Source organism: Clavelina lepadiformis, chromosome 2, assembly GCF_947623445.1.
Source record: "Clavelina lepadiformis chromosome 2, kaClaLepa1.1, whole genome shotgun sequence".
Classification (NCBI taxonomy): domain Eukaryota; kingdom Metazoa; phylum Chordata; class Ascidiacea; order Aplousobranchia; family Clavelinidae; genus Clavelina; species Clavelina lepadiformis.
The window spans coordinates 9,664,044-9,718,147 of NC_135241.1; the positions used below are offsets into that span (position 1 = coordinate 9,664,044).

At 34.5% G+C, this 54,104-nt stretch overlaps 1 protein-coding gene across 4 annotated transcripts; it reads left to right on the forward strand.

Moving 5' to 3' along the window:
- The first annotated feature begins 1,318 nt into the window (after positions 1 to 1,318).
- LOC143446488 (MAP/microtubule affinity-regulating kinase 3-like) lies at positions 1,319 to 53,626 on the forward strand. 4 transcript variants are annotated; one of them, XM_076946138.1, is made up of 22 exons: positions 1,319 to 1,506; positions 9,843 to 10,013; positions 15,309 to 15,362; positions 15,443 to 15,491; positions 22,406 to 22,471; positions 29,752 to 29,822; positions 32,590 to 32,646; positions 35,608 to 35,742; positions 39,034 to 39,135; positions 40,626 to 40,745; positions 41,913 to 42,012; positions 42,109 to 42,221; positions 42,680 to 42,821; positions 43,551 to 43,677; positions 43,752 to 43,833; positions 47,120 to 47,214; positions 47,355 to 47,462; positions 47,852 to 48,172; positions 48,314 to 48,352; positions 51,332 to 51,455; positions 51,547 to 51,696; positions 53,035 to 53,626. In XM_076946138.1, the coding sequence occupies exons 1-22, from the start codon at positions 1,477 to 1,479 to the stop codon at positions 53,101 to 53,103; spliced, it is 2,325 nt and encodes a 774-aa protein (XP_076802253.1). In that variant the 5' UTR covers positions 1,319 to 1,476; the 3' UTR covers positions 53,104 to 53,626. The 4 variants fall into 4 exon arrangements, with proteins under 4 accessions (XP_076802253.1, XP_076802248.1, XP_076802249.1 ...); XM_076946133.1 differs by lacking the exon at positions 1,319 to 1,506 and adding an exon at positions 5,356 to 5,445; XM_076946134.1 differs by lacking the exon at positions 1,319 to 1,506 and adding an exon at positions 5,356 to 5,445 and having other exon boundaries at positions 42,680 to 42,812.
- Positions 53,627 to 54,104: the final 478 nt, after the last annotated feature.

Genomic DNA, 54,104 nt, shown 5'->3' on the forward strand with positions numbered 1-54,104 from the left:
CTTTTTTCCTTAAAAATCTTAACGAAATGACAATGCAGTGCCTTGTTGCCAACACGAGCAGCTGAGATGCTTTGTTTCGAGAAAAGTTTAACCGCATTCCCTCAAGGCATTAGTTATATTAAGGCGATTGTTTTAAAACATGGTTGACAAATCAACGAAGTGAGACACTCGTATTTTCGTATAAAGATATTTATATGAAATTTTGTAGTTGCGCACTGACTTTCGTCAGTATTCACATACAATATTCATATATACCACATATGCAGTATTCCGTTTTCAATAACAGAAGTTGAATATTAGCCAAAAATCAAAGCAACTATCGGTACGTTAAGTTTCAACAACTCTTCAACAGACTTGAACAATTACTTCACCTGTAAAATTCTTTAATTTTGTTGTTTAAAGATGATCACATGTGATCTCTTTATTACATGAACAGACCTTGGCCGATGAGACATTAATTTTTTTTGCTCGGGCGTATAAGACCCTTCTCAGCTTTTGGCCCAATAGTTTTATCCAAAATACACATTACACATCACAAATTGTAGATCACCTGTTATTAGTGGAGCGTTTAGAATTGTTATTCAGTTTTTGCTTAGGCGAATGTTAAGACATATTAAAGGAACGCAACCTATTAAAATTTAGCCGGTAACCGCTAATTTTCTTCTGTATTTGCCCAAAACTGGTTTTTGGGCCCAAAATATTGCTTTTAGCCCATTCTATAAGCCCATGCCATATTATGGCCTTTGGCTACAAAAGAATAATTTTACCTCTCACCATGAAGTCTTAGTCTGTAACGGTCACTCGCAGTTAATGCATTGTGCTTTAGAACAAAAGACTTCCTATAACGTAATCGTTATCAAACAGCAACACAACTTCCTGCAAAATTGCTTGTTTGGCTGACTATTTACAACCATTACTTATTTTTTATTATGCTGTTAACAAATTTGAACTAATGTATGCATTTGTTCACTTTTGTACAAAATAAAAACATTACCATCATCTTCGTTACTTGAAAATAATTTAGACCTCGACGGCCAAGAGAACTCATGCGGAAAGAAAGTATGATACCATAATCGCAATCACAAACTGTTTTGATGCATTGTTTATTTAACGTTGATTAAGGAAGAATGCTAATCAGTAATATTTGCAGTAATGGTTTTATCCAAGGCCAAAGCGATTTTTTTTACATAATATTTTATAGTCGTCGTATATGCCCACTGTTAATTTTTGAGATGATTTGGACACTCTTAAAAGTGAGCTTATATACTGGGACATACTATAAGTTTTGTTTCTGAAATACTTACTGTAATTTTTAGGTATTGCATCCATATAGTGATATTCAGCGTAAATTATATGTATGGCTGTGGTTCTGGTTTTCAGAATTTTCTGTTGAAGTGTTGTTATTTTTCTCATACTTCATTTTAAAGGATTTTGCTGTGTGTAAAACATTTTAACACAATGTTGTATTGAATTACTATGTCCAAGCCACTTACTGAAGATAGAGGGGTAAGCTATACATTTGGTTATGTTTTCAGTGTTCTTGCTTGCTAAAGTTGTGTTTTATTTAAGCAAATATCCAACGTAATATATTGATACAGTAGTTGCCGCTTGTAAGATCCACCACCATTCCAGGAGAAATGGATCTTACAAACTGCAGATCCAATAAATGATGGATCTACTTTACGTCTCCATATGGATCAAACAAGCTCGGTGTGCATGGTTGTTAATCATGTAATGTATATAGATGTCGGAAATAACTCAAAGAACACAAATATAACACATAAATCCCTCAAAAAAAACAAAGAAAGCATTTAAAAAATCTATCTATTCTAAGAAGTCTTCAAGTCTCACTAGATAGTTAACGCATGTTTCAAAGCATACTTATGCAAACTACAGTGTCTATTACATCACAACGACTTACTTGTCAGAGGCGACAAGGTGAAAAGTGACATTACAACAGCTGGAGGAAAGCATTTTACTAGTTTTTTAACTATATTTTAGCATTTTATTATGTGGCCAGATGTTGCAAGTGGATCCACTAAGTGAAGTGTTTTGCACTACGTTAGTATGTAGAAATTCCATTTCACGGGATTTTGATTTTGACCTGTGGCCCACGGGCCACATTTTGCCTGCGGGAAGGTTCTGAGTGGCCAGCGCGGTATTTTTCGAAATGACTGATGGTCAATTCCAGCGTGACTGACGGGACAAAAGATAGAAATTTTAAATTATAAATGCATTATTATTAATTTTATATAAGGTTGGAAAAAAGGAAATGTGTTTTCAGTTAATGGTAGTTGCATGTTATGAAATGGCATCATAAAATATGGTAAAATAATATCTAGTAAAAGTTTTGAAAACCACATTTTGTTACCGTGACTGACGGGACAGAAATTAACATGCATTTTGGGACAGTGTAACTGATGACAACTTTCTATCTCATTATTTGATAAATCAAGGTGTTTCCTTGTAGATTTCATTGTTGACCCGAACTGTGCTTTAAACTAATTTCGAACTTTGGCTGCAATTACTAAGTACAAGATTGTAGTGTATTGTGTACGTGACAGACGGGACAACATCTGAAGTAATTAAAGGACACTCACAGTTTTTGGATCAAGTATTAAATAAAATCATCCACTCAATATTATCAACTAAATCGCCTACGTAATTTATGGTGAACTTACATTCCGAGAAATTTGCATTTATTGTTTGCTTTCTTTGTCTATTGCTCTACACCAGGGGTTCCCAACCTTTCTTGCTGCTCGTACCCCTTTGTCAGGTCAGGGCATTCTTTGTACCCCCAAAAAAATTCTGATGGAATTTTTCAAATATATATTGCTAAATTAAATTGCTTTTATAGCTCAATTAAACGTTAAACCGGTATTTCACACAAAATACAAAAATCATAATTTGTGGCCCAAGGATCTTCGTACCCCTTGATGTTCAATCTCGTACCCCCAGTTGGGAACCCCTGTTCTACACTATAGAGCAGTGGTTGCCAAACTTTTTCAGCTTGTGGCACACTAAAAAAAATTATACAACTCTCTCGGCACACTTACAAGAGAAGAAAAGTTACTTTAAAAAACTTTATTTTCACGTGTTAATCAGTTAATTCGATAGATGTGCTTGTTTATATGAACATATACAACTGAAACAAGGTTGCATTGTTGACAAACATACACACATTTCGTCGTCAATTCCAAGCAGTCTCTCTCGTTTACAGCTTTTAATTTCAGTCAAAGCAGAAAAGCCATATTCACATAGCCATGAAGATGCAAATGGCAATATAATTTTGATTGCTTTTGCACCAATCATGGAATAGGATTCAGACAGCCAAAACTCATCCAAGTTTTTTTGTGGAAACAGCGCTTGAAAAAACGGGTCGTTTTGTAAATCAATAAGCTGTTCTTCTGCTTCTGCCGAAAGATTACTTGATTCATTGCTTCCGAATGGATTAACCACCCATCTAAAGTTGTTAACAGCAAATTCTGGGAAGTAATGTTGCAGTGCAAGCTGAAGTCCAGACAATGTGCTCAAGACTTGTGGAATGAGTTCTTGTTTAAGAGTTGATTCATTAAGAACGGGAAACGAGTCAAAGACTTTCTTCGAGTCCTTGGTTTTCCACAACGTCAACTTTTCGTTTAATGATCGTAGTTTTGATGTTGCTGTAATGATATTTTCAGATGGACCTTGGAGACTAGAATTCAAACTGTTCAGTTTATCAAATAAGTCAGAAAGAAACAGAACTTTCACCCACCAACTTTCATCTTGAAGAGAAAATTTAAAGTCTTTTCTTTGAGTTTCCATGAAAGAAATAACTTGAGTTTTCAAATGCACCATGCGCTTTAACACCTTTCTTTTAGGAAGCCATCGTACCTCGGTGTGATACATCAGGCAGTCGTACTCTGAATCCATGGTTTTACAAAGCTGGGAAAAGAGTCGATTTTGTAGCGGCCAAGATTTAATTTAGTTTGCCACTTAGGTTACTTGATCCATAACTTCTTTTACATCTGCAGGCAAAGACTTAGCTACAAGAGCTTCTCTGTGGATCATGCAATGTACAACTATCACATTCGGATTTTTTTGAAGCACTTATGCCACAAATCCTTTAATTTTCCCCCACATTGAAAGACAACCATCAGTACAAACGTTTACGCAGTTACTCCATTTCAACTCAGAAAACAAAATATTTTCATCTACCAATTTGAATATGTCTTCTCCTTTGGTTGTGCCCTTCAATTCTTTGCAAAACAAACATTCATTTACTAATGTTTCATTGTTAATGAAGCGAATAAAAGCCAGCAGATGAGATTTCCCAATTCTGTCAGTAGATTCGTCAACTTTTAAAGACCATAGTACAGACAGCTCGTTGTCTGTAGCAACAAAGTGTTCGTGAACTTGATCCTTTAAATCTGAGGATAGCTCTTCTATCCTTCGTGAAATTGTATTATCTGACAACGGGACTCCTTTAACTTTTTCCGGCCGCAGCAGTACCAAACATTTCTTCAACAATAATGGCTAATGCTGGTCCAATTACTGATTCTGCATCCGTCTGTGCTTTTTTACGTTTCGCCAACAAGTGAGCCACTTTGTAACTTGCAATCAATCCTTTTTCCAACAACCCTCACAATTTTTTAGACTAGAAATTTGAAGATGAAAGGTAGACATTTAATTCTAACATAGCAGCCCAATTATGACGTGACAATTACCATACTCTTATCGGAAATGACATACTTGGTTTCATTGTCACAATGTGTGCTTTTTTATCAGCTATTGAAGCGGTTAGAGCACTTTTAACTCGCATATGCTTGTCTGCATGCCTTATTTTAAATATTTATACAGTTCTTTTCCAAAATTCCAAAATGATTTACAGCACACCTGAGAATATGTGGCACACAGTTTGGGAATCACTGCTATAGAGCAATAGATAGTAGAGATTATTAGATAGATAATATACTATAATCTCTAGTGCAGGGCTGCATAACTGTTCAAGTTAATCTTGGACTAGAATTTTAGTGTGAAGGTTTTAATCAGAAATTAGCAGTAAACACTCAAGTGGTCTGCGCAATCATTCATAAGTCACATGTGGCCCTTTGGCCAAAAAGGTCAGACACCCCTGCTATAAGCGGACTACTGTAATAAATAATGCAAACTGTTAGCTTGACATAACTTTGTTAGCTAATGCCATGACTGAACCTGAGTAACAATAACAAAACTTGCGGCCTAGCCAAAAATGTTCTTGACTTTACGCAAGATCAATCAATGCTCGATAATTAATCAACATGATCCCACTCTATCACCACAACCAAACTTTTCCGTTTTTATCTATCTACTTGCAACAATTAGCACAGCTTAAGTGTGTGTAAGCGAATTATGTTGAAACGGTTAACAAGGAAAGGGAAACGTACTTACACATCGTCATCTCAGCCTTGCAGAAAGGAGAAAAATGTAAGTGGACTTACAGGTAACAATAGATTTTCGAATCCAATTGGATTCTAATAGCTATGTATTCGAAATTCTACTTTAGCCATCAAGCATGTTCATAGTTTAAAAAACCAAATGGAGACAGTTCAGGCCTAAATCAACTTGTTTGTTTAACGTACTGTATTTATTCAATTGTCAGCTCGGCTTGCAAAGTCTTTTTATCATCATTTGTGCAGTTTACATTCAAGGGCGGCTTACAATTGATTCCGATGTACATTTTATTAAACAAAAATTTTATTTAATGCTATTTTTTTTAATTGGCTGCACTTGTTTGGCAAAACTCTTCTAACATGTCCCTTGGATAAAATGAGAATTTTTTTCGGCGGTTAGCACTTTCACTGTCTGTAAAACGAGAATTCTTATTTTGCAATCGAAGTTGTTACAACGCGCATTGTTCTGTGCAACTTAACATTTTCAACACATCTGCGCAGCTTACATTATTTTTTAGCACTATCAGATGCAGTTTACAATCAAGAGTTGCTTACAAACAAGGGTTTACAATCAATTAAATATGACATGTTCGTGTTGTTGTGTGCAAGTTGACAGTTTATAGGTTTTAAATTTACTGGAGTAAATTGGAGGTTGGAGTTTACTTATAAATAATTTACTTTGAACCTTGATACTAATAACTCTTTGAAAAGTTTGACCTAATTTAAACCATTGATGAATTACACACCCTTCCTGCGTCATTTATACATATTTATATATATCTCCGTTACAGCATGCAGTAGAGTAGTACACGCTTGTTAATTATTGCAAGGTTTAATAGGACTGAGTAACCACTAGTAACAGTGAATAAATGTTGCAGTTCTTTTTGGCTGTCACCATGTCACTGGAAATAATACAGTCAAAGCTATTATAATGGTGTCTAGTTTTAACTTAGTTTATTTAAATTTAACTTTTCATTTTTCCTAACTAAACCACCTAATTCTAATAATTAACCCAAAACAATGGGCAGTGTGACCTCCATACAGTAAAAGAGACATTTACAATCAATTTTTTTACATTTCGATTCGACGGTAAGTTAGCGTTTCGACATTCTGATTTACTTTCTAAACTGCAAGATTTTTTTTATTCGTTTATTACGCGTATTAACCATACTCGTGAATAAGCCCACTTCCAGATTTTCACTTCTAAAATGTGGTTTTAATATTTACCTTGTGTATAATCTCCTTTATGCTCTGGGTCATAGACAACACATGTGTTTATCACTACTTGAATTTTGTCCATATTGTCTGAGCTCATCTTCGCAGGTGGTTCTATTCAATAGGATGGACTGAAAAAATTAGTTTACAAATTAGAAAGTGGCGTAGCTCTTGAAAGTTTGCAATTAGTGGTTCTCATTTTTATTAAAATTTTTCAGTTTCTCCCTTTAGTGATCGACCAACACCAGGTTATAGATCATGTGGTGCCTTGTCAAATTTTTTGAAGTTGTTAGAACTGTATAATTTTAAATTTCCATAGAGTGCTTAACTTGATGTCAAAAGGTGCAGAAAGACTTACGTATTTATCTGTAAGTTTCTGTAAGCTAGATAACAACACAATGTTTTTTTTTCTTTTGACATCAATTTGAGATCTCTACGACCATTTGCTACAAAGTTATAACAACTTTTAGAACAACTTCTCCAATTTCAAAAAAGTTTTTTATCTACCCTTCCTGATAGCCAGCATTGTATTAGAAGAAGTACAGTATAAATGATTTAAAGATCATTTAAGAAAAATAATATGTCATCATTTAGGCCAGTGATATCAAACTCGTTGCCCATCAAGCACACAGGCGGAGCTAGCCATAAGGACAATGTCCACCTTTAAATTTTGTCCATTGTTTCAAGTAAATCCTGATAATTTGCAAACAATGTACCGAATTTGATCGTTTATTATATAGTTAACCGAAATTTTTACCATATTATTTAAACGTTACATCATAAGGTAATTTTATACTTGGTCAACCCCACATTCTTATTTTAACTGTCGACTTAATAGTGTTCGTCATCCACTTTTGTTTCATTATGCTTGAAATGCTTGAAATTGAATTATGCTTGAAAATGCTGTTAAAATTTTCCCACACAAAGCGTGTAAGTGGATTTTAGATGTTGCATCGTAATTTCACTTTAATTTAAGAAATACTTTTCATGAGCATTCTGAGCTCGGCTCGGAACGATTTCGTCTTTTCAAAAAAAAGCACAAATATATTTAGTTTGATACCTAATATATTATGGATGGAAAACAAAAGCAAGTAAACAAGCAGCGAAATAAGCTTGGCAGAATTCCTGTTTCCTGGGGCTTCTCTGTTTTCAAAACTTTTACGTAACGCGAATTTTTTGCATTACAAAAATATACTTTACTTTTAATTTAATATACTTTAAAGAAGCCCTTTACGCAGCTGCAATTGCAATAACTGACTTATTAAAACTGTCCGCTCTGATTCAAATTCTTAGCTCCGCCCCTGGCCAAGCATGTGTACTACTACAGTTACAGTAACAAATTGCTCTTATGAATTAACAACAGCAATCTTGGAACTGATTTTGAGAATAAGTAAAACATATCTGAAAATGAAATAACTAGGCTCATGTACGAATGCATAAGATCGAGCGATAAAGTTTGTGGCGTATAATGCAGCAGGTGAATGAGTTAAAAAGTACAGAACTATGCAGTGTAAGTGTAATGTTTGAAGTATAATGGTATGTGTTATCAGAATTACTGTAGAAACAATAGGTAATGGCAACTGTTTGAAATATTTGAAAAAGCACATGCCACAACCAGGAACTTTTTGGAATTTTATGATTACTGAACATGGGTTGGATTTATTGCGATGGTTAAAATATTTAACAAGAATAAACATTCGTTTTTTGAAGTGTGGAAATGTTTTTGCGTTAATCGTAGGAATAATTTAAGTAATGGAATATTGGTAAGCTCAAGTCCTGTCCATTAAGCTTTTATGAGCAAAGAAGCATCCTTATGAGCATTACACCATGCTGTCATTAAAACGTAACGATCCGATTGTGACAAAAAATTGCTGGCCAATGTAAATTCTTGTCTTTGGAATCACAGCTAAGTCCTGTTATTAACTGCACTTACTTGATACTGTATGCTGAAGTAGCTGAAGACACAAGTACGCTCGTGTGGCTTTCATAAAGACGTAAAATAAACTGTTTTCTTTGTTACCAATCATTTTTTATGTTTAACAACAGTCAACATTACCATATGTAAAACTTAATACTTCTTAAAAGTTCAACAGTGGAAAAACTGTTATGGCTAGGTGCGTTGACAAAAGCCATATGTGCTGTTTTTGCTTCGACATATAGATCTTGGTCATATGTAAAGATGTTTTATGGGTAATATTTCAATACCGTATATACTAGAGTATAGGTCGAGATTTTCGCAACTGATTTTCACCTCAAAAAGCAGGCATCGCCCCATACACGAGACAAGCCAGAGTAAAACCCCCAAGTCCAGCTGACAGCACGATGACTGATGCTTACAAAGTATGGAAAGCTCTCTGATAAAAGAAAAAAGTTTAATCACAAAAACACCAAATGTTAAACGCAACCAACAATACAAAATAAAGCCAGAAGGTGCATTGCGATAATATGGCAGTTTTAAAATCCATCAAACTCTACTCCACTATTATCACTGTCACCACATCGCTATCGCTGTTTTTTTCTGACGTGTTAAACTCCTGGGCAGCAGCAGAATTGTTAGTTTTTTAGGCAACTTCAACAACGGTTAGCTTAAACTTTGCCGTGAATTTATTGCGCTTACTGGCCGTTTCATATAAATAACTTCACAACAACTAGCTTGCCTGCCGCTTGCCTGAGACGAATATGACTTGCATCACACGAGTTCTTTGTAGGCTTGTGTTACAGAAGTGCTGCTTAAGTTTACGGTTATGCAATTGCTACGCAAGTACTGGCAAGTTAGGCTAAGGAAAAGCTAGGGAATAAGCTAGTCAACTTGTACACTAGAGAATAAAAATATCTCCGATTGTCAGCAAAAAAGTAGGAGTCGATCTGTACTCGAGTATATACGGTATGACAATGAGATTGACAACTTATTGGTCTATAATATTTGCTTAATAAGCATTTACAGACATAGCACATCCCTAACTTTGGTACTTATCGGAAGCTTTTTCAATATTTTCATGAAGTTATTGATCAAAGATCAGATGATGTTATTATTGTAAAAAATTAACTGCAAATATTTCTTCCAACAACTCCAGCTAAACCTGACACAGAAAAAGTACAAGCATATTTTGCAAGACCTGGTAGAATGCGACCAAACCAATGATACGTCCCACCAGTTTTAATACTCTGTTTAAGCTACCTTTTTTTAAGCCATTTGAATTTATCAACCTTTTTAAGGGTGGAGGAGATGGTCCAAGGCATTATCGACCAACTGTCTCATCCTCCAGATCTCGTGGGATGCAACCAGAAGAACAGCCTCACATTGGTCATTACAGAATTCTCAAAACTATTGGGAAAGGCAACTTCGCCAAAGTGAAACTTGCAAGGCATGTTTTAACTGGGCGAGAGGTAGGTTGTTTTGTGCCAAAACTTTTAAAGTTTTCAAATACATAGAGTAGGGTTAGCACAAAAAAAGAATTATATGCCTGGGCTCACCGAGGCCGAGTAATAATGAATTGGACTCGCACAAATTCGAGCACTCGTGATGATGTCACACGATGCTTTCGCATACATGTGCATGGAGGTTTGGCGCTGATATAATGCATGATATCACGCGTCATAGGTTATGCACACTGAATGCGGTTATTTAGCAGCAGTATTGCATGGTACCCACTTTTTGAAATGGATGGAACTTTACCTGTTCCAAATGGAAATTTTTTAATTTTTTGCATTAGCTTCATACCTTAGCAACCACTTTTATAGATTTTCAACGTGATTTGTTACAGAGACGCAACTCTTTCCTTAATCTAATTGCTGAAATTAAAATTTAGATCAAAATTCTACGGTTTACCATTGACATTTTGAAGTGTCTCACAAGGTTGATTTGTTGACCATGTTTCAAAACGCATACAAACATTGTTTCGCAGGGAATGCGGTTAAATTTTTCACGAAACAAAGTGTTTCAGCTGCGCATGTTGGCAACAAGGTGCTGTGTTGTCATTTCACTAAAGTTTTAACACGGCGATGCGATGCGACCCACCAGTGGGTCATGCGTAAAATTTAGCTACTGCGTTGTGACCCACCGGTGGGTCGTACGAAAAAAATTACTGTTTTTTTTCACGTTCGTGGCGATGCAACCTATAAGTGGGTCATGCGTAAAATTTTGCTACTGCGTTGTTTCCCACCGGTGGTTCTTATCAAAAAAATTACTGTTACTATTTTTTTGCCGTTTTTTCCTGTTTTACAATCCTTCAACAAAGACAAATGGTGAAATTGTTTGTAATTTCATTATATTGAAAAAGAACATTTGTCACTTAATTTTCAGTCAGAATGCTTCATTTTAAAGCAGGACAAGCACAAGTACGGTTTGCTCTCGCAGCCTTCACAGTAGGTTGACACTTTTTTGCCTTTTTCGATGCTTCCTGTGATCCTTCGTTGAAAGAAATCAGTTCATAACACCCTAAACACCTTTTTCTGCTGCTTATTTTTGGACCTGGTGCGTTTCTCTCACCATTAGACTAATGATGTCATCTGATATAAATAGACTGAATACGTCTATTGGCCAAATTTTGCCTTCGTGTGAAGGTTCAGCCAGAATGCACAGAGTTTCTTGACCAGTGAATCCAAAATTCCTCTGCCCAACACTGGTAGCAGTCCAACTATTTTGAAGTGTGGCTAAATCAAAAGTACCATCTACCATGCCTGTGGTGGTCGCAACATCTGCTGTCGACATATCTTCCTCTTCATCCTCTTCTACGCCTGTACTGCTGCTATCACTTGGTTTATACACCGAATCATCTGACACCTCTTCATCTGAACTAAAGTCCTCATCTGAAGATTCCTCAAAATTAGCAGCACTTCTACCATAAAACGATGCAGGATTCATTTTGCAACAATTGAAACAGAAATTACTCACAATATATTACCTATGATCTATCACACAAGCAAATAGTTAAGCTTTACTCTATAAGTTGCTTAAAATTATGCGACTCACCGGTGGGTCAAATCAAATCTACAATAAAGTTTGTGTTTAACGCGATTTGCCCCACCGGTGTACAAACGATTAAACTGTCTGAAAGAACTCCTTAAAGCGAACAAAACATGTCACTGACGAAATTTGGCGGAAAAGCTCTGGCGGTACAGAAAGTTAAAGGTAATCACAACACAATAAAACAACGAAAATTCGGAATCGCAGCGAACGTGTTAAAGGAAAAAGGTAAATGCAAAGTATAGCTGTAATGGAAAGCTGCGAGATGTACGAAACTATCAGACCAATGCTAGACACTGCGTAGCATTAAGATTTGTTAAACTGTTAAATTACCTGACGAAATAAGACTGGTTGTGATAATTTGTTATTTGACACCGGTGTATATGGTCGACCTTTTTCGTTCATGAGTATGTTCTTCGTTAAGAGAGCTAATAAATGGTGGATAACCAGTTCCAGAAAAACATCAAAAGTTATACAAAACATCAACCAATACACCGGCAAAAATGAACTGATGTCGATGCATCAGTAAAGTGGCCTATTTATTGGTTTTTCAATGTTAAACATCGGCATTGGTACATCTAATTGTTTTTAACCAGCAAAATAACGTTCAAAGCAGTGCACGCGAAAAGTATGTTAACTGCCAAGGTTAAAGTCATCTCAACATTCCGGCACCGGTGCTTAAATTTAGCTTTGTAAAATAATAGAAAACCTGCATTTACACCACAGTTTGTGTTTTTGCAAAATAGAGTAACGATAACTAAAGCGAGTTTACCTTAAATTCCTTGAAAAACATGTTGAAAATAAAATTTTGCTTAAATAGTTTCTGTGTTTACGTGCATTTTTTGAAATGGCACCTTCAACAGCTTCTATAGAAGAGCTATGCAAACAGTTTTTATTTTCTTCAGCAAGGTTATCTGAGTTCGCTTTGCCAAATAATGTTGTAATTTTTCGCATTTTGTGAAAACAATTGTGTAAACCTTTAACGCTAGTGTACTCGCCAAATGCAGTTTGAGCAACATGTGTTGTTCTTTGATAATTCTTCTTTGTACTGTTTGAAAAGTGTTTTTCTATTGTTTTATGACGGCATATTGTTATCAATAACAAAAGGTACTCAGGTGGTTAATTAATGTTTTTATCAACCAACGTTTCGCAAACCCATGCAAGTGGGTTAAGCTTCTTCAGGTCAGATTACAATAAGAAAAAAAGAAATGTTTTTTAAAAACTACAAACATATAAAAGTACCTAGATACGAGCAATAACTAAGAAACATTTATGATGTATGGTATTATGATGTAAGAAATGCAAAAATACATAATAAAGCAAAGGTAAAAACTAGCAGTTAAAGGTAAACAAATGTCTATAACAGGTGTAAGTAAAGTATTGCGAGTATATAGGTGACAATGGTGTGTCCTTTTTATCATTTATTACATCCTTTTTCAAGTTAATATAAAACGATTCCATAGATTTTCTTTTCCAGTAGTCTAATTCGAAATTAAATACATAGGCATTTTCTCAATCTATTATGTGTTCTTTTTCCAAGGCGTGTTTACTTAAAGAACTCTATTCCTGTCGAAATTTTTTTTATGTCAGATCAGGGGCGGATTTAGAAAATTTTTAAGGGGGTTGTCACTTTTAATGATTTCATTTCGGGGAATTCCCCAATGTGACCGACTTTGTAGCAAACTCGCAAGTGGTTAATTCCAGTGTTGCTATTTAAATATGGATGGTTAGCACGATGCCAACCACCAAAGTTTCCAAACCCAGAGGGCTTTTATGTTGACGGAAACATAACTACAAACATAACAACATGAGCGTAGGATACCGCTTTATCGCATCAAATTGAGAATGGTAATTGCGTCTGTTTAAAGCTCATATTCTGCGTTGAAGTTTTTCATACTTAAAGTGAGAAATTTTGTTCAATAAGACCACGATAATGTAATCGGTAAGCCAATACTGTATATGCTCAATGTTGTTAGCCTAAAACCCTATAGGCTTTGCCAATTGCGATGGGTCGTCTACTAAATTTAACTGCGAAGTATCGCATATTCGCAGATTTTAATAGATAATGAGAGAACTTTGCTTACTGTATGTCATTTCTGCAGATATTCAATACAGTACTACACTTGTGGGTAGTTACACCGAGTTGTGCCGAACGAAATGTTTTTAACTTGCCAATAGTTAACAGTGATATCGTGAATTACCATTATGCTGTCATATCGTATGTCGACAGTACAGACGAATTCGGTTAATTGCATAATCCATTTTATCGCATGATTGTAAGTCCCAAACCATAGCCAGCCATTTCTTAAAAAAGTATTTCAGTTGTTTATCGCATACCGGTGTATTGCATAATCTAGTTAATTGAATAGAAATGAAAGCTATTTATTCGATTAACCGAAACCTCAATCGCTAGATTCAAGTGAAAGAAACAATTGTAAATTTTAAACACGCAATACAATGTGTGTGCTGCAAACTCTTGAAATGAAGCCGCCAATTGTGCATTTGTTTTATTTTCATTTGTTAAACACCACAGATTTTTGTACTGTATCTTCAAATGATGAAAGCAGGGCCAAGCAAGCAACCAAAGCGAAAAGATTTATCGTTTTCAGACAAGATACTTGTTATTGAAGAACCTGAAAAGAAAACAGTTTCTAAAAAATTTAGGATATCGCAATTGCAGGTGTGACTAATTTTAAAAACAAAAAAGAAGTTTTCGTCTGTTCATCATAACACGGTGCACTCGATACAATTCGGCGACAATTACAGTTTTCATGGATACATATTTTCGCTTTGAAAAAGATTTGCAAGAGAGGATGCAGAAAAACATTAAACAAATAACAATCGCCAAGTATTTTACATGATTGTGCAATAAATGTTTTCCTTAGTGTTTTGTTCGCGTGCCTTTACTAATATCAATGGTTTTAAAAAACACGCAATGCGAGTACACACACCATGCTCAAAAAAGCGGCTGTCCACATTTTCCTCGATGACGGAAAATTCATCTTCATCAAAATCAACAATTTAATTCATCGGAATTCGGTGTTACTGTGTGGTTGAAAAATCAGTGCAATATCTAACAGAAGCGTTGAAAATCGGGTCCAACATGTGAAAGGGAATCATGCTTTTTTATATGCATTTAACACAAAATTTCAAAACGTGATTTTGGTGATACTTTGGCACGCAAATATTATAGTAGTGATTTTAGTCTTTCTTTAAAGCATAGTTAAGTGAGCTGCAGATCACCCTTTGTCAAACTCAACGTAAACAAAACAATAACCATACAAAGGGGGGTGTCTAGACAACTTGACACCACCTCTGGATCCGCCACTGCTGTTAGAGTAGATCTTCAAAAAGTCTATGTATCGCCAACTTATTCAAACTGGCAATAATTTAAAAGAAGCAAAAAAAGAAAACAGACTAGGCTTGCAGCTGTACTTAACTTCAGTGCTACCTGTAGCAATTCAAGCTGAAGCCTTACAGTAGAGCACCAATAGAAGCATGTCCGCTCACCACGACGGTCAGAGTACTGTAGAATGATTTGGTTAGTGATAATTATTGACTTTTTTGAAATGGGTGATATTGCATATTATTGTGCATTTCAAATACCCTGCCAGGTTTGATGTTTCAGCAGATGTTTTTTCATGCACAATTGCGCATTGTTTTTCTATTTAGTATTCTGTAAATTTATTTTTGCTTACTATTTAATTTTTATGCAGGTTGCGATAAAGATAATAGACAAAAAACAGCTCAACCCAAGTAGTTTACAAAAGGTATTTTCTGATACTTTATGAAATATATACCAATACATTCTACACAATTCACAAACTAAGCTATATATTATGACTTTCAGTTGTTCCGAGAAGTAAGAATTATGAAGCATTTGGATCATCCCAATATTGGTAAATAATTATAATTATTAAAACTTTGAAGACTTGAATTATAATTGTTAACTTCGACCAGCTTGAAGCACTGGAGTAAAATTATCCTTCTATTTTCATATGGAAATTAATTTCTTACTAACTAATGACACTAACTAACTTTTTGGCAATTTATTTAGTATGTATTGGTAAGTACTAGCGTTGTTTTTTTTCCAACCGCAAGAGTGTTTATCAATCTTAATAAAGTTAGAAATATTTATAACTTATGCGGCAAATAAGCACAAGGTTAAGGTTGTTTTATGTGCCATTGTTATCGATAGCATTTAGTACAATAGGAATAGAGTTGGGCAAACCCTTCATGTTTAACAGTTATGAACGGTCCATTAGTTAAAACACACATTGCTCAATTATAGTGAGGAGTAGGGTTGGGACCCCGGGAAATCCCTATCCCATTTCTCCAGGATTTTAGCCATTTTTTTTCAATCCCAATCCCGGGATTTTTTGTCTTGAAATCCCAGGAATTCTGAATAAACATTTTATCAGTTTAATATTGCTTGATAATGGAGATTAAATTTGTTTAAAACAGTTTTACAGTAGCTAGCCACTTAGGTTTGGCACAAAGTATTGTTATGCAACCTATTGGGTGACAATGGCCGAACAATCGCTTTCATCGCGCGGGCTTGGGCCTTGTGCATGAGGTTTTAGACAAACTGTATTCATATGCTTGCTAGTGGTTCTGAATGAGTCCTAGCAAATTTTAATCAAAATATCTAATTTTGAAGATGTAAGTTCACAGAGAATGTCCGAAATCTAGCGAAATTTTTCTTTATGCAAAACTAACATGTGGAGCTAACGTAATGTAACTAAAAACTGTATGGAGCATTGACAATCATCAAACCTATGTCAGTTGAGGCCGAATGTGCGTTCTCTGCCCTTGGTTAGTTGGCAATAGAATTAGAAATCGTCTTAATGCACTACTGTTTTTGCGTCAGTATTACAATAAATAAATAAATAAACATGCTTTGTTTTGATTATACGTGTACACTTTTTACTTTGTTAATCCCGAAAAGTGTGTAGGGTAAAAACCCCGGAATTCCCAACCCTAGTGAGGTGTGTGTTAGTACCATGTTATTTTAAATATTTTTAGTAATTTTTTGAAAGCACATTAACTTTTTACTTTATGTCTAAGGAAGCAAGTCATACCATAGAGAATGTCTGAGATATATGGCTTGTAAAACATGAAGGAAAAATATGGTATATATCCCCTAAATGCTTCAACCTTATGTTCAAATACCTATATCTCAAAAAGTCCAAAATATATGTGGTTAACACATTCTCAACCAATTAATAAAATATTACCAAAATCTGACAGGGTGACCTGACAATTTGCAAAACATTAGTTGAAACGGCGTGAAATTACCCTATACATCAGTGGTCGGCAAGCTTATATTACTATGGCCCAAATTATAACTTCATTAGTAAATGAAGGCTCAACATCACATGTGAAACATACTTAGCCTAATGCAGTAAATATTACTAGCTAACTAGTAATTTCAATGTGTTTTTCTCTTTTTCGCAGCAGACGTTATATGTTGAAGCTATTAGGATAACTTCAATTAACTTTTAATCTATTTACGAGCTTTCTACAGGTTTTAGCAATATACGCTCTCCTGCGATTAACAGACAGTGAATGAACAAGCAAACAAATGAAAATACACTCGCATCACTAATGTTAATCTGTATTGTGGCCTTGAAACTAAAACGTACATTAGTTTGTGTAAGTGTGGATTGAAATCCCACCAGCTGACTGCCCTAAATTTAACGTGTTAGTTATGAGATATGAAATTTAGGTTCAGCTTTCACATTTGGTTGGAAATTATCATTTCATCGTTACTGATAAAATAAAGCTTGAACCTTTGTATATAACTGTTCACTGACTGAAATGTGACTTAGATATCCTTCAAACGCTCACTGTGAGTTATTCAACTATTGTCCAACTCACAATTGGTAAAAATAAGTGGTAGGATAGTAAAAGAGTAGGGTTATAAATAAAAATAGGCTTGCTATGTGAGTGGGAAGTTACTGGTTGTGTTTTCCCGATGTTTGCTGGTATAGCTGTAGTTAACCTTTACATAAGATGAAAAAAAAACATCTAGAAGTGGAGATTGTTGGTGCTCCAAGTTAATGAGGCTAGTAGAAAAAATCACAGAAACTATCACTTAGCCCACATTTACTTGATTACAGGATACAATATGCGGCCCATTATGTTTTGATTGAAGGCCCACATTTGCCGACCACTGCTATACATGATGCCTGGCATTTGGGATTAAATATGAATAAAACATTTTTTGTGCAGGTGAAAAGAAATAGGTAGTCTATGGTTAAAACGCTTTTGAATATGTAAAAGGCATCTGTTGCATAAAGTAAACATAGCCTAAAAAACTAATTTGGTGTAATTTTACTGATAAAAGTAGACGCCAACTTATCGCTCACTGAGTTTAGTCTTGGCTATTGGCCTTTGACTCTAAAACAATCATTTTTTCCCCATTTCCAGTCTTCAATTGCATGATCGCATATTTTGCTGATTGTGTGATTACCTTTCCTATACTGCATACATTGTTCTGCACACAATAATACATTTGTAACCACGGTCAACTGGAGAAAGCACTTTTTCGCCACAGGGCAACACTGCTTCAGAAAAAAACAACTAAACAGTTGCCACCTAGGGTTAGTTCGGATATCAATAATTTTTACTATCCGGATAACGGATATATCCGTATATTTGGAATTTATCTAACCGGTTAACCAGATAATAACTGCTAAGTGAGACAATCGATTTCACGAGGTGTGCATGAAAAATGGATTGTAAAATCATTACACAGTTTTATTGTAGATCTACGTACACGCGCAGTACGAGCGAATACGAGAAAAATCACGCAAATTTAATGTTCACTGCTTCTGCAACGCCCTCCTTCGCGCCACGCCAACGCAACACCATCATAGAAAGTAGCCCCAAACTGGATTATCACTTTTGAAACGTTTAAATTCCATCTCTTAAATTTAGTCACTTCAAACTAGGTTGTAGTCAAAGCTTTTCAACTGACACTTCACAGACTTTACCTTGCCATGAGAATACAGTCTTCTATTAAAAGAATCATTCATTAATCATTATGCTTTCTTTGTGACGTGATAGTAAATTTCACTCGTGCATTTTACGAGTACCGTAGTTGAAAGTAGCCTATAAGACAATGGAAGTGTGAACAAAGGTTTAATTGCGCTCAGCGGGAGTCAGCCTCTACGTAACAAAGAATGTTCAAACTTACTAAAAAGTGTAAAACGCATTACCAACGATACTCTTTTAGCCGGTTAACCGGCAGAATTATATCCGGATATCAGATAGAAAAAAAAACTGCGGTTAATCGGTTAACCGTTATCCGGATAATCCAACCCTATTGCCACCACTATCCATACTTTGGGTGGTATGAAAATTGCAATCAGTGATGCCAATAGAATGAATAGATATACAAATGCCACTTGGAGAATTGACTTGCTGTAATTCATGAATTATGACCGTTATGAAGTAAAATGTTACATAAGGCCATTATAGATAAAATATTGTTATATATTGTTACATGTCCCACTGTCCCAGGAATAAGATCAACACAGGAACAAAATTCAAAGTATTGTACTAAGACCAAGGCTTTATTCAGTTAATAGTGAAAACAATACACAAACTTAAACCTACTGCTTTGATAGAATTATTCAGACAATTTGAACAACTTATTGCAATGGCGGCATTGTATTTTTCATGCGTAAATATGCATCTATAAAGGCTTGAAATAAATTTGGCGTAGTAGAATAGAAAACCCTTTTTTCCATACACCTTTATGCTAAAGAAACATTATACCTTTCACATTGTTACTAACAGCATACTCACTATACCATTAGTTGCATACTCACTACAAATCATTATCGAATTTTTATATGTAGTCACTGGTCAGTTACTCGTTTGCTTGGCAGAAACAAATATGTTTTAATTTAATACATCACAACGAACATGAGGCAAGTACGCCTTATAAGTCAGTGAGTCTCGTGTTTCATGAAGTTTTGCTTTCATTTCTATAAGCTGTTGTTGTGCATGATTAATTTAGGGATAATGCACAATGTGCGTTAACACTAACTTTTGATTTGCAAAAGTACTATTGCAAAAGCTTTACTATTTGAAACTTTGCATAAATACATTTTTTCTTGAAACATGCTTGTTCTTGCACCAGGCCAAAACCCGAGAAGGTCTAATTATGCGACGGCATGTAGTGATGTATTGGATGGTGGCAAAAAGTGAGGCAATTATTCCATTGGGCCAGGGATGATTGATAGGAATGACAATTAAACTCCTCACAGGCTTGTTTTCAATTTACTGATGATATGCATAAATAAACCCTGTTGGTAACAATAACTTTATACAAGTACTAATAAACATTGTAAAGAAAAACAAACTCTTACTGGAACAAAACCAAATTTGTAAATTATTCTGCATATATATTTCTGACATAGACGTGTTCATATTTCACAATTTTTTGGAGGCTTACTGTTTACATGCACAATGAATATACAGTTTTTGCAATGCAGTTAGATAGGTATTAAAGGTAATGCCCAGCCGCTTGCGAACGTCAGAGTTTTTGAAGGCATTACAATACATGATAGCTTCTAATTCTGCAGAGATATTCCAGCCCACACAACAGTTATACACAGCTCAGAAAGCACAAGCGTACCAAGTACCATGTTTGGTAGATGAGGCTCCTTTAACGAAAAAAGAAAAATAATCCATTTTTGCATCGTAATCCGCTAGTTGCAATGACCTTACCTGAAAATCTTAAACAAGTATTTCATACATCAGTAAAAATGGTGAATTTCATCAACTTGCGACCTTTAAACTCAAGATTGTTTCAACTACTGCGCAAATAAATGGGTGCAAAACATAAAACTTTGCATTTTTTCAGAGAAAGACATTAGTTAAATCATGAAGAAGAATTATGTCAAAGTCATGAATTTCATTTCTGCTAACCATTTTTTGTGAATAATGCCTCAAACTCCTTTATGTCTCAATCCACTGAAGTGTGAGGTGCATTTGCTTTGCGTGGTAGTTGGCATTCTTTTAGCCATATTCAGTTTTACTTTCCATACTCTGGACGTTGGGAATTCCTTAATTAAATTAATTATTTAGTTGCAGCCATATCCTGCCTTGAATATCTGGTTTTGCTTATTGAAGGACATGCTCAATTCTGATAGTTGATCGAGGCCTGAGTTAAGCAAAAAGAGGTGTTTTATGACACCCTTATATTGATAGGAAAAACTTCCTTGCTTGACTAATATTTTTGAGCATTTAAACGAACTGAACACCTAAATGCAAGGCAGGAATGAAACAGGAAGGCTGATGACTATTACTAAACGTTCAATTGAACTTAGTTGTGGCAAACAAACAGCGCAGGAGGTGTGTTTCAAATGTTCGCTTTACAGAAACTGCTTCGATTGCTGGGAAACTGAGATATTTTGAAGAAGAACATGAACAATCATTTATAAATGCTCAAGCAAAGGTTTGAACCTTACTCTCCAGATCTGGATAGTTTTTAGCATAACTGGGTGAGAACTCCCTTAAATTGGTCTGTCTTGATTAATACAGGCAAAAGAATATAGAAAGCACAAAAACAGCTTGCAGGACACATTGTACATTTCAGCTGAAACACAAACAAACGGACATCTACAATTTTCAACTAATTGTACAACTGTAATACCCAGAGATCTCGCAACAAACTTCTCAAATCCTTTTCCACAACTTACCTGTGTGAGTCCGCTTTTTTGTCTTTATCACAGATAAAGAGCAAAGAGGGATTTCAGCTAAAATCGATTTAGGAAGAGTTTGCTTAACCGCCATTTCATCAAGAAAATTTGCTTGAAAACAAGCACGTACATCGCACTATTCATACTTGTTATTGTTGAATAAGTTGTTCTGTTACTAAAATACTTATTTCTTGTACTCGTTTGCAAGTTAAGTTGAACAGATAATGAGTTATTTATGTATAGCTATATTTTGTCTAGTTATGGTAGATAGAAAGTGATTTAATTGACATCCGAGCGTGTTACATTTGAAGTTTGATTTTTGTGTGTTGTGGCTTGAGCAAAACAAATTTGAAAATTACTGAACTAGATAATCCTCAAAATCCCGTCAGTTGGTGCATTTAACAGCGCAGCAAGGCTTGGGTGTTTTTTTACTTAAAAACATAAGTCCCTACAAAACAGTAAACTTACCTTACAACTGGATGAAAAATTCCTAATTTTTGTAAATGAGGCTCTGGAAATATTTTTTGTTTTTTCTGTAGTGCTTCCTTAGTTCAAAAATAGATCTATATAAATAGCCCTCAGTGCTTAAAAAAGTTTCAGAGTTTTAGTGATTTGAGATTATTCCTCAGATTGCCTTTCTTGACATAATAGCTAGTTAATAAAAGGAAGCTTCCTACTTGCAGAATTTTGTTTATTAATACACAGCAAATATAAACTCTCTATAATTTACATAATTTGTAAGCAGCAATGCGAACGTTTTTGCTTTCAAGGACGTGGGTAATTGTGAGCCAATAATGCATTGTGACATCAGTCTAAAACATATCTGAGATATGCTGATATAGGTATGATGAGAATTATTCTTGTTGATTAATCATCAGGTGCATTTGCTGAATCCGCCAGAGAAAAATAATGTTGTATGCCACTTGTTGAATGATTTTGTCACACTGCACCATGTTTTATTTCTGGAACTGTATATAGAATCTAAATAAAAGTTTGATAAAACCTTTTATCTGTAGATAACAATTCAACTCATATATTAATATAATAACTAAATACTTAATGCTTTTAAATATTCATAAATGGTTTGTTTTTTGCAGTAAAACTGTATGAAGTAATTGAAAACAGCAAACAGCTGCTCCTTGTCATGGAGTATGCAAACGGTGGTAAGTTTTGTAGATCTCTCTTTACTCTAGTCTTGCTCACAGTATTGATTCTATTTGCAATCCTCGAATTTTTTACATTTTCAATTGATGGTGAAATGCATAGTTAACCAATTGCTTACTTTGGCATGCAAGTGTGAGGTTTGGTGTATGAGTTGCATAGAAGTTTTATGGTTATAAAACACATTAACTTCTAAAAAGTTAAAATCAATGATTTCACAAGAAGAATGTGCACTGAAGGCTCATTTTACCAAATGTACTAAATGATGCTGTTATACTTAGCTTTATTAAACGTAAAATCATTCATCTGAAATAATAGAATAAGGATAAGCAAAGCAGCATAACCTCACAGCTCAAAAGATGTTCGTTTGTCACAATGCAAACTGTGAAGTAGTCGTAGTCTACAACAACAAAAAAACACACTTGCCCGAAGCAGAAACAAAACACAAGAAATAATTAAGATAAAATGAGGCGAGTTAACAAAGATATTTTCATTACACCAAAACTTTTCAAAATTAAACTTCATATATTTAACTAATTATTAAATTTGGTCAATGTTGATTTTAACTGTTGCATGTTATATCAATGCGCAATGAATATTTGTTATGGCATACAATAATTGCCCTGTGTTTTAAAAACTGAAAGTGTATCTAATCAGTAATCACCTAAATCCACATATATGTATATATTTTGCTGGTTTAAACATGTTTCATTGCACCTCTTAAAAATAAGTAGTAGTTTTGCTTGCAATTGACAATTTGACTTGACAATTAGCGACTATGGCAGCTAACCACCAGGTAACGATTATTACTGTGACCCGTCTAAGACCAGTCTACCAATGCTTGGTTTGAGCTAAAATAATAAAATGATGCCAAATATGCAATCTCCTTAATTTTTCAATTTCATAGCTCACTTGTACAGACCACAAAGTGCCTTTGACAGAAAAGCACCATTCACATCCATCATGCATTGTAAGTTGCTCCTATTTTGTTGATTTATTATTGTCAGAGTTCGTTCAACACATTAGTTATAATCAATATTTGCGAATACCTGACGTGAACTTTTTATCCTTACGTCTAATTGGCTATGAGAAGTGTGTACATTTGTTCTGTTATTACACTGTCTGCTGTAGCCCTTGCATTTTTTATTTAACTAGGTAATGATGCTGCTGAAAAAGGTACAGAACTAAAATACATAATGAAAGTACTGTATTTGCAATACAGTTAGAAAGTTAAAAGATGTTAAAGGTAATGCCTTGCTGCTTGCAAAAGTCAGACATATTGCAAGCATAAGAATACATGAAAGCTTCTTATTCTGCAGAGAAATTCCGTTGCACACATAACAGGAACAGAAATATCAGATTTCATAACAGCAACTTTAGTTGAAGAATTAGGGCTGCAATGGATTTACTGCATAATCGTATCAACTACCATGTGTGCAGATGAGGCTCCTTTAATGAAAAAAGAAAAATACTTTTTTTAGCGACTGCAGCTCATTTAAATATCTCCATCCGTTGTGTCCCACAAGGTAGGCTTTACGGCTTCCTGCTCTAGTTTCATTCCTTTCTCAGTATCAAAGCGTTATGGATTATTTGGCGAGTTTGTCAAACGATTCCTCAAGTGACAGTTCCACCCATAGTAATGCAAATGCTCATCTCTACTCTATGGAGAAGTTTTCAACCTATTTCATTCTGCAAGTTGTACAATTTCTTCTGATACATGTAGTGCCTATTCATGTTAAAGTCCAACATTGCGGCATGACTGTAGGCCATTTTTGCAATATTAGCAAAAATCTGCTTATTATCTTGTCTGGTTTTGAATACGAACAGCGTGCGGAGCAGTTTTTTGAAAAATGTGAATCAGAATCAAGAGACTTGGGACTTCAATTGCAAAGTTTACCTCTGTGATCAAGTTAGAGAAGCTTTGTGTTACAGCAGAAAGAAAATGCTTCTGCGAAAGAGTACTATGCTTCACTCTACATGAAAGTTTTGCAGGAATACTGCTCTGCACTGAAGAAAAGGATGATTTGACATTTCTACAACCAGAAATGCATTTCTACAACCAGAGCTGTACGACAACGATCTGGACACAAACCATCTTAATCTTGATATGTAACAGCTTAGAATAGTTGCTGAGGCAAAGTTATTCGAGCTACTTTCTGTGAATGACTGTTGTGAGTTTTTTAAGTCCGATGCACGCTATAAAAATTAATTTCCAAATGTTCTGACCTTTGCTACGCTTTTATCTTTGATTACTATGTACCGCCTGTGAAACAAAACGATCTTTCAGTACCTTACGTTGTCTGAAACTTATTTGTATACGACCATGTCTCAGAAATGGCTTAATCGCGTTTTTATTTTAAATATGTTAAAAGAACGAACAGACAAACTTTATCTAAGTTCTTAATGGATAGATCGCAGTTGCTTTCGCCAGAATGCAATTGTTTTGAATGTAATGTCTGTGTGCATGTTTTAAATTAATACAGTTTGAGTCATAAAGTGATTTAACCTTTTGTTGGAAATGTTTTTAAGAAAAAATCCCATGTCTGGTGTAATACTATATTGTCTTCTGCGCCCAAAATGAAAAGTATATTAACTGTACTTTCGGTCGATCAATATATATCAGTAATTTAGTAAATACAAGCAAAAATGACTAAATATGAGCACTAAAAGTAACTGGAAGTTAAATTTGTACAGACACCAAACATAATGATCGAAAATAACCTTGTGGGATGTCGCATTCAAAGAATTTAAACAGAAGAGCGAGTGCCAAACGGGAAGAGGGTCCGGAAAAATGATATGCGAGATACTGTACTGCAGGGTTCAAAATTTCAGCGTTCTTAATTATTTGTCAAATAGAAGTGTATTCAGAAATCGTTTGCTGCTCATTTTGTTAGAACTGTTTCGTTTTTTTGATGCAAATAAGTTGAACAACAAATAATAATTGAATAATGGATAATGATTGAATAATGCGTTTAAAAAATTGAATCATGTCATTACTTTTTTGCTGTATTCTTCACACAACTAAAAGTAGGACGTATAGTAGAGTAAAGAACATGCTCACAGCGATCCATAGGCAGAAAAAATTGACATAGTAATAAGACATGAACAGAAATACCATTGTGCTAGAAGTGGTAGGTTGGCATAACGAACAAACCCAGGAATTTCATAAAAAACAAAAACCTGTAGCACGGCTGTTGTTGCACCAGTTGAACAAGCTGTACATAGTTGATGTGATACCCACTTTTTGTCTTGGTCTCCTAATGAGCAGCCAAAGTACAACTTGTACATCTTTTTGATATCTGAAGTGATACTTCGTTGCTTGCCTTTGATTAAAAAATTGCCACAAATATAACAAAACAGATCGGGATTGTTCTTGCAATTTCTTGACATAACAAAGACAGAATAGCAGTCGATCAAAATATGGCACAAACAAATCTATTGAACAGTATACGTTACTACAATATTTAATTAAAATCTGCCATTAACAGACATTGTGAAAACGAAACAGCTTATTTGAAAATTTCTGCTGCAGTGCTATAAGCACTATCTACATGTGGAATTAACTGCTCAATATACCACTTATTTTGCAAAAGGTTGGCAAAATATTCTCCCTAGAATAGGCTATTATAGCATAACAACTAAAAATTTTAAATGCAATATCTCGCAAAGTGCTAGAAACAAAATAAGGGCATTTTTTGAATCCGCGTCAAAAACCCTTCAAGAATCCCCTAATCGCATCTCCGTTCAAAATTGGCTGTTGATCAGTATAGCGATGCTCAAGTAAACAAACAACAGCCGTCCAAATTATATCTATCCTGTTTCAGTCGAAAACTATCGCGTGGTATTTGCAGAGCTCTGAAAAGCCACATCGCAAGAACGTCTCCAAGCCCATAGTAAATTAAATCCAACTGCAGTGAGTTTAGAAAAATGAACTTGCAATGATACAAAATATTTAAATTAGCTTTTGGACATTAACATAAGCCTACAGCTGAAATAGAAGAAAGTAAGGTTTGTTAAAGTTCTGGTTAGTAAGCTACCACTAGATTGAAACTTTTAACTGAAGTTAACAGTTTCTTACAAAAATACTTTAACATATTTATTTTTAGACCTATTTCTTTTTGGGTAATAGCCATGATAAATAAATCTGTTGCACCTTTTTCAGGTGAAGTAAAAATGAAGGTGAAGACAGGCCAACAAAAATTCTTTTTTCAAAGGGCACAACATGTTAGATCGTTTTTAGGGTGAATTTGGGGAGTAGAATCCAAAAATGCACTTTTTTTAGTGATTTGGTTCTACTTTTTGAGATATTGGACGTAACACATTTTCGTGATTTGTAACAAAAATATAGATTCATGAGACCATGTTTGGGTAATATTTGCATTAATTTTCCTGCCCATGCTTGATTAAGGATAAGTACACCCCAAGTTTATTTTGGCACTAGTCTTTAAACATATAACATCACTCTTCATTCTTGGTTACTCAAGTATATAATTTAGTTTTTATTTGAATACAATATACGTGTATATTAGTTCTATTGAAAGGACAAAACCACTTCGATTATGTTTAGTTTAATCAGCCCTGTCATTTAACGATGTTCTTGGCCGGGCAAATGTACCCTTGTTTCATGAAATTAGCATTCATTTTAATAGCTGTGTTGTGTATTATGTAGGTGTACTGTATGTATGTTTTGTATTACATTGTCTCACTGTCGGTATTCCTTAACAAGTAAAATAATTTTTTTACAAAGTTTAACTGCATATGGAATTGCTATCTAAACAACTATCAGCTGTTTAACCACGTAATGAACTATTCAAAAAATCTGCAACAATGTTTGCTACTGCAATTTTACACCTTGCAGGCAAGAGTATAAGGCTAAAATTTGTAAGTGCTTGAATTAAGCAGTGTACATGTTGGTGAAATGGATAGCGACCAAAACCATGAGGCAATATTACATCAGTCAGCTCGTATTATATTCTTACGTCTGTTTCATTATTTTTAAATTTTAGTGTCACATTAAATGACAGTTTTCAATTGACTGATAAAATTAGTATAGTATGTCTTGAACAATTAAGTTTGTTTAACCCTGCGGTATCTCAAACATTATGTTTCATTGTTGAACACTATTAGTCTACTACTGGGCCACAAGATTACATAATGTTTTGGTCACATTTACTATAGCAAAGGTGGGCAAACTGCGACTCGCCGACATGTTTTTAGTGGCTCTTCTAGAATAGTAATAGTAATATCCATTATAGTTCATTGTCCATGCATTATTTACCATATTTATATTGACACTACTGATTTTGCCGCTCACTGGTGTTTGTATTTTTCCGCAAGTGACTCTTTCGTTGAACAAGTTTACCCATTCCTGTACTTTAGCATCAGCATTCTAGAAAGAAAAAGTTGATTTTGACTATTCACTTTCTCTTTTCGTATGTCATGAATTGATGTACAATTGATTGATGGTATGCTCGCTCACCCAGGTGTGGTGACGGCAATAGCTAGAACTTCTGTATCAAAATTGTTTTGATTCCATTTCCTTCGATATACACAAATTTTTAGAAAGTTTTGTTTAAATTCAGATTTCCAATTTGAAACAAAAATCGAAGCACAGGTTTTGGGTACCTGTCATAAGAAAACGTTTTTTGAGGTTTGAGAAAAATGGATTTTTTTGTGATAATAAACAAAAAACTGGATTCATTGTGAGATAGAAACTTTGGGCCGTTACGGAATTTAACATATCTAGGACTATCAACTTTCCAGAGATTGATGACTTTTTCGTATAGCAACGGTACAGGCAATGAATAAATGAAAGAAAGAAAAGTGCCAAAATATATCAGACTAGACGTAGACTAAACTTTGGTGAAAAAAATTTTTTTTTCATGGGCCGAAGTAGCTTGCGAAAGATAATTAATCAATTCGTACAGTATGTCCCTATCCTTTAAATAGCAAAATGCAGGAAATTTTCACATATATGAAACAATTAAGTCCATTTGACGTGTTGTTGAAAATTAATTATTAATCATTGACGTATTTAAAATGCTTTTAGTTGACATTCTATCATTTTACTAACATCCTTCATGAAAAGATTAAGATGAATCTCTTGATTTATTATCGAAATTTTGAGTTGTCTCACTTGGTTGATTTTTGGCTTTTTTTAAAGCGGTCGCTTTATTCTAAGACCTAAGTAGTCCTTTGGCAGGAATGTAGTTAAACGCAGTTTTCACTTCCTAAAAGGTTCCAGTTGCTCATGTCGGCTACCAAACGCTACATCATTATTTCGCTAAAGACTGTTCAAGAAAAAGAACACAACTTACACCCATACACTAAACTTGTACATGTAAAAATCTATCAGAGTTGATCGTCAATGCTCTTCAGCACAAAGATTTGCAAGTATGCCATCATTATCATCATAGAATGTTAATTACTGTAAAATGGTGTGCTCGGTGGCGAAGCGGTTAAATGCCTGACTTGTAGAAATGCGAACCAGGTTCGATTCCTAGTTGCACGTTATAATGCCTTTGAGCAGGATATGAACAACAGTTGCTTCTGTTGCTCATCCTGACCCAAATTGATACTGTTCATCCTGTTCAGTGGTCAGGATGAACAGTATCAATTTGGGTTAAAAAAAATAAAGAACAAATATGTTTGCATCAGAAGTTGCACAAAGACAAGCTCAGACTTTATAAAGACTCCCAAGTCTGAAGATAAAGATTGTTATGCCATACTATAAACTAGTTACTTAGCATTGATGTTGTATTATGAGAAAGCGTTGCAATTTTGTCCGATCTTCTGCAACAAAGAGTCCAGTGACTGGGGAAGTAATCACTTTGCAAGGCAATTGATCTGCGTACGCTTTTCTATTGATCATTTTGCTTAGAAAATGTGGAATTAAGCGAATGCAATGTAGCAGCTGAGATAAACAGTTTTAAGCGATTAACCCGAAGATGATTTTTTTCTGAACTTCACATTTGTTTGCAATGAAACAGTATTATGTATAAAACAGTATGAAACAGCAAAAAATTTGCATTTAAGCACTAATTAACTGCATTTGTCAGTATTTATCTCATGAAATCTACATCAGTGTGAAAGAGATCTAAAATACTTCTTAACTAATAAAACACTTGGTTTTGGCTAAGTTTTTAAAATAATTTTCACAAACTAAAATATCAATTCACTTTCCAAAAATATATTTCAAACAACCAAAACCAATTGTGTTGATGGATAGCATATTCTATCTTGCAGGAACTTTGATCAGTTTTTAAAAAATTTGCTTGTTTAGGTGAAGTGTTTGACTATTTGGTTGCCCATGGAAAAATGAAAGAAAAAGAAGCAAGGGCGAAATTTAGACAGGTATGTTATGAACACAGACTGCACTTCACAAATAGTATATTGGATGTACTAATTTCTCCACCCAAGCGTCAGTCATTAAAATTGTGTATTTGTATATACTGTCTTCATATTTAAAATATTTAGCATACTAATTTATAATGGAAGTAGTAGCAGTTACTGCATGGTGTGCAAGTGATTTGGCAGACTTTAGCTACACCTACGGTAGATATTTTTGCTAGCACACTCTTGTAACCATCGTTTTATGTATTTAAATTTCAGTTTACTAATATGCCATGATTTTCTATTTCGTGTATGCCTCTATATCTGATCAAAACATTTTTTTTGCTGATGTTATAGGTTGTATTGTTTTTTTATGCTACAGGCAACACCCAGGAAAATATGGCATTAACAACGTTTTGTAATCTTGATTGGCCAAAAGGCGGTTGTTACAAAAATTCCACTTAACTGAAAACATTTACTGTTAGGTTTTTTCAAAATGGCATGGACTCTACAGTTATTTATTTTTTTCTTCTTGCTTTTAAGGCAGCAGAAGGTAGTCGTACATGTTATTCATGACCAGTGCATCCACGTCCATGTATATCCAGGTGCTGCAACCATTGGACTGTTTTTTTCACAAGCTTTGTGAGATTTACATTTGTGTTTCAAGTCAAAGGATAGGGTAGTGGTGGATGCCATGCTTTGCAATAGAGGAAGGCCTTATGAGCAGGTTTGCTGTTCACCAACACTCTTGTGAAGCATACTGCTTGTAGTGTGAGGCAGTGTAAAGGTTGTCAAAAGTCACTCTGTCTTTACACATCAGATGTGAGTCAAGGGAACCTTTTGCAATTGGTGTAATTGTAAGTTGGTCCAATTCCTTGAGTTGGATTTACTAAGACTAACGAGTAAACAAGAGAGAGTGCTAAGAAGAGACACTAAAAATTAAGAAATTTGAGGTGATGATTTTTATCAGATGCAGCTTTTCGAACCAGCTGGTTGGTCATATTTTTGCTGCCCGGCCTAGCTGAAGCCTTACCTGATTGTACCGGCAGGAAGTTACTGGCAGTAGGGATTAAACATTCAGTAATTATCCTTTTGGTGCCATTGAGGGTAGCATCAGCCTTTGTGGTATGTACACAGCTACACCAAACTGGTCCTGCATTTTCATGGGCACTGTACACATAGACTTGCACGGCTTGTTGTGGTATCAATACCCCATGATAAACCATGAATTCAAGCATCTCAAAAGATTATTTTGTGCTGAGAACTTAGCACAGACAGCTTTTATGTGCTGTTTGTTCATAAGTTGATGGTCTAAATCAGTGGTTCTTAACCTTTTTTCCCCCAGCGCCCCTTTTCAGAGGTTTCCATAGTCTGCCGCCCACCATAATGAAAGGGCTGTGTTAAAAATTATAAATGTTTAGCGAAAAGACCGGCTTAATCACAAATCCGGTTGCCTTGTGTTTGAGAGAAGCGGTATTATTTAATAAACAGAAATAATAAGAGAATGGTTGATACACAAAAATACACATTAATAAAGCAGGAAAAATGTATTTAATGACTACCTTGGGCCTGGTGATAACTTGCCAACTTAAGTATATCAGGTTCAATATTTGATAAAAAGAGTCTCAGATCACCCCTTTTACATATTTGCAATCTATTTCTCTGCTTAGTTAAGAGTTGCAAGACCGAACTGAATCCCTTCTCTACCAGGTATGATGAAGGAAATGCTAACAGTAATAATTTGATTTTTTCCCAAAGATGAGGATATTGCAATTAATCACATAAACAAGTCAGGCTAACAACTGCAATACATATACAAAATTGGCTGGGATTAAAGCTGATGCACATTGCACAACTAGATATAACGGAAGGAAAATGGGCGTCAACAAAGCACATTTTAATGACTTCAAGCAGGTAACGGTTCACAAATCATATAAATCATTATCACTTAGTCCTAAATCATATAATTTGAATAAACAACAATGCTGATTTGGACGTTACACCCTAAACTAGCCCAAGCAGAAGTTTAACTAACAGACTGACTGACTACGTTTTGCGAATCAATTAAGCATCAGACCAGACAATGCGCATTATTATTAATTTGCAGTGAGGTTAATATCGTTACACCTTCTGAATATAGCGCCCCCTGAGTATTTCCGCCCCTCTAAAAATCAAAAACGCCCCCTGGGGGGCGATAGCGCCCACGTTAAGAACCACTGGTCTAAATAGTTACATTTATAGTTCTTGCTGCATTGTGGGGGCATTGCATTAATACATTTAGGGGTTTCAATTACCATTTGCAGTTTGTTTGCTTTTAGCAATTTAATGGTAATTGAAGAGAATTTTGACTCTACCCATTCTGTTTTTTTTCTCTAAGAGACCCGTAGACAATGTTTTTTAAGGATTATGTCACTTTATTCTTAACTGCATCAGTACGATGATACAGTTCCTGGATCATTTTAGTCAAAATGATTTTGGCCAATTTCGGTATGAAACATTATTTTTGATTTTTGGTTGGAAATTCTGCTAATTTAATGAATTTATGTAATTATGTATGAATTTATAAAAACTTTACAACAATTTCACATTGACCCATTAAACTTGCATAAATGCATTAGGGTCAGGAACAGAACATTTTAGGTCTTAGTCTCGTTAGTGCTTAGTTTGAGTACTTCAGCTCAGGCCATTCAGGTAATTTTTAACCGGGTTTTAAAATTTATTATTGTTGCAATTTTAATTCTCCTGAAATACATGTATATTAGTTATTTAACTGTTTTTATTTCTTCAGATTGTATCTTCAGTGGAATATCTACATTGCAAGAATATTGTACATAGAGATCTAAAGGTATTTCAAGTTTATTTTAGGTATTGTTATTTGACATGATCAGAATTGGGTACTACTTTTTTTTAGAAGCAATCTCAAGATCAATGCTCTTTTTTTAAAGTAAGAAAGGAATCACGAGCAGTGAGCTCACTTCTTTTTGAGGTTTATCTGCTTGTTGCTCTTTTTATGCACAAACAATGCTACAAACGCACGAAATGGATACAAATGACTCAAGTTTTTTTAAAATTGGAAGTTTTTAGACTGTTGTAAGACTAAAATTTTATGTAGTGAATTAAAAAATGACTGTTTTGAGACTAATTTTTTGCTCAATTTTCACTCCAGAAAGTTAGTAGCGAAAAATAAACACTATATAGTATATACTATACACAACACTAAGCACATAAGAACCATATGATGGTAGTTCGATGTAAACATTTTGTTTTTTAAGTTGTTAACAGTGGTCAGTGATAGAGAGATTCACACTGATGTACCAAGTTGTCATCATATTGTTGTAATTTGCTTCACATTGACGTTGTTTTTATACATTAACAAATATATGCTTAGAAAGGGAAGAATATTAAATTGCTAAATGTTGGCATTTACAAATCAAGAATATTCTTAACACTCTTATACTTGTTTGTAAATCATTTGTGACAGCTGTGACCAACAGAAAAATAACAATTACAACAAATAATAGTAAGCAATTGCAGTTACAGCTACAAAAATTTAACAATGCATATAAATGCGATTAGCTTTCAAAAATACACTGGAGTAAAAATATCTTTTAATTGTTATAAGGAGCGGTAGCTTGAGCAGCAAATTGAGTGCGATGTTTTCTTTATAGGAGAATGAAAATGCGAATGACACTCTTTTTACAAGAGTTGTTACCCAGCTCTGTATACCATATCAGATTCTTTCAAACTGAGCAAAGCCTTTCTGCAAATTTAACAGCGATATAAACCACCTCGATATCTAGATGCAATTATCAATTCACTTGCATTTGTTTTGTGTTCTTGTTCTTGTTTGTGTTGTGTTATTATGTAATTGGTTAAGTTGTTAAAGTGATTGTGTGTTGAGAAATATGTTTTATCTAGTTCCACCTCATTTAGTTCCTTTGTTTATGTAGAAATAACTGAAAAAGTGATTGATTAAACTTGAAGATCTTTACAAAGTGTTATTACGGCTAGCTTCGATCTTGTAAACTTTTCAAACCCGAACTGTTGCCGTAACCAATCCAATTGCTTAGCCCGTGGAGGATTTTTTATATATCTGTATCTGAACATGGGCTTTAGTATACAAGTTGTACTGGTTGGACTATACCAGATGCATCGGATCCCAAACTTTTCTTTTTCCCAGCGGCATTTGAAAACTGATAAACACTCACAGCCCCAAGTTAACCCAAAATTTAAAATTATTGCGTAAAATTTTTTCAAGCCAAAAGTGGATCCTAGAAAAAAAAGGTTTAGAACACTGTGCTGAGCCAATGTACTGATAACAGATCTTTCCATGACTATATTAGCAGCTATCTAATGTATCACCACAAACACGTGGAAAACCGAATACCGTATATACTCGAGTATAGGTCGACCCCTACTTTTTCGCCGAAAATCGGAGATATTTTTAATCTCTCGTGTATAACTCGACTAGCTTGTTCCCGGAAATACCATTCAGTGGTTCACCTAAGTATTGGCATCAACTTACCGCGAGAAAATTTCAAGGATAGATGAGAGTTCACCAATAAGTGACGCTAACTAAAATTTTTGTATCATAAACATTTATTATAAGTTATTTATACAAAACGGCCAGTAAGCGCAATTAATTCACAGCGAAGTTTAAGAGAACTATTGTTGAATTTGCCGAAAAAACTATCGGAGAGCTTTCCTTACTTTGTATGCGTCAGTCACCGTGCTGTCAGCTGGACTAAGGTTTTACTCTGGCTTGTCCCGTGTATAGGTGGACCTCTGCTTTTTGAGGTGAAAATCAGTTGTGAAAATCTCAACCAAAATTCTAGTATATACGAAATATATTTCGAAATTACTTTCATGAAGACATAGAAGTTGATTCTAATTTTTTATGAAATAAACATGACGGCATCCTGTCAATATGATGTGCAGTCATTATATTACATCATCATCAATTATTTTATTTTTTGTCTGATGGGGTGAAAAATCTAGCCAGTTATTTCTAATATGCACACGAACATCAATGAAAAAGTGACAAAGCCAACTTGAAACTTGCCTAAAAATAATTACGTTAATAATATAATTGCTAGTAACAACTAGTACGGCACAACCCACAATTAGTTAAATCCATACAACATATGTTGAAAACTTAGAGGTACTTAGACTTCCTATTATGTGCAGCAACAATAAATAAATAAAAATATATCCGGCCAAATAATATTAAATCAATCTTGGGCATTTCACCTGATTTGTCATGCTGAAATTTCAGTATATATCTCTACAGTAGATAGAGCAATTGACTGAATTGTGAGAAATTTCCCCAATTTAAGCTCTACAAATATCATACATCATCCTTGTTGCTCAATTGTATGAATTTTAATCAACATTATCCTGCCGAGGTTTAACAGAAATCAATACAATATTCAGCTTTTGCAATCAAGTTCAGGTTACTATAGGTCATGCCCACATGTGACATCATAAAATTTTTTATTTAGGTTTCTTTTAGGATTGTTTTTCAAATGAAATTTTTAGAAAAACAAGTCAACATTAGGTGCTGTAACTTAGAAAAAATTGTATCTACTTTTTGTAATGGACAACTTCTTATTAACTTTTTTTTGCTTGCAACAGTCACTTTAAATACAACAAAACCTTTATCTCTTCCATTAAAACCTTTTTGCCTCATCGATTCCTTGGCTTCTTACATTATTGTTTTTATGTAAAGACCTATGTTAGGCTATGTTTGCTTAATGCTTTTAGTATTCCTTATTAGTAGTATTTATCTTTATATTGTCGCTTACAGGCAGAAAATCTGCTATTGGATGCTGATATGAACATCAAAATTGCTGATTTTGGCTTTAGCAATGAGTTTACACCTGGTCGTAAGCTCGATACTTTCTGTGGTAGTCCACCATATGCTGCTCCAGAGTTATTTCAGGTCAGATACTGTTCCATAATATTTTAATGGTTGCTCTATAAGGAGTATACTGAATTGTTTAGTTTATTGAGAAACTGAAGTTTTGAACAATCCTGGAAAATCTCAAGACTTTTACTGTATGATTCTGATAATACAGTAGACTCCGCTTATTATGACCACCTTGGACCAGACCATTTTTTTCTTAATATCCGAATCATCACAATAACCGAAAATACCGTTTAACAACACCAGGAATGATGAAGTTAGGTACAAAATATAACAAAAAATATTGAATTCGTGTTTTATTTCATTAACATTAAACAGCTATATTAAAATGACCGTTATTATGTGAATTGAATATATACATAGCACATTTCTCGCGTTCAAGTTGCTTAATTGACATGAAAAAGTTACGAAATAAGCTGATAAAAATTGAAAAAGTAGAACGAAAAATTTTACATGGAAAAATTTGGGACTATACCAAAAAGGTCATGTACAGCCAGTTGTCAGGTTAAGCAGATTCTACCGTACCTTCTATAACTTATTTAGACATTGTGAAAATGGCATTATATGTAGCATTACTGTGGATTAGTAAATGAATCAGTTTAGACATATTTTCTTAGATCCTTTTTGAAAAAGAGATTAAATTTTCTTTGATGTAAAAGCAATTTTTTAACATTGCGAAAATGGCATTGTATGTTGCACCAGCAGGCAGTAATATCTAACCAGTCTATTAAGCCATAGTTTTCTAGGCTTTCTTAAATTATACTTCCCTAAAGTCAACTTATCAAACTTTTCTTACTTCTGAAGCTTGGTTAAATTTAATTTATGTTGTGTGTATCAATGTATTTTTTGAGCTACGAGGTCAAGTCAATCATAAAATACAAAATTATTGTTTGACATTTCTATCCTATAGTATACTCATTAATAGTGGGGGGAATAAGTGACATATTTCTTTGCAAGGTAATACTACCTTGAAATTTGGCAAAGATAATCCCGTGGGCATTAGCTTGAAAATTTAACATGGACCCAGCTTCGCACTTGCCTTTGTAGCATAATAAGTGTCGTCACATTATGTTTTACCACATTTCTTCTGACCTTTATAAACACGTTGGAAATTCTGTTCTAACTTTAAGCAGTTATTTGATATATGACAAGCAATAATGTGATGTCATATTGTATAACGTATGTATATGATGTTGTGTTGAGAATCATCACCGCACAACAAAACTGTTTTCTATTTTAAAAGTTTTCAAATCCGGGAGGAATGTTCGAAATGAAGGTCGAATTCTGCCGACGAGCAATATGCCGACGGACATATGCCAGTCGTGTCAATGCATAAATGCTGCTCTTATAAAAAGTTTAAATTTAGTCGATATGTGTAAATTTAGTTTTACGTTATAGGATATATGTCATCAGGGCTGGCCTTATAGGCCAATGCGACAGCGTTGTGTGAGCGATATGACACGAGCGATGTGACAGCACTGCTTAGTAGGAAAACAAAAAATAATTTTTATTATGCGCAAATCACAGTGTTATTTTACAAATTGTTTGCGAAAGAGAACGATTTTTCAAAAATATATCACGAAACAAAGTTTTGATGGGAGCTGATTTGCAAATATTTGGTTTACATTAACCAGTGTATTTAAGGGTGGGCATGGACCAAAATGTTTTGATCCATAGGCCTTTTTACATCTTTCTTTTTTGTTCATCACATTTCCTTGCTTGCAACTACTTCTCAGCAATAACCTATGGAAAATCATGCGGTTGGGTTATTTGGCGTTTCAAAATCATTGTATGAATGGCTTTACAAAATTAAAATTGATTATCCTAGATGATTCTAGAATAATCTAACACCTTAACTAAACAATTTCAAAGTTATTGTTTACTGAATAAAAATGTCCTTTGTCGTGACACGTTAGTGAAACTGGGACTGTACATTTACATATTGGTGTTTTCAGAGCCTACTTTTTGACTATTTCAAATATTTATTTTCATTCGATTTGCCTTTGCAGAGATTTTGTTTTTACCCAGAAACTGATGTTGCTACTTTCATGCAAAATATATTTTTCCTTTAAACACTTATTGATTGACCCAGAATTTATTCGTTGTTCATATTTGAACATGTTTTTGTTTACATGTATTTTAAAAGGCAATTCAACAAAAAGTTGCTTTCAGTTATCATAAATTTCAAGTTAAGTGAAGTTAAGTTAATGAGTTTTCACTGTACCTTCAGTTGGCAAGCATTTTTTCTATTACGTTATTTCCTCGTGTGAGCTTGGAATTGGTCCTATGCGTTGTTTGCACAATGCCATGATGCCGTATAATATGCTTCGGCTAATCTTTTATTACTCCTTTTTGTATTTTTTTACATGTATCCGTTTCACATGTTTGCTGATAATGGAATTGCAGATAAATAGGTTTCAACTACAAAAGATGTGATTATGCAAATGAAACCTAAGAGTAACAAATACAAAGTTTTCAAGGATAATTTATCGGACACACTTTACAAAGCTCTTATTACGTTGTTTTTGCTTCATAAATGTTCTCTCTGTAAAATATTCATGATATTATTTCTTTTTCTGCTAACCTTGTACTAGGGCAGGAATTCCAAATTTTGAATTAAACTTTTGTTTTGTTCATAACCCTCAACTTTCCATGGACTAACTATGTCTAACAAACTATCATAGAACTGCACAGACTGGATTTACAATAGCACTCTATGTCTGTCAGTGTATAATGCAAATACTTGTCAACACATTTTTTCTAGAGGCTTTTTATGTACTGGTATGTTTAGTTCATACTTTGTAACTTCACTTTGAACTTTGTAGTTAATAAGTCAACCTTTAAATTTTTCCAACTAACTAACAATAACATTTTTCTGATATATCTGATATAAGGTTAAAAATGTTCCGCTCCATTTCATACTGTTATGTTATAATATAAAAGATTAATATAAGAAACAAAAGATACTCTATTCTTTTTACATCGGCATATATTTTTTATATGCTTGGTAAATTAGTGAGCTTAAAAGGGCGTGAATGCGAATTTAAAGGAAAATGCAAAGCTGTCATTGAAAGTGAAAATCGGTTGCATCAGTTTGTCAACAAAGAGGTACAGTCCTACATGTATTGATTTAGTTTTGGCCAAATCACCAAAAAAATTCTGCAGAAACAGTATCTGACACCATTTGGCAAGCAAAAATTTCAGTGCGTCCTAAATTTTAGCATTAAAGATTTATAGGTTTTTTAACTACAGTTTTTATCACTCAAACAGTTGCAATAGTTTTATTTTCTAGTCTGTGTATTACAGGGAAAGAAGTATGATGGACCTGAAGTTGATGTTTGGTCACTAGGCGTAATACTCTACACACTTGTTAGTGGTTCATTGCCATTTGATGGACAGAATTTGAAGGTAAAAGCAATGTTAAATTTGCTAAGTACACGTTTTCCTGACACAGGCGTACATTCTAAATAAAATGTTTTTAAGGTAACTTCAGGCCAATAACAATATTTCTGATATCTAGAGTTAATCTAAAAATGATGATATTTCTGAACTTTTGTTTTAACAATTACTATATCACAAACGCTTGGGAATTTATATGAAATTTTTGAACATAGCTATTGGGTGCTCATATCTTGAAATGTCAAGGTGAGGTGCAAAATCTAACAAACAGCTTCACATCATTTCTTAATTAGGAGTGCTGAGATTTGAGAATCACAATACACATACATAATGAACAAACGAACCAAATCAATTTGAAACATATATATTATGCAGCCATTAGTTAATATTGCAACTAGTACCAATGTACAAAAGAACGACTTCAGCAAGATATCTTCGTTAAGTGATAATTAAAGAGGTTTTCTTACATACTGCGCATTATGTGAACAATTGAATCAGTATACTCTGCCTGTCCAATCGTAGGAATATTCAAACCTTGTATCTGAAGAATCGACCAATATCATAGTACTAGTCATTTTACTTATAAGCCTGCATGCGGTGCTTACCATCGAAGTCTGCTTTGGAAGAAGCAGCACATTTTGTGTTTTGATTGGTTGAAGGTATCACCCAGAAGCTTTGAAGAAGGCGTTGTTGGTTTTTCTCTTCTAGATTTGGTTCCAAATGGATTGGTTCCATTCTTTCAACAGTTTTTCTAATAAGTAATATGCAAGGATATAAAGCTAATTGAAAAAGTATTTGTTTTAACTTCAAGTTATCACAACAACACAAAGCTGGTCCATTTTGTATAAGGTACAGTTCCACTTTGTCTTTTTCGGTATATTCTGGTTTTAAATTTGCCATTATTTCTTCAAGATTAAGTCCAGTACAGAAATGTGCTTAATTTTTTAATTGCTGTTCCTTGGTAAAGGAAACTACAACAACTTAGCTGCTCTGTTTGTTGATGATTTTAGCAACTTATCAAGCTTAAATGGTTGTTCGCTTTTTTGAAAAATTATCTGTCTAGTGGCTATTGCAAGTCATTAGCACCGAATGCCTAAATGAAGAATTTTTTTCTATGTTGGTATGAAAAGGTCCATAAAGTATTTGTTAGGGATCGCAGGGCAAACCTGCGTAACTGTGCCGTAAAATTCACAGCTGATAATTATTTCTGCGAAGAAATGTATATTATTTTTACGCAGTTGCATTCCGTTGCAAGTAAGCAATGCAATTTTTTTCCATGACGTCAGAATTTTCATTGAATATATTACAAGGACCTTTAAACTATATTTGAAGGTACAATGATTTGTTTACTGCAGTAGGCCCACAAAAAGTTTTCAACATTGTGTGTTGGTTGCTGTTTCCTGTTCCTGTGTTAGTTTGCCAGGATATATCGTATGTCCCGCGCGTTCGGTATTAAGATGTTTTCTAAACTTTTCACCATTTATCACATTTATGTGTAGGAATTACGTGAACGTGTGTTACGAGGAAAGTACCGAATACCATTCTATATGTCTACTGACTGTGAGCATCTACTAAAAAAGTTTTTGGTTCTTAATCCTGCAAAACGAGGGACCTTAACGGTAAGATGAAGTTTCCTTTATTAACAAGTTTTTGTCTTTGCTGAGTATGATTACAATGCCATCTTGGACATGTTTTACTAAGAAGTGCAATCTTAAAATGATATTTAGCTCGAGTTAAACAGCATTTTACCCACCTAGAGTTCTAATGATCCATTTTTTTGAGGATATTTCCCTAACCCATTAAGGTGTGTTACTGTGAGGATAATTTTTGGTGTCAATAATATTTAGTCGAGCTTTTAGCAAGCTCTACAACTTGAAGTTCTTTTCGTTACTTCGTGATAGATAGCATATTTAGCAACAAGATATTGATAACCGTATCACAACAGCCCAAAAATTGAAGTGTCCAACAAATCCAGTTTTTTCGTTGTTCACACTAGTAAGCAAAAAATCGAAGCTTGACTGTACACTTTGTATTGTATTCCTAGCAGGACTGTACTTGTGCAGTACAGTTTACTGGTAACACTTCACAATGTTTCTTTCTCTCTTTCTTAGTTGTCAGTAAATATATGGGTGAAAGAATTTTTAATAATATGTAGATGTGATTTTTATGACGTCACAATGTAAAAACAATACGCTATATGATTGGGGTTTCTATTAGGTATGGTTGGCTAGCTAACACGTTTTGGATAGAATACGTCTTCATAGGTATAGGTAATTAGTAACATATAATGTTTATTTTCACCATGAGAATGTCAGACTTTTGGTGGTAATATTTTATTTACAACATATACAGTACCTGATGAATAAGCTTGTCATGTTTTTCTCCTGTGACAAATGTTTTGCATCGTAGACTAGAACATATGACGTCCATTTACCACTACTTCAATGTCATCCAAATTTTGTGCCATTACTTTTGCGTTTGGTATCATTTGCAACAGGTTTCATGTAATTGTAAATGCTTGCAGCAGTTATGACAAATTAAACACTCTGACATGTTTAACTTTGCTGACATTTTTCTTTGCTAATAACTGATCAAAACAAAGAGATGACAAGTGTTTAGCATTTCATTAGCACTGACACCATCAAATACCAGAAAGTTCTTCCTTAAAATCTTTATGTTTAAGTTTGTTCTTTGTATGAAATGTGATTTTTTAAACTTTGATGTCAGGTTAACATAATTTTATTTCATGGTGTACTATACTTCTTATAAAAAAATTTATTGTGAAGTCGGTAATGCAAGATAAGTGGATGAACATTGGACATGATGATGAACCATTAAAACCTTATCGTGAGGTCCCTTTTAATGACCATGATGACGAGCGATTACGTGAGTTTTTAATAGTGTTTCTAACATTTCTCTACTTTAAGGTTTTTACCACAGTTGATCAAAGTTTCTTTTGATTTCTATTTATTGTTACATTAGAATCAATGGTAGAAATGGGATATGAACGGAGTGAAGCTGAAAAATCTCTTCGAGAACGAGCATATGATGACCCATTTGCAACTTACTTGTTATTGGGTACAAAACAATCTGAGGTTAGTGCAATGTTATCAGTTCAAGTAGCTCTTTTTATCAATAGTACAGATATATGTAGTGAATGAAATTGCAGTAAATATATTGTTTTTACCATTTTGTGAGGGCGAGTTCACTTCAAGTATTTTTTACTTATAATTTTATAATGCATCCTAAAATAATAGTACACAATAATAAAACAGTCATTTGAGTAAAGCAACAATATAGTAAGTGCTTGTTCACAAAACCGTTCAACTTGAAAACACTCAAAACTTTGAGAGTTCCACATGTGATTTGAATCAATAATATAGTTATATTTCTCTCATCCTCATCCACTCGCTTTGCTTTTTTCCATTTTTTCAAACGCGAGTATTAGTGAAGGACACCATGTAAGAAGGTTTAATAATTATTGAATTATGTTTTGTTTTAAATAACAATCTTAGCACAAGTTCTAACATGTGTCTAAAAATAACTTTCTTAGTTGTGCGATTCTACTACATCTCGGTCTAGTAGCGCCCTCTCTCTGAAGCAGATAGGACAGCCATCACCTTCCAACCCACAGCCACGAACTGTGCATCGTAGTGCATCTACTAATCCGAAGCAACGACGAAAAAGTACTGAAAGTATGTTTAAAAGCTACACAGTAAATACTGTAACGATATTTTTGCAAGATTTTGCTCTCTCACTGTTGTCAGTTATTGTGCTTTCTTTTTCAAAAGGTATTTTTATTTTTAAAACTTACACCTTAAGCTGGACCCGGTGTGCGCAAACTTAATGACAAAGTTTGTTGGCCACATTGGGTGTTGCGTTCATCAGATGGGCAAGCTTGTAAGCATTTATGATGTCATAATTAGCTGTGATGCTATTTTTGTCGTAAGTGCGATGCCAATCTTGGAAAAAATGATTGGCAGCTAAGTTAAAAGCTTTTGTAGTAAAAATAACCCATTTTCACAAGCGAGTATGGACTGTTTGAAAAGGGTCTCTTTTTGTGCGTTGGTAACATGTTCGTCACTGTAAACTGATACATGTAAATCCAATGGAATCCATTTGTTTATAAAATGATAATACTCGCTGCCTTTCTGTTTGTGATACCTTACGAAAGTTTGATTTGTGTTGTTTTAGTTAATTAAGCTAATGAATGAAAATATTTAATGTTCGGTTGTTTCAAATAACATGTGATATGACAATGATGTTAAGCTTTGTAAGGCCTTTGTATGTAGCATGAGGCTCGCTAGTCATACTTTGCCCATTCCCTAGAGATGTTATACTACATATAAAGTCTACATATACTACATATAACTAGATATTACACTAGATATAACATTTAGTTAACGAGTTAGTCCTGTTTACAGATACTAGAGCAACAAATAACTCTTCAAAAGGTGTAGCAAGATCCACTTCCGAACATCATCATAATTTACGACATGAAGATTCCCAGAACACTGCCATACCTTCTCTAACTGAAGACGCGAACACCGGGTACAAAGAAACGTAACATAATCTACTTTGGTGAATTTTGACAAATCTTTGTGTATGGATAATAATGTTTTTAGAAATGCACCACTTCTTGCATCCGCTGCTTCTAATCCAAACAAAGCTGAAATTCCAACTTCTCAAAGACTTGAAAGTGGGAAGGTGTGCTTTAGCATAACTGAATTTTTATGTTATACAATAAAATGCTCAATACTCTCTGACGGTGTTGAGACTTCAAACAAACTTTGCAGTTTTTTTTTGTATATACAACCCAAAAAAAATCAAGCAGAAAACTTTGAAAGAACACTGCTAATGTGATTATTGGGTGACATTGGTTAGTTGTGTTTCATTTTATGGTAAATTTAAAGGAAGCTTTATGATTGATGCATTTTTAATTTTAGATGTGATAGTTAGGTATTAGCAGAGCTGGGCAACCACTCTTAAAAGACTGTCGCTTTTGCTTGTCAGTGAAAAAAGGGGGTTGCTCATGCTTTTGCTCTAATATAAAAAGAGCAAGCTCATTTTGCCACTTAGACTCACGCTCCTTTTAGCAACTAAAAATTAGTTTCACCTCGGTACTTTTTTGAAGACCATTCACATTTATACACCGCTTACATTGTAAAACATGTGTTTAACTGCCACTTAGTAATATTACTTATCATTATTTGATGTAAATGTCAAAAAATTTCTCAGATTCCGATGTTAAAAAGTTTTGTTTTGGCCATATGAAAGGGTAAACTGAAAATGTTCCATTGCCCTTGAAGGTTTTATATGCTTTTAGTGACAGACAGTTATAACCTTCTATCATTAGGCTAAACTACCCGGATATTGAAATAAACTACTTATATTTTTATGACACATTACTTCAAAAGGTGTTGCTAAATTGATGGTAGTTTTTAGAAAAAAAGAAAAGTTGAACATTTGTTATGTCGTCTAATGGAATGTGTTCTCTTGGAGAAGCTATGTGTATGCTATGATGAGAAAAGTGTTTACGACAACGGATCATGTGTCAGTGATATTTCAAGTGATAATGAAGAGCTAATGATTCAAGCAGCTCTTCTGATAACAACTAAGGGTTTTGTGCAATTGTTAAGAAACAGAGAAACTTGGGCTCCTCTGTTGTCTGCCAGAGCTGTCCGCACTAATCCATCTAACATTGTGCGTGTAAAACCTGAAGTCAATCCTGCTCTTCAACCTAGGCCTTCTAGAAGTTCCTACAAATGCAATGCTAAAAAATATACAAGCACATACTACAAGAGAAGCCAAGAAAATTTCTATTTTCTTTGAAAAAGTTTGAAGCATTCATAGCATTGCAATACGCCAGGGGAATATACGGCAAAAATCGTCCGGTTGAGTTCTTGTGTTACAAAAAATATTTTCTCACACAATGGCAATGGATTGTTTTTTGAAAATAAAAAGACTTCTGACGTTTGACAACAAAGACAGACGAAGTCAGAGATTGGCAACAGACAAATTTGTACATATCCGAGAGACTTTTAAAGCCGTTATTTCTAACATCCTCTACAACTACTCACCGAAATGGAGCCTTACCATTAACAAACATTTGTTCCGAATAAAAAAACAGATACCGTATTTTACGGACCATAAGGCGCAATTTAAATCTTTTTTTCCTCATAAATTGATCGTGCGCCTAATGTATGGATCAAGTAGTGCTTTATTGCCTACACTGAAAACCAGTACCGATACTATTATTATATAAATAAACCACCGTCTTGGTATCACCGCTAGATATTGGTATCCACAGACCATGTAAGACTAAATTGCGAGTTGCGTGGGAGCATTGGATGACAGACGGCGAACACACGTTTACTAAGACAGGGAGACAACGACGGGCAAATTACGCAATTTTATGCCAATGGATCATAGATGCGTGGCTAAAAATATCAGTATCCACTATCATGCGATCATTTAGGAAAGCTGGGATAATCACTGAATACTAATAATAGCGATGAGGCAGACTCTGACAGTGACGAGACAGATCGAGCGTGATGAGCTTTATACGGTAACCCATACTCCTTAAAATACGTTGCGTTCTATAGCCCTGTGCGCCTTATGTATGAACAAAAAACTAATCAAAGCAATTTATTGACAGTGCGCCTTATGGTCAGTAAAATACGGTACCCATTTGTTGCTTTTATGCCAAATAAGCCGGACAAATCTGGCATGAAATTTCGAGTTTATCCCCAAGTATGTTTGCAATTGTTTGCCTTATCTTGGTTTTTTTGAAAAAGAACAGCAAAATGGCAAGCCTCTTTCTGAAGATGTGGTGATGCGACTCACAGAAGGCTTTCACAAGAAAGGATACAATATTACGATAGATAATTTTTTCACAATCTGTGGAAATCTGTGAAAACTGTGAAAATCTGTGAAAACTGCTGGGTTGTTGCAAGGAAAATACACGACAATTGTTGGAACTGTCTGTGCCAATATCAAAGGAATTCCAAAAGAAATAACCTCAGGGTACAACGAGAAGTTTTCCAGCAAATTAATGACGAAAAGTGCTTGCTTGTAAATTACCAATATGTAAGCAAAATAAAAACGTTAATTTTATTTCAACCTTGCATGATTATCCAGCAATGGACTCAACAGAAAAGAAGAAACCATTTATTATTCATTTTTATAACCACAACAAAAATCTCCCCAGACCTTATGGGAAGCGACGTAAATGTGCGTTTATTTTATTTTTAATTCAGGTTGAATTTTTTTCTTGTGCGCAGCACAGATTTTCTGTGCGCGGAGACCGTGTCAGCAGTGCGCATTTGCGCACACGCGCAGCTTAGAGGGAACATTGACTGTAACCATTTGCCAGCACTCCTGAAAGCCAACCTGCGGAATATGTGTTACTGGTGACTGGAAACTTACTGAGTGCAAGGAACGCATCTTTCAGCAAGAATAACTATTAAGACATTTTCAACAATACTGAAATTTTTGTTCTAAGAACTCACAATTTGTTGTAATAACTTAGTTTCAAATGCAAAAAACTACACGTGTCTTTTCAAATAAACGTTCTACAAGTGACCTAGAGTGATGTTGTTACACTAAAAGAGTAGGTGTTAATTTTGACACTTTCCGTCGTTAACGGTATAAACTTTCTTCCATCGTTCAAGTGTTGAGGTAGGTTATTAAACCACATTGCAAACAATGTTTTCTGCGATTGTATTTCAAAAAGCAACAATGTAGTCCAAGAACTGAATGTAAATACATATTTCAAATATGTGTGCAACTGTGCATAAAGGGCTCAAACGTGCTAAAAACTTATAGGTGTTTTTTTTTAATAAAGTATAACCAAAAAGTATGTTGTGTAATCACAAATCTCATGCAAAAGTTTTTAACTTTAACTCTGTTGTGTAAGTTCTTTTATTCTTGTTAGTTATATGCAAACACTAGTTTTATATTTACTTATCATATATGATTGCATTACAAACAGCTTTGGAAAAACAATGACATGGCAAGACGAAACACTTACGTGAGCAGTGAACGAAAAAATGATAAATTGAGCCATGGCGTGATATCAGATATATGGTGCGCTCTTTATAGCTTTTTATGTATGATTACAGTACATGCAAAAGATTTTACCTAACATTGATATGTGGTGTTTTCTTGCTAATATATATGTTGTTTTGAGCACTTATCAGTTCCATTACTTTGGCTACTTTTTACAGCACTACGGAGGATGTTGGAGGTAAATTGCGAAACAAAGTCCAAGGTGGTAGTCTTCCTCCTAGTGGAAAAATACTTCCTGGTGTAGAAGAATCTCTTTTGCGCCCAGCGTAAGTAGATTGACAATGAAGGCACTTGTTTTATTAGAATGATGTTTTAGATTTTCGTATTCCTGTGTTTGATTGTATTGAGCAAACACGACCTAACATCGTGATCAAGAACAAGTTTATTAAATTCATATGTAGAAAATGACTGTGATCTACTCAATTTTCTTGTATTTCTATTTGAGTTTTATAGAATATGACTAACGCATGGCTGATTTATGAAAAATTACTTTGCAAATACAGATACAAATAGTTTTGTACTGGTTGCACATCAGTTTCCTGTTCTTTTATTTCATTGAAGTGGCTTGAGGACACTGATTTGTTATAACATGTTCAAGGTACTTCAGCAATAGGCTTCCCATAATGCATATCCTATTTTTTACATTTTGTTGTAGGACTTCCCCTGGAAAGTCCTCACCAGTAATACGTACAAGTAGTACTGCAACTGGAGCTCGCACATCTCAAGCCAAGCATACAAGTTCTACTGCATTTCCTCGGAATGCTAGGGAGCGTCGTACTTACCATGGTCCTCAGACTCATGATAAACAACGGCGTACTGCAACCTATAATGGTCCCCCTCCATCTACATCACCATCTGTTATTGAAAACCGCATTCATGGGGCAACTGACCGGGATAGCATTACCACAGGAGCCAGCACTTCAAGAGAGAGCTCTGGGTCATTTTTGAGTAAACTGTCTTCTAAATTTAATAGAAGGTAATTAATTATCAAAAATATTAAGTTATTTCATTTTTTCCCATGCTTGGTGTGTTTAATTGCACTTTAACTTTGTTTGTGATGTGTGTTAAGTGTAGATGTTGTGAGTCCTGTAGGAGTAATTTTGATGCTGCTTTTCAGGAGGTCATTGCGGTTTTCGCGTCGATATGAACGTGAACGGTCAGTAATTTGACTGGCATGAATCAGCATGTAAAAACTGATAAAAGTCTTGATACCCATTTTTAACATACTTTACTAATTAAACATTCACAAAACATTTTTCTTCCTAATATTTGGTTACTTGGTTGTACTTTTTGATGATATTTTTTTGTATTTCAGTTTAATCTTCATACTGTGTTATTCTTATAAACATTTTCAATATATTATACAATTTTGCACAGTAGGAAGTTGCTTCAGTGTGATAAGAGGTGGGCAGTCCGTATTTTGAAAGCATCGTTGAAATGCTACCGGTACTTGATAAAACGAGCGGATGGTACCTGTATTCAGTGCTTTAGTAGTAGTAGCTTTTGTATATAGCTGATCCATCTGCAGATGCAATGCTTGGTTCTACTGTGGCCCCGCTACAGCTTACTCCAGTTCAAAACATTTGTGGCCTAATTCCTTTCAATTTTATTCGAAATTTGTAGATTAAAGACGGACAGTGAACAAAAAATGTCATTAAAGTTTAATTAAAATAAACCTTCGAAAATCATTCCTATGAAAATCTTGAAATTACATTCACAGTACCAAATAAAGGGGAACTACTATTTTTTCTTGAAAAAAGGAATTCAGTACACGTTTAAAAAAGGACTGGTGGTTTCGGTTTTGAAAAAGTATCGCCGTACAGTAATTCGGTACCAGAGTACCACAGTACTGCCTACCTCGAGTATGATGCGATTATGTTTGTCTTTAAGCCAATTTCTTTTCGTTTGAATTCCATTATAATTCACCCAATCTGAAACTCATTGTCATGGATTTGATCTTATACTTTCTACTTCAAACAGTTATTCCAAAAAAATTGTATTGGTAATCACATTTTTCTGATATCTCTTAAATTTTTATTAAAAAGCATTCAAATTTTATAAACAAGTTTACATATGAAAATAATTATTTTCCTTCCAATTGCATTACAGTACACAAAGCAAAAAGCAACTCCTTACAATTTGGCGTGTAAATTTAAGCACTACCTAAGTGCAAACAGTTCCACTTCCACACTCTAGATCAGGCGTACACAGCCTGCGGCCATACAAGCGACCACGGGTAATAACTTTGAGGCCATACACATGTGTGCTATAGTTTGAAAATGTAGGCAGCTAACAGTTGAATATCAAATCAGTAGTGACGTGCGAAGAACCGAAAGCTGTAGTAGTGTAATGGGATAAAAAGTGTAGATAAAAGCAATGAATTGTAAATCCTACTCCTTTAAAATACATAATTTATAAAAAATAACTTTGACTCATTGATGGCTGTTAGTAAAATGAAGCATACAATACCGAAAAGGTTGTGCATCCCTGCTCTAGGTGTCATCACAGAATATTAATTTATTATTTTGTTGCATTTAAATTTCGGTTTAGTGCAGCTTTGATGTAAATCAGTTTATATCTGGTCACTAAAATGAAGCTTCAAATTACATAAGAAATTAATACAGTGTTGTTTTTTGATATCTCTTTATCGGTAGTTTTCAGTTCGATGGTATGTCCATAAAGTCAAATTTCATTGACATATATGTATTTTTTAATATCCAAAGACTATGTGGACGCCCTGTTTAATTCAAAGTCAGTACACTGACTGAAATTCATAAAATTATGCAATATATGAGTATTTTTTACTGAATGTATCTCAAACTCACAATTTTAAAAATATGTTTATGCTTCAGTAGTTTGTGCCATATGCCCTCCAACTTTAACCTCTCTTCTGAAGTTTATTTCTACCTAAACAGCATTTCAAAAGTAGTAAATACTTTTTGTTTGTTAGCTGTTAATGGCAATTTGAACACTGCAATCTCTAACAAGTTTCCTAACATATAACATCTTTTTTTATAATTGTAATTTTCAGTACTTCAGTTAAATGTTACATCTTGGAAATACGATATCTGTTTTCACTCAGGCCTGGCTATTCTAGGAGAATGATCGTTGCACTCCTGTTCTATTAGAGCGCTACCAATCTTCTCCTCAAACGAGTGAGATGTGCACTAAATTAGGTGCAATCTTTTTTGATTTATTTCCAAAAAATGACATGTTTTGTCATTTATTTTGTGTGCTTTCAAATTAGTCTTCCTCAGACAAACAATGAGGGCAATTTTTCCCCCTGCCAAAATTATTGTGGCCAGGCCTGATGGTTTCGGTAGAATACTTAAGCCTCGTAGAGTCATAGGTAAGTAGTTGTGTAAAGGTACTACATAAAAACGAATTTGTAGTGATTTTAACTAAATTTTGTTTCATTAGTTGATTGTTTGAAGTGTAGTTAAACATATAATGTAAAACGTTATAGGCAGGTTATTGTTTGCATTTGATGCAGAGGCAGTTTATGTAAACATCGCAGTGAGCTTCGATTTTTTTCACAATTAATTGTCACACATGTCAGCAACACCTCTACACAAACTATTAAAACTTTAGCCTATTTTTTGTGAAAAGAATGTTATTGAATTCTGCAACTTTTCGAAAGGCTGTCCTCTTACATGGGGAAGAGGCTAATGTTAAATGTGTTAAGTTTCGGATAGCCAAAGTGATTGCCTGAAATCTATTTAAACCAACAAGCAGGGGATTTGGTATTTATTTTGACGGTATCACCATAATTACATTTTGAACGTTTCTAACAAATCTTTGACATGAATTTCAAATTTTGTGATCTTTGGGTGATCATAATGGATTGTCCTTTCTTGTTTCAGTACAATTGTTAAAAGGCATGCAGAAACATTGCAGTAGTTTGATTAGTATACAAGCATGGGTGACCAATTTTTATTTTTACTGATTCGCAAACTTTGGTTTAGCTGTGTGCCTATTGGTTGAATATGAATGGCTTGGTTTAATCAGGTCCCCTTCTAATGTTGTTTGTTTCACTGTTTTATAAGCTCAGAGACAATTAATCAAAATGCGTCATGTTGTTCATATAAATGCTTCACGTTTGACTAAAGTACTATCCATGCAACTTATTTTGCAGTAACAGCACTAGAGGGGTACCTGAGTCAGAAAAGGACACCAAGCCGAGGTCTCTCCGCTTTACTTGGTCAATGAAAACAACATCTTCCATGGATCCAAAGGAGATGATGAAAGAAATTAGAAAGGTAAAAATAATTGCTTCAAAGATGTGCATGAAGTGTGCAGGTTTAAAAAGTAAAAAAAAGTTCATTTAAAAAGTTTTATTTTCTTTTGCAGGTTCTGGATTCTAACAGCTGTGATTATGAACAACGAGAAAAGTATTTGCTCTTCTGTGTACATGGCTATGGCCACGAAGATAATTTAGTTCAATGGGAAATGGAAGTATGCAAACTTCCCCGACTTTCTCTAAATGGAGTTCGTTTTAAGGTGAGAAATTCTTAAAGAAAAAGTTCCCAATCTTACTACATATGTTAATAATGTATGGAACTACAAACTAGTTTGTAGCGCCCTCACTTGTCATTACAGCTAAGAATGGTACCAAGAACGCAAAGGGCCATATCTGCTACAGCAGTGTTGGAGCTTCCTTCTGTCTTGATATGCTTAAGCTTAAGTTTGCTCTGTTAACTAGTAACGCTTCTCAGAAGGCACTGTTTCCTTCAGCACACACTGGTTAAAACATAATCTACCACTTTATTCAGTAAAACATACGTCTTTCATAAAGCTTGTTTAAACGCGAATAACAAATAACGAACTTAGCACATGATAAACATCAGCAACTAAACACTTAGTCCAGTTGCTGAAGCACTGTACCAATGACCACCATTGAAAACGTGCGTTTACAGTTTACACCATACGTGTCCAACTCCCGGCCTGCTTTACAATGAAACTTGGCCCGCAATGTTATTTTATACATTGAACTATTTCCGGCCCGCGAGATCATTGTACAGTATAACTTACTTTTATCAAGCAAGAAACGAGATTGTAACAAATCGCGCAATACAGCAGTTGCCACACAATACGATAGAATAAATAGATTTATTATTACGCTTGTAATCTGGGCTGCTTTTTTCCTGCTTTTGCAAGGAGATGAATGAAACATAATGACGTATGAGAAGAATAATGAAAAATAGCCCAGATAAAAATCGTCAAAAACATCAAAAATTTGGTTTTGTTTTGCTGCCTGTTCCAATGGATGTCACAAAACGTTTTAATCAAGTTTTGTCCCTACGGCCCGCGGCGTTAAATAAGTTTTGAGTTTTGGCCTCTGGTGCGATTGAGTTTAATTGACACCCCTGGTTTACACAGTCAAACACGAAATCAAACGCGCTCTTATGTGAAAGTAATAATTAAATGCAAAGCATGTGAGACGGAGTCGCTACAATTTTATACAACACCTTACATTTTTTATCACTATGATTTGCGATTTATGTCCAAGCAACAGCTTGTAAGCGTTTTCACCAATTTTAGTTGATAACACTGACGTACGACAGGTTTTATGGATATCATATAAATGCTTTGGCCCGGTCTGTTTTGATCTGTGTTTTTTCGGAAGTCCTTAGTGTGACAACATTTGGAAATAACCCTCTGTTGATCATTGAGCGTTATAATGAGACCTGGCGTCAATCGGTGACTAACGCTTAATGAAAGCTCTCAATTTGTCTGTGTTTTTGTGCGTTAGTGTATGGTAAAATATCGTACTCTTAAATAGGTTTAAGTTCTTCGTTTGGTGTCATTTCTAATCTAGTATTTTAATTTTGCTTTTAGAGAATATCTGGAACCAGCATCGCTTTCAAAAACATTGCTTCAAAAATTGCCAACGAACTGAAGCTCTAGACCTCTTATCTAAGGAAACTACTACGATTTTTACAATTAGATATGGCCTAAACGCGAATAGGCAAATTTGATGAATATCTCCCTATACAGACAATTGCAGAGGCTAATGTTATAGAAAGAGTAAAAGCGGGAGCTTTGTATGTACCTCGCATCAGATAGAACCTTTCAGTTTGCTTAAATTTGCGGATGCATATCATTTCAGCACGTGCATTACGGTCATTTTTCAAAATGCTTTCCTGCATCTAACGTTAATTGCATACCGCATATTACTATATATCCGTAATTGAATGGCACTCATTTCTAAGTTATGTTTAGTATTGTAGATCGAATTCCATATGTTCGATGTCATTTCTACTTCTCGATCATGAATGCATATTATCTGTGTCAATAGTGCGTTTCGTGAACCGTATGTTTAATGTTTGCTGCGTAAAGTCTTTAAGTGTTTTGCCAATGTGTAACACCGCCTGGTGTCAAGATATCAATACAATATTTTGCCATTGTTGTAAACACTGGCACTGACTGCTCGAAATGTTTACAGTTTGTGGTTGTTATTACTATTGTAGAAAGTGGTGCAAGTGTGGTACAGTGAAATACGATTAAGCTCTTACAGCAAAATGAATAGTTGGTTTTGAAAAACAAAAACAAAATTTACCAATCTTAACTGTTGTTCTAATGGAGAAAAGGAGTATGCTCCTGTTTCAAAGCAGCGTTTCCTTGCTGTAGAAAAGATAATTTATTGAATTCGTATTAGATACGTTGTCGTGTATGTAATGTATACAGTATACACGCAATGGCGAATCACAGTTGTTTCTGATATCTGTTTTCTTGCAGTTTTTGCAATTGCCCTTGTTCTCACTCGTACTGCATGTATTCAACGCTTGTGGTCGTTCAGCTATTGAATCCGACACCTTAATAAAACAAGATGATATTCTCAAATGTTGAGATAATCATCTACAAGGGTATCCAAACTACATTATATTTGTTTTGCGCTGCGTACATGC

What these genes read in the sequence shown, in the direction of transcription:
- LOC143446488 (XM_076946133.1), top strand. Translation starts at nt 5,371, where the DNA reads ATGTTGAAACGGTTAACAAGGAAAGGGAAACGTACTTACACATCGTCA. An exon ending in CTTGCAGAAAGGAGAAAAAT is followed by an intron (nt 5,446 to 9,842) that starts GTAAGTGGACTT and finishes AACCTTTTTAAG; the next exon opens with GGTGGAGGAGATGGTCCAAG. An exon ending in GAATCTCTTTTGCGCCCAGC is followed by an intron (nt 47,463 to 47,851) that starts GTAAGTAGATTG and finishes ATTTTGTTGTAG; the next exon opens with GACTTCCCCTGGAAAGTCCT.